The sequence below is a fragment of the Cervus elaphus genome, chromosome 17, assembly GCF_910594005.1.
Source record: "Cervus elaphus chromosome 17, mCerEla1.1, whole genome shotgun sequence".
Classification (NCBI taxonomy): domain Eukaryota; kingdom Metazoa; phylum Chordata; class Mammalia; order Artiodactyla; family Cervidae; genus Cervus; species Cervus elaphus.
This window is the reverse complement of record NC_057831.1, coordinates 45,687,969-45,752,245: the sequence shown is the minus strand read 5'-3', so window position 1 is coordinate 45,752,245 and position 64,277 is coordinate 45,687,969. Positions and strand designations below refer to the sequence as shown.

The window sequence follows — 64,277 nt, the reverse complement described above, 5'->3', positions numbered from 1 at the left end:
TTCCAGTGGCTATAATAAGGGGCACGACACCACCCACCACAACTCCCCAACTCAGCTTTCACTGCTTTCTTCTTGGAAAAGCAGGCAGGGAGTAGAAAAAGCAGAAACATGAATGACCACAAACCTGGGCTGGAATTAAGCTCTGTGACCTTGGGCATCCTCCTGCACCTCTCCAGGCCTCTGTGGCCTCCTTTGAAAAATGAGAATACCTATGTCTACTTCATAGGATAGTTTGAATTCTGACTATAAAAGCACCTGGCATGGAAGAGTCTCTATTCCCCCTTCCTATTCCCATCTGCTTTTCCATGAAATTTCTTTCAGGGTCTCATAGTTCTTCTAAGAAGTTCATTCTTAGGTCATTTCTAAACCCTCCCCTCCCAAGTAAAAGTGAAAGTGAAAGACATGATCAGTATGATGCTTTTTCTTATGTATATTACCTGAATTCTAAAAGGTGGAAGAGAGAGAGAGAGCACAGGACAGAGAGAGAGAAGGAGAGAGAGAGAGAGAATAAGTAAATCTTCTTAAAAGTTACAAGGAAAAGCATTAGATCCCTTTTGGGCTGTCAGATACTCAGAAAGAGAAGTGATTTTTAGTTCCTCATCTTCCATGGATATGGCCTTAGGCACGTAGTGAAGAATCAGATCTTCTGTGGGTTTTCCTGGTAAAGACAAGGATGACACATGATCTTAGAATTCAAGCTAATTAGGAATAATTCAAAGTGTACTGACTTGGCAGAATTCTCTTTAGTTGCCAGTCTACAAATCAAGGGGAAAAGCAGGCAGAAAACGGAGCCAGGAGGACTGTTACCTCAGAGATTCCATGGGGGCGAGGTTGGTGCCATCTCCTTACTTTTTCCTCCTCTGCAGGGGCCAATGGGGTGTTCTGTGTACAAAAAAACATTCACGCATCCTCACTGACTACCTTTTCCTCAGGAACATGGAGGGTCAAACTCTTCAGAGGGGACTTTATTAGAAGTTTGGAGCTTGTGGGATTAAGAGATAAAGGTCAGTACTGGTCCACAGCCAACATGTTATAAACTGGCTGCACACGAGGAAATGAGCATTGGGTGAATAAGCAAAGTTTCATCTGCTTCATCCCCATACTCGCATTATTGCCTGAACATGCCCCCTGCAAAAAAGGTTGGGGACCACTGCTATATAGTAAGCTGCTAGATATGTGTATAGAATTATACCCATATCTTGTAATAACTCATAATGGATACTGAATCACTGTGCTGTAGACCTGAAACTGATATGATATTGTAAATCATGGTGGCGATGACGTACTTTTACATGTAAGTGTGGTGGTGTTGGTGATTTAGTCACTAAGTCATGTCCAACTCTTGAGACCCCATGGACTATGGAGTCTGCCCCGTGAGAGCCTGCCCCATGGACTATGGAGCCTGAGACCCCGTGGAGCCTGCCGGGCTCCTCTGTCCATCGGATTTCCCAGACAAGAATACTGGAGTGGGTTGCCATTTGCTTCTTCAGGGAATCTTCGCAACCCAGGGATCGAATCTGAGTCTCCTGCATTGTAGACAGGCTCCTTACAGATTGAACCACCAGGGAAGCCCTACTTCAGCAAAAATTTTAAAAAGGAATTTTGTGGGGGAGGGTTTGTGCAAGTAAGAGAAACCAAAGCTAACTTTCTTGAGGAGAAATGGAATTTATCTGAAGAATACCAGGGAAGTTCATCAAATCTAAGCAACTAGAATAACCGGATCTTGAAAGGAGCAGAACCAAGGCAAATCTGGACCCTCAGCAATGACAGTCAGGGGGTCAGCTATCTAAAGCACTGCTGTGATGTGAGAGGGAATGGGATAGGTCCGATCTCAGACATGATTCAGCTTTGACCAAGAAACTATGACCAAGGCCACTGTGACTTGGGGGATAGTGCCTAGAGATTGAGGATTTACTGTGAATCTTGCAGATGTCCTCAGAACTGCTGGTGAAAGACTGTGCAAAACTTACCTTTTGTGTATAACTATTTTAAAACCGTTTAAAACAACAACTACTTTATTGTATTGGGTTTGCCAAAAAGCCCATTCAGATTTTTCCCATAAGATGTTGTAGAAAACCTGAATGAACGTTTTGGCCAACCCACTTGCTCATGATTCTGTGGGTCAGCAATTTGGGCTGGACTCAGTTGGATGGTTCATCTGTTGGTTTCACTTGGGGTCAGTCTTATGGCTGTGGTATGTGGTAGCTTAGTTGAGGCTGGATCATCCAAAATGGTTTCACTTGCTTGTCTGAAAGTTAGCATTTGATACACACAGGGAAAGCCTACTGCCACTCCATGGGACTCCTCATCCTTTGCTAGGCTACCCTGCGCTTCTTTACTTGGTGATCTTGGGGAAGCAAGAGAGGGTAGACCCCAGTGTGCCTCTGTCTATAGCACATTTGCTCTTGACCTATTGGTCTGAGTGAATCACACAGCTAAACAGGCTTAGATAAACTCTACATCATGATGGGGGGAAGAGCAAAATTATATTGCAATGAAGAATGCATACAGGGATTATAGACATTTGTGGCCACTTTTTGCAATCCATACCACTTTATAGTGGTCTCTACATATTCCCTAAAGCAGCGTAATTAACTTAAAAAATCTTCATTTTTTTACTTAAAAAGTAAATAGGCTTCTTGTAATAAATTTAATCTATAGGAAGATTTAGTTTTAATCAGAAATCCCAACTCCCTGGTTTTCAGAGTAAATCTGAAATGTGGAAAGAGTAAAAGAAACTGGATAAATTCTTAGTCTGATGCTTGAAAGGTCATCTAGTGGGTTTTTGAAAAGCATGTCTTTTTCAGCCACTATTCCGAACACCAGATTGTCAACTTGACCTTAGATTCTATTAAAGATGACAGTCATCGTTCCTTGAATACTTATTGTGCACAAATGCTATTGAACAATATCTTTAATTCTCACAATGCTCTGTGAAGTAGGAATTATTTTTCCCATCTGATGGTTGAGGAAATACAGTCCATAGGCTACATCTCTTGTTTCCATCCTAGAAGTTGTTCATATCAGAAACAGGATTTGAACACAGGTCTGTCTGAGTCCTTGGGCCCTGTTTCTGCCCTTCTTGGCCCTCAGTGATACTTGTTTGCATCTGGGAGAGACACTAAATTACCTGCATAATGTGATGGAGAAGCACCCACCATGCTGTCTTCTCAATTTGGTCAATTTTGTGAATGAAGAGACAATGCCAGTGTGCCAAAGGTCACATGGAACTTCTTTCCTCTGCACTTTCATTGAAGAATCTTCGAGGTTTCTCAGCCTTGACTTTCAGCCTTCACTATGGAAAGAAAGAGTTGTATATTTAAAGAGCGTTCCTTGCTCTGATTCTCTTAAGGAAAACTTGAGGCGATCAGTGACTCAGAAGGCATGGGCCGCCGGTTGACTTTTGGATCCCCTGCTCAACACCTCAGTTTGAGGACTGAATTCAGGGCTGAGGAAAAGACAGAAATGGTACTTTATTGGTCACTTTAAAATGTTTGTTAGCTGTAGGACTTTTGCATGGTCAAAATGTGTAATTTTTGTTAGATGATTGGAGTAAATACATGAGGAAATGATTGGTATAAATACGTACATGCACATGTATTTATCTCTCACTTCCAAAGGGTTATGATCCATATCTTTGCTTGGGGGTGAGTATTTGGAACATGGTTTGCATTTCCCCTTGTAAATGATATTCTAAAAAAAGAAGAATTAGTTTCCAAATGTGTCTGTAGTTTAACTCTTAATGTTCTTTAAGCCCAGCTCAGTTTTCAAGACATTCAATCTTCATTTCCAAACCACATTCTCAGGGAAAAGATGTGTGTTCAGGTCCAGATCAGGTCAGCAAACACATCTGGGGGCCAGCAGCTCCTTTGGATTCAGCTGGAAAGGGTGTGTCGGAGTGGGGGTTAGGGGCAAAGGGCAAGAGTAGACAGGAATATGGAGGGTTCACATGATGCTTTTCGGGTAAACTCCTAAGAGAGCTAGCATCCGTCAAGCACCTGTTATTGGTCAGACCCTGGCTAAGGTATTTGTCAAATCCCATTTTCTCATTTTCTCCTCCTAGTAGTCCAGTGAGGTTGGCATGATTATTTTATTTATTCCATTTTACAGGTGCAGACTTACCTAAGCAACTTGCCTAACGTCCCAAATCTAGGAAGTAGCAAAGTCAGAACTTGAACTCAGATATGTTTCCTTCCAAAGCCTTTGTTGTTTCTGTTCCCCATGCTACTATTGGTCTATCATCCAAGTGTAAGGTCGTTCGTGTGCCTTCCGAGCAGGAACAACAGAGGGAGGTAGGAACTCTGGGTTAGTGGCTGAGAACAATTTCTGAACCGAGGAAGGAGTTAAGTGGGAATGGAGGAGTGTTGAAGAAATGCTGAATACTTCCACCTCCTTGTTCACCCATAGTATGTTCCTTTGGTGATTGTTCATAAGCTGGGGCAGTTCACATTATTTCTTGACTTTATGAGCACATGAGGACCATCTGACAGTCTGATAGTGGTTGGCACATTCATACTGCTCTTTTCAATTTCTCAAGATCTGTATCCTGAAGAAGTGAACAAGGAGTCAACATGAATTAGTAATTATGAAACTGGGACATGAATTCAGAGCAAAGGTTCAAGTCCTGGATATGCTCCTTACAAGCTGTGTGAGCCAAAATGTCCTTGATTGAAATATTGGGGTAACAACTGTATGTACAGGTTATGGGGTCATTGTGAGGATGAATTAATATATGGCAAGCACTCAGCATAGTTAATACAAGTTAGTAAGCATTCGTTCAATGCTGGATTGAGTGATTAGCCTCAGTCATGTACTAGCTGTGGGATCTCACGCAAACTCACTAGTTGGGAGAGGCTAGATCCTGCTGCTGTAACAACAATCTGGAAACATCAGTGGTTTACCACACGGCAGAGAAACAGTGCTTGCTCAAATTACATGGCCATTATGGACTGGCCCAAAGCTTGGCTTCTCCACCCCTCTCTGGGACTCAAGGCAGCCTCTTCTGGAACATTGCCTGTGTGTGGCACATGGAAGAGAGAAGCCCAACACGAGCTGGGAGACATGTGTCACCTCTGTGTACTTTTTGTTGGCCAACATAAGTCATACCGCCACTCCTGAGTTCAACAGTGCAAGGGTGGAAAATCCTCCTGCAAGGGGGGAACTGAAGGGGAGAACTCTGTAATAGTTTATCATATACTCACGCAATTGACCAGCTAGTCATCCTGAGGCCCAGCTCTCCTGAGTGCCTGCACGTAGTAAGCGTTCTTGAATCAGAATATTATCACTACTCTCGCAAGTGCACTTGGGGCTCCCTTTCCCCCCTTGTTTGGCCTAAAGTGGTGTCGGACCCAAAAATAAAAACGTCTAGTTGTGCCTTATTTAGCTCCACATCTGGAGAGACTCAACTGTACCACATATTTGTTCCTAAATCACTGAATTGCTCACTGAATTGGCTGCCGAGCCACCTTTTCCAGACAGAAGAGGAAAAATTTACTTGCAAAGAGAAAGAGAAGGCTCCTCCTGGCCAGGCTGAGGCTTCTTTTGGAGACCAGCCATTATAAACAGAGAAGATTTATAACAGCGAGGATGCCCCAAACAGAGAGTAGAGTGGAATTCCAGGGGATCAGCTGGGAGGAGTAGAAGGAGGGGCCGGTGCGCCGTCAGAAGATTGTCATCAGCCTGCAGTGTGAACTCAGGTGAGCTCTTCACTGCTTCGTTCCTCAGTTTCTTCATCTGTAAAAGGGGGTGGTTGTGGTGGGTATACTGACTGTTTCTCACCGAGTGGGGAGGAGAGGAAGAAGACATAATACACATGACGAGTGTTACAAACCATTCCACCATAGTTTAACAAAATGGTTAAATTTAACAAAAAAGTTAAATTTAACAAAAAATATGATGGTGTATGAAACATATCTGATGATAACAATAATTTGGCAGTAAACGTGGGGGTGGTTGTTGAGTCCCCAAAGCACCTAAGAAATTCCCAGTTCTGAACTCTCTTTCAAAGAGTTGCAAAGAAGAGAGTTATATTATTTAGGTGTTCAATTTGCTGGCAACCCTCTCATGCTCTAACTCAGCATTAGTCATGATTGACTAACTTTTTCTCTAGAAAATTAGTTGGAGCGTGCAAACGTAGAGACACAGCATGGCCTCCTGGAACAAAACAAGACGCACTGAGTCTTGGGGCAAGATTGTGAGATCAAAGGCCAGGTGGGCTGCTTGCTTGGCTGCTTGGGGACCATTTGGTATCATTTCCGTATTTCGCTCAGTCGGCATTGCTTAACTTCCACTCTCTCCATCATCAAAAAGTATTTTTAGTCCCTTTCATTACAGGAAACCTTTGGCACTGTTCTCAGAGTTGGTCAGAGGCAGGGAACATGGGTTTTCCAGTGTTAGTACACCTGTAAATAAAGGCTGGCAAGTGCATCTTTATGTCTTGGAAGGAGTATTTACTCTTATCTAAAGCTGTGTTTTGTATTTGATCATTGGAGGGGACTAGAGTTGGGCTTCCCAAGTAGTGCAGTAGTAATAAAAGAATCCACCGGCCAATGCAGGAGACTCAAGAGACATGGATTTAACTCCCGGGGTCGGGAAGATCCCATGGAGTAGGAAATAGAAACCCACTCCAGTATTCTTGCCTGGGAAATCCCATGGACAGAGGCGCCTGGCAGGTTACAGTCCATAGAGTCACAGAGTCGGACATGACCTAGCACGCATGCACCTGCATCTGGGAACCAGAGTAAATGTCCTCTCTGGGCCTCTAGTGTGAATGTGGCTTAGCTCTTTGCCAGCTAGCTGGCTTCCTGGGAGCTTCTCTCACCTGCTAGGACTGATTTAGGGGTCTATCCTCCTATTCTTTGTTTCTGTATCCATCATTGTCCTTGCCCCTTTATTTACACCACAAATACTTAATCCTGTAGCCCTTTCTGTGTGCCAGGTACTGTTCCCAGTGCTTGAAGCATGTTAACTCATGGAGCTGTCACAACAGCTCTAGGAAGTGCGTACTTTATGGAATCTCCCCTTTAGTGGGAGAAATAGAGACACAGAGAGGTTAAGTCGTTTCCCTCAGGCTGCACAGCATCGGCAGTTATGAAGATTAAACAAGATAATGTCTTTAAAGTGTTTCACACTATACCTGGCACATAGTAGGTGCTCTACAAGTGTTCATAAAAAACAGGCAGAGTCTGGGGCCCAGACAGACTTTCAGGGGCAGGAGCCATCTACACCAACTCCTGGCAGACAGAGGCCTGTTTACCCCACCCTACTCTCAGCAACCGGGAAGAAAGTTCCTTGGAAGCCACCGCTTTAGCCTCTGTTTTGCAGTGGGATGCTGGCCAGGTTAGTCCCTGCAAACCTGGGGTCCTCATCTATAAGATGCCTCTGATAACTGGGCAGACTTTGCCCAGGTTGTGTGACACATGAAGGAAGTATAGTTACAAGGCAAGGCATATGGCTAGAGATTTGTCATCAACAGATAATTATTAAGAAGAGCTTTGGGGTGGAGGCTTCTTTGTGCACCAAGAGATCTTCCTCTACTGAATTCAGAACTGCATCTGCTAAAAAGGGGGCTCCTTTCTGAGACATGCAAATCCTTAGACCCTCTTAACCAGAGGCCTGGTTTAAGGGCATAAAGAGTGTTTAGTGTGGGAAAATTCTTAAATGTTAACTGCAATGGCCTTTGAGAGGCCAGGAAACCTAAATCCTGACTCTTGAAGTCCTGGGGCAGAGTTGATGCTGGAGGAGGTTGGTGAACTGGGCAGACATGGCAGGAAAGTGGGGAGGGGAGTTGATGAGGGAGGACCAGCCACCAGCTTGCTGGAGGCGTGGATTCCCCAGTCACCCACGTCTGGAGTGTGGCATCAGTTATTTCTGTTACCCAAGATAATACTGAGTCAATCCAGCCCTTCTGCCATCATCTCACTCCACCAGGCTCGTAACAGATGTTTGATGGAGGCTGAAGGGAGGCCTAGAGAGATGAAGCAATTCCCACATCTTCTTACAACCTTGCTGAAGTTGGGAAGTATTTGAACTCTGGCTTCTGAGTCTCATACAGGAGCCTTCTCAGCCCTCTGCAGAGTCACGTGATGTGAACCTTTCCATTTCCCTTCTGACTTTGGAAAAACTGCCTCTCACTTCCTTCTTAAACCCAACTCTACAAATAGCCCTTCTTGAAGCACTTCCTTGTGGGGGGTCAGTGAGGGGAGTGGGGCCCCCATGCCCCGTGATTCCACTTTCTCTCCACTCCCAGGATGGAAGTATGTGGAGACACCCATCTGCCACTCTCCACGCTTCCTTCCTCCCCCCAGAAAGAGAAGTGACTTTCTCTGGCTGCTGAGGTTGGGGAAAGGTCTTCTCATTGCTCTCCCCCAGAGCAGCCTGGTCTCGGAAGCAGGCCTCCTGAGCTTCCCTGTGAAAGCACATCTATGGGTCAGGGTTCCAGCCTGTCTTCTGTGGGATGGTCTGTCCCAAGACCTCAGTCAGGGGAAGATGTTCAGAAGCCCAACCATATCTTAGGGCTTCCCAGGTGCTCAACAGTAAAGAATCCGCCTGCCAATGTAGGGGACACTGGAGATGTGGGTTCAATCCCTGGGTTGGGAAGTTCCCCAGGAGGAGGGCATGGCAACCCACTCCATTATTCTTGCCTGGAGGATCCCTGGACAAAGGAGCCTGGCAGACTACAGTCCATGATGTCGCAAAGAGTTGGACAGGACTGAGCATGCATATACAACAACCATGTCTTAGAAATCTCCACCTTCTGCAGTCTCACTGCCAGAAACAGTGCAGCTTTTACACTACTTCTGACAAAATCCTCTATTTCTCACTTGAATCTGAACCCAGAGAGGGAGCAACTTGTGTTTCATCCTTACTATTACTGGTTGCAACAGCCAGTGCCTCAGTTTCCCCATTGGCTGACATTCTTCTTTTCTTTGGATACTATTGAGAGAGAGAGAGAGAGAGAGTGTGTGTGTGTGTGTGTGTGTGTGTATACATGTGTATGTGTGCTTAATGACCTTTCCCCCCCTAATTTTTAATAATAGTCCTTAAGGAATATGCAGTTCTGTTGAGCAGCTTTGTCCTACCCATAATAATTCACCAACTGATTTAGTCAGCAAACATCTATTGAATACTTGCACTGAGCCTGCTTCTGTTCAAGGAGCCAGGGATACAAAGATGAAAAGATTCATTCCCTTCTCTGGAGGACCTGTTGATCTGGTTGGGGAGGCATGCCAATGAAAAACCGAAATGATTATGGCAGTGCAGGCACAAAGCGTGCAGCAGAAGCATAAAGGGTGTCAACCAGGAGGCCTTCCTGGAAGAGGGAAGCTGGAGCTTGGAAGTGAAAGAGGTGGAATTGGTCAGGTGGCCAGGAGAAAAGAGGGCACCCTTTCAGACAGAGAGGCATATGCTAAGTCAGGGTGATACAAGGGGGAATGGGGTACTCAGAAGCCACAAGTAATTTTCCACAGCTGGAGTTGGAATGCTGGGGGGTGAGTGAGGGTATGGAGGGGGGTGAGGATGGGAGATGGGGAGTGGCAGGAAGCAGGAGAGAAAGGGTAGGGCCAGATTACCAAGCCATATTTATGCTTTGCTAAGGATCTTGAAATTTATCATAAGGGGCAGTGTTTCTCAGAATGGGTGATATGCGTACTTGTTGACACTTGATAAAATTTTGGATGCCCCAGACTCACCCCAGAACTGTAAGGAGGGGCTTGGGGGCTAATAAAGACCCTGATGATTCTTAGAATCAGACACATTTTGGAAAACACTTCTGAGCTATGGGGTTTGGAGCAAAGGAGTGGCTTGGAGATAACTGCCTTTTCATGAAATCAGTCTTGTTCGTGGAAAACACACTGGAGGCAGGGTGGCCAATCTGAAGGTCTGGGGACAGGCGAGGACGCTGTCTGTATGATGTGAATCGGATGAGGGGAGGGCTGGAAGGGATGGGAGTCGAAGAGAAGTGTCATGTACCCTATATTCACGTGAGCTCTGCAAAGCTATCCTCTTAATATTACATGTCTACTATGGACTGGATCATGGCCCCCTCCCAAATTCATACACTAAAGCTCTAACCCCAGTGTGATGGTAATGTTTGGTTTCTCAATCTTTAGCAGGCATCATAGTCATCTGGGTGGGTTGTTAAAAGCAAATTGCTGAGCTTCATTCACCCTCAGAGTTTCAGATTTAGTAAGTTTCAAGGTGGGGCCTGAAATTTGCATTTCTAACAAAGTGTTCAGAACATGTTGATGCTGCTGGTCTAGGGCCCTACTCTGAGAACCACTGTCCTATAATATAGTGTCAGCCTGTTGAGTCTCCCATTATCCTTCACCTGAAATACTGCACCAGCCTCCTCACTTGGATTCGTATTTTTATTCCCATTCTGCTTAATGGATTTTATTATGTTTTATGACTGCCTAGTAATTTTAAAAGCACCCTTCTTATATATGGGGAAATTCCAGTCTTTAAAGTTTTAGTCCCTAAATTTAGAAGGTAGAAACTTCTAATTCCCAGCTCCCTTTGCAACTAGGATGTGACTTGGTGACCAGACTGTCACTTAGCATACTTATTAGGAGACTCTGAGCTTCCTTGGTGGCTCAGACAGTAAAGAATCTGCCTGCTAGTGCAGGAGACCTGGGTTCGATCCCTGGGTGGGGAAGATCCCCTGAAGAAGGGAATGGCAACCCACTCCAATATTCTTGCCTGGAGAATTCCATGCACAGAGGAGCCTGGTAGGCTACAGTCCATTAGGGTCACAAAGAGTTGGACATGACTGAGCAACTGACACTTCCTTTGATTCAGCAGTGAACAGTTTGAAAAAGGAAAAAGGCTGTGCAGAACTTTTCTTTTTTTTAAACAGCCAAAGCAATGGCTTTGGGGTGGAAAGGATGCCAAAGTTGAGTTCCACACGCAGAAGTATCACCAATGGGACATCAGCAGGGAGGGGGTTCCCCCCTTGTGGTTTAGGAATTGTCCCTGGACCCTTGATCCTGAGTCTTGTTTTTAAGGTCCTCAAAAAAAAAAAAAAAAAGAAATCTATGAGTTTCCCACTGCTCATTTTTGCTTTTACCTTACTTTCTTTCTTTCTTTTTTTTTTTTTTTTTTTAAAAAAAAACATTTATCCAGGTGTTTGGCTGTGTCGAGTCTTAGTTGAGTCCTGTGGGATCCCTCACTGCAGAGCTCGGACTCTCTAGTTTTGATGCACTGGCTTAGTTGCTCCTTAGCATGTGGGGTCTTAGTTCTCCAACCAGGAATGAACCCACGTCTTCTGCATTACCAGGTGAATTCTTAATCACTGGGCCACCAGAGAAGTCCCTCCAATATTCTTTTTCAATAAAATCTTTTAAAAGAAAAAAAATAAATAAAATAAGTTTCTCTTTGTTAAACCAGCCCAAGTCAGCTTTGTTATTTGCAACCAGGAACTCTCTCTTGGAATCCATTCCCTGCTGAATTAAGGTCATACTCCAGTCTGATTCAGTCACACTTGAGGACACACCCCCTTCTCACCTTAGTTCACAAAGCCCTCTGAAGGGCATCCTCCTGAGGCCCCCATTCCACCTGGCATCACTATCCTCCTTGCCCGTGTTGACAGAGCCTCACCTGCCATCATTTATTGACACAAACATGTCTAGCTTGTATACACCACAGGGCCTTTGCACGTGCTGCTGCTTTCCCCTTTGGATTGTCACATGATTGACTGTTTGTTTGTTACTCAGAACTCACATTGCTCGATATGAATGACATCCCAGCAGAGTACTCTTTCCTAAGGACACAGTTTAACATGGACAACATCCAACTTGTCACAGGTGTTTCGTCTTCTACAGAGCACTAATCATGATTTGATATTTTGTTATTTGTTTCTGAATGCCCCCATACTCCCTAAAGAATATAAACTGTGAGAACACGATATTTTCTCCCCATCTGTTGCTTGTCTTTTCAGTTTCTTACTGGTGTCTTGTGAAGCATAAACGTTTTTAAATTTGATGAGGTCCAATTTATCAATTTGTTCTTTTATGGGCTGTATTTGTGGTGTCATTATTGCTGAAGTCTTTTCCCAACTGAAGGTCCTGAAGATTTTCTCCTATGTTATGTTCTAAATGTGTTATTGTTTTAGCTCTTACATGCAAGTTTACAACTCAATTGGAGTTAGAGTTTGTATAACATGAATGTAAGGATTTTTTTCTCTCTGACTATCCAATTGTCCCAGCGTTACTTGTTACAAAGGCTATACTCTCACCAGTGAAGTGTGGTGGTAGGTTTTTGAAAGTCAATTGACCATAAATGTAGGAATAAATGTAGTAATTTATTTCCGGACTCTCAGTCCTGTTCCATTGATCTATATGTCTATTTAATGATTTGTTTTTTCATCATATGTTTCTTTAATCTTTCTAGAATTTGTTTTGATTCATGGTATGAATTTAAGGTTGAAATAGAGTTTTCCCTCCTCTTCAAGATGTCTAATGAATATCCTGCCATTGTTTACTGAATAATCCTTTCCTTCTCCAATGATTTGTTATGTTTACTAAATGGTTAAAAGGCATTTTGATAGAAACATCCTGCATGTAACTGTGACTCATCCCATTTTCCTCCATCCAGGATTTGAGAAACCCCTAATCCTGTATTCTGTTTAACCAAATGGTAACAATTGTCCCTGCCTCAAAAGAACTGACATTGGCAAATAGGAAGAGGACGTTGACATGCTAGAATAATAAACACAGAACAGATATTTGCATTGGACCTCAAAAAGGGTTCTTGAACAGTCGCTGAAATGCAGGGATTCTCAGGGGAGTTTCATATTTACTTTGGGTGGAGCTGTGGTCACTTCATCTTAAAGTCACCTAATCCCTCCTGGGATCATTCCTACCTTTTTGTCTGACACTATTTTTTTTTTTTTTTTGGCAGTATTACTGTTTATTGGTGACAAACTCTCAAGTTTTATTTACATCACATGGGAGAAGAACTTCTAGTGTAAACAATCATTTGGAGTAGTACTGAACTTGCAAGGCTACCATGCTTTTCATCTGGATCATATGCAGGACCTGGTCAGACACACTTCTGTGCACAGTTGTGTGATGTCAAAAGCAACACGGTTTAGAGGTAAACATGGTGTCTGGCACTATTTTAATCTTCTGGTGGTGGTTGTGAGATTTTAAATACTAAATGAGTATAACTTCTGCAGGAAGACTCTGCCCACACCAACAGAGTTTAAAAGGTCAATGTTTTTCTCAATGAAGACACCCAAGACAGATTTGTAAAATTTCCAAGAGACCTAAGGCAGAGTGGAGAAATTTGCATGATTCTTGATCCAACGAAGTTTCAATCGGACTTGACAGGCTGGAAGCACCGTTGAAAACAAGAAGATGAAATGAAACTCAGAAAAATGTAAACAGCTCATTTTGTCTGGGGAAAAAAAAAAAGGAAAAATCAATGCCAGGGTGAGGGAGGCTTAGTAAAAAGGATGAAATTTTAACTGCCTGAGAACTCAGCATGGTTGTGTTGACTTAGGCCTATTCTGTTTGCAAGGAGTTGTGCGGGAGACTAAAGACACCAGGGAAGAGTTAAGGAATCCCAGGAAGGAACACAGGGAATCAGTTTCACCTGCCCTGTAGACAGCCTGGTCTCCCAGCCACACAGGGCAACCACGTCTGACTCGGGGCTGGGTCAAAGGCAGTCCCCGCCACCGGTGCTGCCAACAACCACAGGAAACAAAGAATATTTAAAAATACCCTGAACTTGTCCAAATTTCCCAAGTCATCAGGAACTGAGCTCTTTGTAGCTCAGCCTAAGAATTAACTTAATCTATTTCTTTTTTTGCATTTCCCCTTCTGAGATTTTGAGGACAAAGTCTATTTTAGACAATAGGGGGTTTAGACAGAAATGAAAATTTGTTTTCTTTCCCCCTTGCTCTCTTTCCCTCTATAAAGAAATCAGAGCAAATGAATCACTTGCAATTTTGTTGAAATCTTGAGTTGCATTTTGCAACTTGTTTACGTTGATTAGGGAAGTGAATTTATTAAAAATTTACACTACCTGAGAACTATAGATACTTTGTATACTAAAATTTTTTTTCATTTTATATATGTTACTTTGTAACCTTTTGAAATGGAACACAAAATGAAGCGTTTATCATTTCATTAAATATTATTCTACAATAGTGGTTTTTTAATCTTTTCAGCAGTGAACTTTAAAAAAAAAATGAAATCTTAACCTATTGCTGTGTAACAAACCGTTTGAAACTTAGTGGCTCACAAATATTACAATTGTTTATTCTTTCAGGATTCTGCAAATTCTAAAGGTTCCACAAGGAAGAACTTGTCTCTGCTGAATGCAATGTCAGATGTGGAGGTTGTGGGAGCCACTTTCAAGGTGTCTTCACTCACTTGGGGACCCTGAAAGCCATTCATTGGAAGAACTTTAGCTTTTGCCCTTTGTGAGATGGGAAGCCGCTGGAGGGTTTTGGGCCCAGGAGTGACATGATCTAACTTAGTGTTCACAGGATTACCTTGGCTGCTCTGTTGAGAATAAACTTTAAAAAAGGGGTGGTCTGTTAAAGGGAGGAGCAGGGGGATCCCTTAGGAAGCGATTGCCATACCCAGGTGAGAGTACATGGCGGCTTGGACAAATGTGGCAGCCAAGGAAGGGGACGAGGTGAATGATTTGGATTAATATTCTTCTGTGCTTTCTCCTACTTATTTTATGGAATTATTGCGCTCTATGGGGTTCATTGAGTGTAAGTTTGAGGTAGTCATCAACTCGACTAATATTTCTTGACCATCTATTCTTCATCTTGTGGTTTCACAGTGCAGGAAACCCACTGGCAACTCAAGATGTATCTGGAGTTTTGACATGAGTGAGTAGCTTAACTCAGGTAGTATCTGAGCACCTGCTCACAAGTTCACTGGTCCTCTCCTCTGATAGTGACGTGACACTGATAGTGGTGTGGCTTAGTCGCTAAGTCATGCCCGACTTTTGCGACCCCATGGACTGTAGCCCACAAGGCTTCTCTGCCCATGGGATTTCCCAGGCAAGAATACTGGGCAGGTTGCCATTTCCTTTTCCAGGGGATCTTCCTGACCCAGGGAGCAAACCCAGGTCTCCTGTGATGCACGCGATCTCCTGCATTGCAGGTGGACTCTTTACTGACTGAGCCACCAGGGAAGCCCGTTGACACTGATGAGTGCTTTGCAATTTAGACTTCTTTGCAGTAAATCCAGCTCTTCTCCAGTGAGGAATGTACCCCTGCTGTGGCAGGAACTTTATCTACATGACCCTTTTGAGCCACCATCTTCCCCTCACAGCTGCCCCGTGAGGGCCCAACAGACGTGGGTTTGACTAAATTGCCTCCCATTGGCCTCCATGCAGGTTGGAGCAATGTGGAGATTCCTAAGAAGAGATCCAATTCTTGAAAGCCTCTGAGCACTGGCATACTCTCCTGGGCTCCTTTTGGCCTTTTTCTTTTCCCTCTCTCCCCTGTCAGGGAGCCCCAGCGTTCTACAGCTGTTACATCAGCCGGATGCCAGATGAGCAGAACAAAAGATGCAACTTGGTGACTATTCACATCTGTACTTCTCCTAAGCAAACAGAACAGATGCCCTTAGCAACGGGGCTCTCCGGCTCAGGGCAGGGGAAATGTACCCTGAAGGGGGAAGTTTTCCTTCTAAAAGCTGACAGAACCACTTAGGATGGCAAGGAACATCCAAAACAGAACATTAAACATTCATGGTCTACAAAGCCTTGGAGGTTTAAGCTGGGCGTCCACAGAGAGGTTCTAATCTATGCAAACACTGCATGCGAAATGCCAGCAGAGCTTTGGGCCTTATTTGGATCGAGTTTTTCACTGCCTCCCTCAGGAAAGAGGGTTATGCAGGCAAAAGGAGATACTGTCATTTTCTTCTGAACTCGGAAGTAGGCAGTGCTTCCTAGGAATTCCTTGAGCCAGCTGGTTCCCACCCTTGGGTCTGTGCTCCAACCTGGCTGGGCCCTGCCCTTCTTGCCCTGCTCTCAGGAGAGAGCAAGCCAGTCTTGGAGGGGCCTTCCTGTCCCCTTCTCTCTCCTGAAGGCTGTCAGCCAGAGCCCAGTGCCGAGTGAGATAGAGCAGAGTTGGGGTAGGAACGTGTACTCACTAATAATAATTGCAAATGATTTACTGTGGGCCAGACAGGCTTCTATCTGACCCAGGTGCCACAGTAGTAAAGAATCTGCCTGCCAGTGCAGGAGACACAAGAGATGAGGGTTCGATCCCTGCATCAGAAAGATCCCCCAGAGTAGGAGATGGCAACCTCCTCCAGTATGCTTGCCTGGAAAATTCCATAGAGCAAGGAGCCTGGCGGGCTACAGTTCATAGGTTCGTGAAGAATTGGACACAGCCGAGCATACACAGGGACAGGCCTTATTCTTTTATTTATTCTCACAGCCTGTAAAGTAGGATTATTGCTGTTGTTTTATAGACAAGCCGACTGAGGCCTGAGGCTGAAAAGTCAGTTGCCCTGTGTCACAGAGGGGGTCAGCCACAGAGCCAGAATTTGCTCCAGGCTGTCTTCCTCCAAGCATGGATTCTTTGCTGTCAAGCTACAACTTGCCCTGACTCTCTTTTTCAGAATGGAAAGAAGAGATGTTAAGAAAAAAGAAAGCAGGAATTTTCCTTCTTACATGAGCATCCTCTTCTGCCATCACTAAATACTGCAAACTTTTTTTTTTTTTTAAAGAGGAGTAGTGCTTCAACTTCCATTTGGACATCCATTTCTTCACCTGACTCTATTTCTGCTTCTGGGGGTGATCATTGATCCAGACCTTGCTAATCAAAACACTGGTGACTATTCCATGGTAAGGAGATTGGAGTGACAGTTTTTGTTTGAGCCTATAGGGAAATAGTGTCATTCTTTTCTCACTAATTTTGAGCCAGAGAGGCGGCAGCTTCTGCTGCTATTGGCAGCCTTTTTATGACCATGAGGAGAGATCGTCTGAGAACTGAGTTAACACTGTTCTGCCCGTAGTCCGGATCCCTGATCGGGAAAGAAGACTCCTCGAGACAATGCAACTTGCAATAGGGGAATTTATTACTGACTCGAGCCAGGGCCTCCCGCCCTCACCAAGGGTGTGAGGATGAAAAGGCCCCGAGCCCCAGTTCTCTCGGGTATTTATTGGGTACAATCAGGTAGTTGGCGCAAGCGGATTGGTTACACAGTTGCAAGGCAATTTTTGTTGGCCCAATCCTTGTGGGCTTTCAGCTTTCCCCTGATAGGTTCCCTTTTTCTTGCTAGGCACATGTTGATTGGCTGGCTCCAGGTGGCCTGATAATTATGTTACTCCCGGAAACCAGGCCTACTCCTAATCTAGGCTGCTTGTCATGGCGTTAGCTGTGACAGCCTCACAACACATCAAGTAGAGACAAGTGGACAGAGTGACTTTCTAGAGCCTGAACTCACCCTCTGAGCATCTGAACCAAGCCATGCACTCTTCAGTTATGTACACTCATAAAATTTCATTTTTGGTGATGTCAGTTTGGCGGAGGTTTACCACTACTTGTAACCAAAAGAATCCTAATGGATACATTAAACCTTTTGTAAGTGTGTGGTTGGTGCTACAGTCTGGGCTGTAACTGGGCAATTAAAAACACCCCTGGGTCTCACTGGGAGCTCAGAGGCTTGAGGAGAGCTGCAGGGCTTGGGCGATTATGGATTAGAGCCATGGGAATAGTGTCAACAGATATCTGTGCGGTCTTTACCAAGCACCAAATACTGTTTTAAGTGTCTTTTATCTGTATTGGTCCATTTAAGTTACCGTTATCACCATTTTTTAAAAAGATGGAGACCAAAGACACAGAATGGTAGAGAACATGTCTAAGATCACACAGCTCTTGAGATGGGAGTAGAGTGCTGCTGGGCTCCATCCAGATGCAGCCATCTTGCTGTGGCCATGCCCTCGGCATTCCTCGCTCCCCGCCCCTCCTGACTTTCGTCCAGAGATCAGAAGCTCCAAGTGCTTTCGGGGGATATAGGAATATTCCTGTGGAATAGAGTTTGTTGTTTTTTTTCTTAAAAAGAACTATTTTTAACAATGAAATTCAGAAACACAGGTGGAAATTCAAGGGCAGTGGTTAAGGAAACTGTGAACTGTGTGAGTGGAGATGAAGACTCACCCCTCGGTTTCCCCTCGGACTCACTGGTCTACCCGTGACTTGGAAGGAGCAGGAACAGAGGGCCGTGGACAGGTGCCCAGCGTGGCCAACTCTGTGCAACACTCCCTCTCTCCAGGCCCCATTGACCTCTGTCAGTTCCTGCGTGTTTCTCCAGTCTCTGCCCTTCCCAGATCCCCGAGGCAGCCCACTGAGCGCTCCCCAGTGAGGCCTGCCCACCACCGTTTCAGGGGAGGCTCACCTATGGCTGGCAGGAAGACCTTGGCCCAGCCCCTTGTGCAGACTCAGCCTCACTGAGGCTCCTGGAGCTGAGGGTGAGCTCTGGCTCTTGTCTCGTTCTGCATCTCCAGCAGGGGGCCTGGCCCACCGAGGATGCTCAGTGTTGCATGATCAGAGAGGTGTGAGTGTTGGGCTTCTGGTTTGCTCACTGCCGCTTCCCGGTGCCAGCCTCGCCATTGAATCCTGGCTCCTCTTTACCCCAGGAGCCAAAGAACTTCCTTGTGTTGAGTTCACCTATGTGACAGGCAATGTCCAGAGGACTTAACATGCATGTCAGGGCTCTACCTGCGCCCCCTGCAGCCCCCATGGACACACTCCTTGGGGGGGTGACCGTCTCCCTCACACCCTACTGTTGCAATGTGTTCCCTTCTCTGGAACTTTAGGTACGAGCAGTCGCCTGATTGACCCCTGAGCTGGCCCCGCCTGTTGGATGTCCTGGCTTGTGGACTGGTCCCCCCTTGTCCCCCAGGCCCACCTCTCTCTCTAGCTTGGATGAAGAGCAATCTCAGGTGGTCCTAATTGTCTCCAGCTTCTTGCCTAGCACTTCAGCTTCCCTGGTGGCTCAGATCGTAAGGCATCTGCCCGCAATGCGGGAGACCCAGGTTCAATCCCTGAGTCAGGAAGATCCTCTGGAGAAGGATATGGCAACCCACTCCAATACTCTTGCCTGGAAAATTCCATGGATGGAGGAGCCTGGTGAGCTACAGTCCATGGGGTTGCAAACAGTCAGATGCAACTGAGTGACTTCACTTTCACCTTCTTTGTCTCAAATCCTGCTACCAGGAGAGGCTGTGTTATGCACTTGGACTCATACTGACTCTCACTGGTTGGTTATACGGGCCCTTCAGACCCCACCTCATCATGTCCTCTGGGGCAGGACTGGAGCACAGACCAAGAGAAGCAAGCAGGATTGCCTGTAAGCCACTCTCCTAGGACCTCTGAAATGGCTTGAGGTGTTCCAGATGGGTCACTAACACAGGTGGCCTCTGCCCCCAGCCATGGAACTCACTCTAAATACGATGGTTTGTACCTCTGGGAAGACTCAGGATTCCAGAGCAGTGATATTTCCTTGGCTGGGCCTGGTGGGGATTAGCACTCTCAGCCAATTCTTGATTATCTGCAGGAGAAGGGAGAAGATGGGCCACTGACATTTCCAAATAACCTTGGAATTTAATCTGGCCAACAGCTCTGAATGTCCCCTGTTGGAACTCTTTTCAGAGCAGCTACCAAGAAGTCAAATCTATGTAGTTGGCTTTCAAATCCTTTCTTCTTTACTTCTGCCCTGTTTTTTTGCCTCATGGGAAAGAGGTCTCCAGCAATGGACAAAGGATGCGGGGAACAGCAAGAGGACTAAAACGGCAGTGTGTTTCATTGTAATTAACAGGAAATCCAACTCTAACTGGCTTAAATGGTGGAAGACATTTCTTTACTTAGAAGAATACAAAGTCTGGTGGTTGGAATGGCATCAGGTTGGGCTTGCTCCAGTAACAGAGGCCCCCAGGGCTCCATTTCTCTTCTTCTGCAACCCACAGTGTGGACTCCACGCTTAGATTTCACATGGTAGTCCCCTGGTTGTTCTAGGCCCTTGCTTCATGCTAGCCAATAGCTATGAAGTATCAGACTTTGAACTCTCTGATGGGAGATATCATGTCTTCTTTAGCTCCTGTTACTGACCCTACTGATTCAGACCCCGATAAGGGCCCTCCTGCTGGCACCAATAGAACGAGACTGAATTTGGTTCAGAAGCAAAGGAAAGCTTCATTATGGGATCAGAGAAAGGAGAGGTGGGAGGTCTTGCTCTACAGGGCATGCTTTCCCTGACCAGCAGTGGGTAGGGCTGCTTTGTAGGGTTCTGGCCCCGGGGTGGGGGGTTGGGGGGAGGGTGGAGTGAGTGCTGGGCGCACCTCTCTGCACACCGCCTGCTGCCGCTGCCATTTTGGATTGAGGTGCGTGTGTAGCGCTTGTGTACGTGGCTGGCTGTGTGTCAGGAACAGCCGTGCTGCGCTGGGAAATCTAACCCAGTGCAAGGTCTCTGCACACGGGCCCCGACAGGCAAGTGAAAGTAGGCAAAGCACAAAAGTTGGACCTTGTCTTATCACCTAGATTCCATCTTATTTCCCCGTTCCACCCCAGTGGCTTCTGCTGGTGACAAATCTCTCCTCTGTCTTCCATCTTGCTTCTATTCTTTTTAAATTTTTTTTTTAATTAATCTATTTTATTATTTTTGGCTGCGCTGGGTCTTCATTGCTCTGTGGGGGCTTTCTGTAGTTGCAGTGTGTGGACTGGTGCACGGGCTTCTAATTGCTGTGGCTTCTCTTGTTGTGGCTCAGGGGCTCAGTTGCCCTGTGGCATGTGGAGGTCTTAGTGCCTGAACCAGGGATTGAACTTGCATCCCCTGCATTAGCAGGCAGGTTCTGAACCACTGGACCACCAGGGAAGTCCCTTGCTTCTCATTCTTGAGGGACACTTCAGGTGTGCTCAGTTTGGGTGTGTTGTCATAATCCCAGGGAGGGGAACAGAGCTTCTCCCCTGCAGCCTTTAGTGATGCTTGTGCCCCCAGGCCTCAGCGCTAACTGTAGCTGTGAGCAACCCGCATTTGAAGTTTTACAGGTTCTAACCTTTTGGAGTCAAAGGACATGAGACAGTCTAAGATACAGGCCTGCATATCAGCAAGAGAACAATGGTTGTGAACGAGCCCAGGAAAGGTAGAAACCAAGTGATGCCGGGGAGGGTCTGTTTTACCCCTCCCCCCATTTGTTCAGCCAGATAAGACTGACAGCCTCCTGTTAGTCAATTTGCTTTTTTTCAGTAGCCTGTCTGCACTCTCTTCAATCGGGTCACTTACAATGACATAAAAAACAACCTGATGTATGGGCCAGAGCACAGAGCCCTCCCTGGTAATCTAGGTAACCTAGATTACCTGATTACAAGTAGTCAGGAGGGGTCTGTTGCCCCAGGTTGTCTCTGTGGAGAGTGAGGCTGAGGATCTCTTCACTGGAGTGTGATGTGCCCAAAGAGTGATGCTTTGCAACTTCAGGGCAGAATGGGTGGTTAAGATCACCAAGTGGAGTCTGTTCCACTTAGAAGTGAGCCGCTGGTTTTCCAGGTTTGTGGGTGCATCCAGTTTCCTGGTCCAAGGCGGGTAGAGAACTAGTCAGTGAGTGGGGACAGCACTTGGTTGCCATATATCCTGAGGACTTCCATTGTTTCTCCTACCTGGAGGACACACTTGAGTTGGTTTATTTCAAGGAGGTTAAAGTGTCCCTTCTTTGGGACTTGGGGAATAGTTTACCGTATATGCGTTCAAATGCACCTTAACTTGAACTTATCCCTTGGGGCTAACTGCTTACGGAGTAGAGCAATCAGAGTCGGCTGACAAAATTTGACTATGGCCATTTTAAGGTCTGTTTGGATCTCTCTACTTTCTTCCACTGGGGTCTAGGCTGAGTGCAAGGTCTTTTTTATGCCCTGGGCTAAATTAGACATGCTAAATACTCAATTATTAGACATGCTAAATGCTCAAAGAATAGATTACTATGCAGAGGGCCTGGCATAAAAACGTGGTAAAAATAAAGTTACCAACAATGATGTAAAATCTGTATGCAGGTCAAGAATCACCAGTTAGAACTGGACATGGAACAACAGACTGGTTCCAAACAGGGAAAGGAGTACGTCAAGGCTGTATATTGTCACCCTGCTTATTTAACTTATATGCAGAGTATATCATGTGGAATGCTGGGCTGGATGAAGCACAAACTGGAATCAAGATTTCTGGGAGAAATATCAATAACCTCAGATACGCAGATGAAACCACCCTTATGGCAGAAAGCAAAGAAGAACTAAGAGTCTCTTGATGAAAGTGAAAGAAGAGAGTGAAAAAGTTGGCTTACAGCTCAACATTCAAAAAACTAAGATCATGGCATCTGGTCCCATCACTTCATGGCAAATAGATGGGGAAACAGTGGAAACAGTGACAGACTTTATTATTTGCGGGGGGGGGGGGCCTCCAAAATCACTGCAGATGGTGACTGCAGCCATGAATTTAAAAGATGCTTGTTCCTTGGAAGAAAAGCTATGGCCAAGCTAGATCGCATATTAAAAAGCAGAGACATTACTTTGCCAACAAAGGTCCATCTAGTCAAAGCTATGATTTTTCCAGTAGTCATGTATGGATGTGAGAGTTGGACTATAAAGAAACCTGAGCACTGAAGAATTGATGCTTTTGAACTGTGGTGTTGGAGAAGACTCTTGAATGAGTCCCTTGGACTTCAAGGAGCTCCAACCAGTCCATCCTAAAGGAAATCAGCCCTGAATATTCATTGGAAAGACTGATGCTGAAGCTGAAACTCCAATACTTTGGCCACCTGATGGGAAGAACTGACTCACTGGAAAAGACCCTGATGCTGGGAAAGATTGAAGGGGGGAGGAGAAGGGAACGACAGAGGATGAGATGGTTGGATGGCATCACTGATTCGATGGGCATGAGTTTGAGCAAGCTCCAGGAGTTGGTAATGGACAGGGAAGCCTGGTGTGCTACAGCCCATGGGTTTGCAAAAAGTCATTCATGACTGAGTGACTGAACTGAACAATGATGATGAAGGTGATGATTATGATGTTTCTGTACATACATGTTAAGTCACTTCAGTCATGCCTGACTCTTTGTGACCCCATGGACAGTAGCCCACCAGGCTCCTCTATCCATGGGAATTCTCCAAGCAAGAATACTGGAGTGGGTTGCCATGCCCTCCTCCAAGGGATTGTCCCAATCCAGGGATTGAACTTGCATCTCTTGAGTCTTCTGTATTGTCAGGTAGGTTCTTTACCACTAGCACCACTTGAGAAGCCCATAATGTTTCTAAGTGCCTGTTCTGACTGATATTTTTTTCCATCTAAGTCATCTAAATTTTTGATATGCCTCAGTACTGCAGGATGCTGCCAGTGAAAATTCAGGATGGAGGCATGCCCCAGGGTTCCAACAGCAAGCTGTTTTCCTGCAATGTCAGCCACCACCTGGGTTCATAGCTTCCCCTGCAACTCCTTGCTTCCAGGTCACTTGAGGGGAACTGCCCTCCAGTCTCCTTACCCTGGCACAGGTGTAGAGGCTGAGGGCTTGGGAGCCAACAAGGAGGGATTTGTGGGACAGCCTGGGTGGCACTGGGTGTGGTTGGCCCTCAGGAGTAGAGGTAAGAAGAGGAGCAGGAAGCCTGGTCATGGTGCCTTGGGAAAGAAGGGGTCCTTTCAGCTTCTTGGATTGAGAAGCTGGATCCACATCTGACCTTCTTGCCCAGGCAGGGCTGCCAAGTATGGCCCCAGAAGCAAGACACCCGCTGCCCCTGGGATCAACCTCCTTAGGTCCCATTGCTCACCTGAGATGCTTCTCCAATGGGCTGATACAACCTTTGTGTTTGGGTCACTAATGTCAGGATGCTATGAGGCCTTGCTCGGCTGGGGCTCTCTCCTTCCAGCTGAATTCAGTTCCTTCTTACATACCCAGCAGGGCCTCTTAGGTTTCTGCCAAAGGAGACTGCTATAAATTCAATTGTCCCCCTCCCAAAATTCATGCTTTGAAACCTGATCCCCAGTGTGATGGTTTGGAGGTGAGAACTTTGAGAAGTGGTGAGGGCATGAGGCTGGGGCCCTCATGAATGGGATTAGTGCCCTTATAAAAGGGACCCTGGAGAGCACCCTTGCCCTTTCTGCCATGTGAAGACACGGGGAAGGCTCTGTCTATGAATCAGGAAGCAGGCCTTGACTAGATGCTATAACTTCCCAGGTGGCTTAGATGGTAAAGAATCTGACTGCAATGTGGGAGACCTGGGTTTGATCCCTGAATCAGGAAGATCCCCTGGAGAAGGTAATGGCAACCCACTCCAGTATTCTTGTTAGAGAATCCCATGGACAGAAGAGCCTGGCAGGCTACAGTCCATGGGGTCACAAAAAATCAGACATAACTGAGTGACTAACACTATCACTTTCACTCGTCATCTTGATCTTGGACTTCTCAGCCTCCAGAACTATGAGAAATAACCTTCTGTTGCTTGTAAGCCACCCAGTCTATGGTATTCTGTTATAACAGTCTGGACAGACTAAGACAAGGATGGAAGGGGCTAAATCCAGAGAAGCGCAGAGAAAGTGAACTGGGAAGAACCTGGGGAGAGGGCTAAGTCCATTTGGGTTCAAATCTCAGCTCTTCTGCTGATAGCATTTATGTTTGGAGAACTGCCTAACCCATTTGGGCCTTAGTTTCCTTAGCTATAAAATAAGAATTGCTAATATATGCATTACCTGTCTGGCAGCATTGTTGTGTTTAAATCCCATGTCCACCAATTCCTTGAAAGAAGCCCAAGATTCATCCTCAGCTTCCTCATCTGTAAAATGGGGTCACAAACCTCCCTCAGAGGGTTGTGGTGAGGCTTAACTGAAGTGAGGGATGCAAATTACTCACCACAAGGAGGCTATCTGGATTTCTAAGGTCTAAGATGCTTTCATAGTCCATGTTAGGGAAGAAGCCCTATTTTCCTTGGGAATTGAGAAGGGCTTAGATGCAAACTGGGGTCTACCTGTGGGACACATTGCAGGCACTGAGGGGAAGGCAGCTGCTCAACAGCACCCTCAGGGCCCCCGGAGGCAGAATCCAAGAAGCAGGAGCGCTTGAGGATCTCAGGTGGAAAATGAAGTGGACAAAGGCCATCCTAAGGCCGGCCACCACCCTTGCTTGGGCTGCTATTCCTCAAAGGGAGCTTTGTTCAGCTGAGGGTGCTTCATGTTAAAGCAGGCCAGGGATCCCATATGTTACATCTCCTGGTGGCTGACTCTTTCAGTTTATAGACCAGCTCTTTCTTCTCTCCAGGGCATACATAGGGGACCAAGGCCACTGGGTCAACTATGTACCGGAGTTTACAGAGCCATCTTTTTCAGGGAGTTAACTGTTGGTTAAACCAGTTAACCTCCAAATTCTTCAAAGAAGCGATAGCCATTTTCATCAGAATCTCTGGAGATTCTTTTTAAAGCACACATATCTGTGTGTGTTTAGAATTAGACATGGAATTGGAATTAGAATGGAATAGGAAAGCACTGGGAACCTGCATTTGCAGAGAGCCCCAGAGACAGAGGAGCCTGACAGTCCGTAGGGTCAGAAAGAGTAGGACGCAACTGAATGATTGAGCACAGTCACTCACACCAGATGGGTCTTCTGTCTGGAGAACCATAGACTGATGGGAAAGGAATGGAACATCTCATTAAGTACTAAATTCTCTTAACACCTTTCCCCCTGAAACAATCTTCTGCTCTCAGGACTGGCTTCATGGGTGGAACCTCCCAGGTTTAGAAGGGTCCCATCTTTGGTTTAATGCTCTTGCTATTGCTGTCTTTGAAATTCTTAAATTTTTTAACGAGGAGGCCCTGACTTTTCATTTTGCACTGGGCTTCACGAATTATGTAGTGGGTCCTGTCTACTACACAGTTAAGAACTTCAGAAAGGATAGACTTGCCCAAGGCCACACAGCTAAGGAGTGGAAATGGGTTTGGAATCCTGAGGTGTCTGACCCCAAAGTTCTGCTACCCCATGACTTTGAGACTCAAAAGGAACGGACTTTGAGAGTGGAGTTCTGATTTCAGCCACCTTGTCAGGTTTCAGGGTGAGGGAAAGGCCTTCCCCAGGCATCTTATCTACACCAGGAAGGTTTTTATCAGTGCTACTACTCATAAGGGTAAGACCAATGTATAAACTCATTCAGCTTCAGGGTAGGAAAGATACTGTGTAAGTCCAGGCTGGCAGCCCCTGGAGGGAGAGAGTAAAGAATGCCTCTCCTCCCTCTCCCTCATTGTAGCTTTACTGCACAGAGGATAAGGTGAAGAGGTACAAGGGACAGGATCTAGAGCCAAAAGTCAGCGGAGGGCAGGGGGTGGGTGGGGGGGGCCAGTCCAGAACCAGCTATGCCCTTACTAGATGAATAGCAGAAAGCAACACGTCTCTTGGACTGCAAGTCCCAGTTTTTAATCTGTAAAATGAAGTGATGCAAACACAACCAATATCCAAGTTGTGGTGAGGGTCAGATGGCCAGATGGACTTCAAAATACTATGTCAAGGTCAGTACAAGCTCCATGAACATTTGTGACTCATAGGGTTGGTTGGGATGCACACAAGGAAATGATTTGGCAAAAGAGAGGGACACCTGGGTCATGCTGAGGGTAGTCTCGCCTCAGGGCAAGACCTTTGCTGTCCCTAAGGTGGAACTGGAGTCCGAAGTGACCTGGGGTGGGAAAGAGGTGGGAGGAGTGGGTGCCACAGGGATTGGGACTCTGGTTGCTTCAGACTTTGCTGCTACAAAAGAGGGCAGAAGTACCAATAACAGTAATAATAGTTACTGGGCTTCTCTGGTGGCTCAGATGATATAAGAATCTGCCCGCAATGCAGGACACCCGGGTTCGATCCCTGGATCTGGAAGATCCCCTGGAGAAGGGCATGGCAGCCTGCTCCAATATTCTTGCCTGAAGAATTTCCATGGACAGAGGAGCCTGGTGGGCTGCTGTCCATGGGGTCACACACCACTGAGCAACTAACATGCACACAATAACAAAAATAATAGTTTAAAAAAAACAAAAAACAAACAACCTATGATGGGGCAGGACAGCAGAGAGGCCTCACGAATGCAGAAACAGGCTCTTCAGTTGAGATAGAGGTGTTTGGGGTGCCAGCACAGGTTTTTGGTTGTTAGGTAAGGACCCCACCACTTACCAAGATTGGTGATGACCCCAGTTTTGTGTCAGAGCCAGGCGTGGGCCATAGCAGTTTGAGAGTCAAGGAGAAGCTGAAACCAGGCCCCAGAAAAAGAAGTTTGTTAGACCTCAGAGGCAATGTTATTGTTTTGTTTTGCTTTTAAAGCAGCATTTTACTCAAAATCTTTGCTTCTAAGACCATGGGGCTAAAATAAGTGCTTGGAGACTATAGAGAGCCACGACTCTGGGGCTCCCTGGAACAAAAAGACTCTGAAGGCCTGAGGCTAAGCTAGGTAGAGAACAGGTGGAGGTGGAAGGTCAGAGTGGTTCCCAGTCTGCACAGCCAAGGTCAGGTCCCCCAGACCTCGAACCTGCCCTTGTGAGCAGGTGGCGTGTGGAAAAGGGCCATATTCACAAGCAGGTGCAAGGGGCAGCTTAAGGAGGCTGAGCAGGTGGGTACCGCCTGTGGGTGGAGGAGCCCACACAAATTAGGCTGAAGGTACAAGAGATGTGAAAAGAGAAACACTAGCCTGATACTACAGGGACGTTTCACCGAGTTTCCCAAACTGGGGTCCGAGGGTCCTTGAACACCTACAGATGAATCTTGGGCATCCGCAGGTTCTCTATGAGGATATTTAAAATTTTGCAGTTTTATTTTGATCATGAGCTGAAAAGAAAAAAGTCAATATGAGCATATTCTGGGTAATCTGGATTAGTGACCTCTGATCTTTTTTTTTTTTTTTTTGGCGTCCACTCACAGAAGGAATCCATTTTACTGGCGACCTGGTTTCCATACACTGATATTCACGATCGCTTAAGTAGAGCTGACAGGCAGCCCATCCAGACCAGGGCAGCCGCAACAGCTGTGAAAATATGAAAAGACTCCAAGCCAACTGGTAGGCAGCTCTGAGCCTCTGGAGTGTCACCGCCCCCACCTCCCTGATGGCCGTGGTGCCTCCTCTGCGGTCCTCCTCAACCCCCTCACCAGCAGAGGTGAAGCCAACGGGGAGAGTGGGATAGCTTCCTGTCACTGCTGTAACAAATGACCATGCAATGGATGGGTTAAAATAGCAGAGCTTTATCCTCCTGCAGTCCTTGATGCCAGAAGTCTGAAACCAGAGTCCCTGGGTCAAAACCAAGATGTTTACAGGGCTGTGCTTCTATCTGGATCAGATCTCCCCCCCTGCCTTTCTCTTTTAAGAACTTTTAAGAGCACATGATTTTATGGCTGTGCAAGTGTGGCCCACACAGATAATCCCAGCTAATCTATCCATCTCAAGGTCCTTAACTTAATCACTTCTGCAAAAGCCCCTTTTCCTTATAAAGTAACATTTACAGACTCCAGGGATTAGGACCTGATATCACAGGGAGCCCTTATTGGGTAACTACAGTGCCTGCGGGGCCTTGCTCCAGAGATGCAGTATCTCTTTGGATTGGTCACTCCTGTGTGTGTGTATGTGTGTTTGAAATAATTTTCTTTATACAATACTTATTCTGACATGGGTCTTCCCTGGTGGCTCAGCGGTTAAAGCGTCTGCCTGCAATGCGGGAGACCCAGGTTCGAACCCTGGGTTGCGAAGATCCCCTGGAGAAGGAAATGGCAGCCCACTCCAGTATTCTTGCCTGGAGAATCCCATGGAGGGAGGAGCCTGGCAGGCTACAGTCCACAGATGCGCAAAGAGTCGGACACGACTGAGCTACTTCACTCACTTCATTATTCTGACATAATGTGATGTACTTTGATGTTTTTTCTTTTCTATCATTTAAAAAAATAGTTTTTAATCTAATTTAGTTATCTTTCTTCCAGTTTTATTGACATGTAATTGACATACAGCGCTCTATAAGTTTAAGGTATACAGTGCAACAATTTGACTTACATGCATCATATGATTGCCCCAATAAGTTTAGTGAATATCCATCTCTCATAGAGACCTCAAATGAAAGAAACAGAAAAAATTGTTTCCTCGTGATGAAAGCTCACACATGAGAGGATTTACTTTCTTTCATGTATAATGTACAGCAATATTAATTATACTTATCATGTTGTACTTTATATTCCTAGTATTTATTTTATAACTGGGAGTTTGTATCTTTTGACAGCCTTCATATGCTCAAGAGCCTTCTGCCTCTAGTAACCACAAATCTGACCTTTTTTAGTTTGTGTTTGTTTGTTTGTTTTTGAAGTATAATTGACCTACAACACTATGTTAGTTCATGTTACACAACATAAGGATTCAGTATTTCCATACATTTCAAAATGATCACCATGATAAATCTAGTTGTCATCTGTCACCAATCAAAGATATTGCATAATTCTTCACTGTATTCCTCATACTGTACATTTTATGTCCGAGACTCATTTGTTTTGTAACTGGAAGTTTATCCCTCTTCATCTCGCTCACCTATCGCCCTCTTCCCCTCACCCCTGTCCCCTGGGGCAGCCGCCTGCTGGTTCTCTGTATCTGGGACTCTGTGTCTGTTTGGCTGTGTTTGTTCCTCTGTTTTGTTTTCAGATTTCACGAATCAGTGAAATAATACAGTATTTGTCTTTCTCTGTCTGACATTTCATTTAGCGTAATACATTGTAGGTGCATTCATTTTGTCATTTATGGCTGAGTAATATTCATATAAAATGCATCTTCTTTATCCACTCATCTACTGATGGGTACTTAGGTTGCTTCTATATATTGACTATTGTAAGTAATGCTTCAATGAGCATTGAGGTCCAAATATCTTTTTGAGTTAGTGTTTTCATTTTCTTTGGATTAATACCCAAAAGTGGAATTGCAGGACTGTATTGTAGTTCTATTTTTAATCTTTTAAAGAAATTCCAAGGGCTCCATGCGCCGGAGCTTGTGGCGTCAGAGTGCCCGCGGTGTCCATGGAGAGAGGTTGAGATGGCCAACCTCCAGCCCTAGACACCAGGGCGGCAGGACGGCGAGGATGTCGGCTTCGTTAGTCCAGGCCACTGTCCGGGCTGTGAGCAAGAGGAAGCTGCAGCCCACCCGGGCCGCACTCACCCTGCAAAAAATGAAAATTGCCTGGGGAATGACTAAGGAAATACAGTACTGAGGATGGAAAGTTTCTGCTACAAGGAATAGAAACCCTATGGCATTGGATAAAGTAAAAACACCTTCAGCGATAAACAATGTAAAACAACTTCTTAAAGATAAGCCTGAACATGTTGGTGTGAAAGTTGGTGTCCGAACCAGGGGTTATAATGGCCTTTCCTACACTTTAGAATATACAAAGACAAAAGGAGACTCTGATGAAGAAGTTATTCAAGATGGAGTCAGAGTGTTCATCGAGAAGAAAGCACAGCTAACACTGTTAGGAACAGAAATGGACTATGTTGAAGACAAATTATCCAGTGAGTTTGTGTTCAATAACCCAAACATCAAAGGAACATGTGGCTGTGGAGAAAGCTTTAACATTTGACTCCTCAGGACTGCTTGGGCTGCAGGCCCCAGGAGAGCTGTGGAAGTTCTAGGGCTTATTGAAGAAACCATGTGACTATCACATGCTTAAGGTGTGTAATGTATGACTGCCTTCCAAGGAAAATAAAGTGATGCATTTGAAAAAAAAAAAGAAATTCCAAACTGTGGCTGTACTGATTTACATTCCCATCAATAGTGAACATCTTTTTTCCATGTCCTCACTAACACTTGATCTTTGTTGTGTTTTTGACAATAGCCATTCTGACAAGTGTGAAGTGATATCTCATTATGGTCTTGTCTATATCATATTTTTAAAAGTGCTTGCTGCGCCCAGTATACTGATTTCATGACCCACTATTAGGTTGTGATTCATTTTGAAAAGCATTGCAAACTTTCTCTAATGTGGTAACCTAGCAGTGCCACAGTTTCCACTGCCTGTAGCTGTGTTTTATAGTATATTTCCTTTTAAAATGTCTTATTTATTTTATTTTTGGCCGCACTGGGTCTTTGCTGCTTTTGGGAGGGCCTTCTCTAGCTGCGGTGGGTGAGGGTTCCTCTTTGTTGCAGTGTGCCGGCTTCTCGGTGCCGTGGCTTCTTTTGTTGCAGAGAACAGGCCCTGGAGAGTGGGCTTCATGAGTTGTGGCCTTTGAGCTCAGGAGTTGTGGTACAAGGGCTTAATTGCTCTGTGCATGTGGAATCTTCCTGGACCAGGGATCGAACCCATGTTCCCTGCATTGGCAGGCAGATTCATACCCACCACACCACCAAGGAAGTCCTGTAGTTGTGTTTTTATGAGTGACCCTAAACTAAATAGCAGTATAGTAGAAGCAATAGCAAGCTAAAGAGAAAAGAATAGAGAGAACTTTAATGTGTAAATGATGTAGAATTTTTGACAGGTTTGCCAAGAATACATAATGGGGAAAGGGTAGTTTTAGATAGACTATCATTTGTAAATGGTGTTGAGATAACTAGATATCCACATGCAAAAGAATGAAATCAGATGTCTGTCATATCAGGCACAAAGTCTCAACTCAATATGGATTAGAGACTAGACCTGGAGCTGTCAAACTCACAGGAGGAAACACGGGGTGAAAGCTCCTTGACACTGGCCTTCACAACACTTTTTTGGATATGACACCAAGGATTCAGACAACAAGAGCAAAAAATAAATAAGTGAGACCACGCCAAACTAAAAGGCTTCTGCCCAGTAAAAGAAGCAATTAACAAAATGAGTGGGCAATCTATGGATAGGGAGAAAGTATTTGTACACTGTATATCTGAAAAAGAGTGATCTATGGACAGGGAGAAATTATTTGTAGACTGTATATCTGAAAAAGAGTGACTACTCAAAATATATAAGGAATTCATACAGCTCAATAGCAAAAACAAGAACAGACACAAAACAAACAAAAAAATAACAAAATAACTTGATTAAAAATTGGGCAAATGGCTTGAATTGACGTTTTTACAAAAAAGCCATACAAATGGCCAACAGTTATATGAAAAGATACTCAATATCACTAATCTTAGAGAAATGCAAATTAAAACTACAGTGAGGTATCATCTGACCTGTTGTTCACTCACTCACTTGTGTTTGACTCTTTGAGACTCCATGGACTACAGCACGCCAGGCTTCCCTGTCCTTTATCTCCTGGAGCCTGCTCAAACTCATGTCCATTGAGTCGATGATGCCATCCAACCATCTCATCCTCTGTCGCCCCTTCCTCTCTTGCCTTCAATCTTTCCCAGCATCAGGGTCTTTTCTAATGAGTTTGCTCTTTGTATCAGGTGGCCAAAGTATTGGAGCTCCAGCTTCAGCATCAGTCCTTTCAATGAATCTCACTTGTTAGGATTTCTATTATCAAAGAGAGAGAGAGAGAGAATAAGTATTGGTGAGGATGTGGAGAAAAGGTAGCCCTCACTTATTGTTGATGGGGGTATAAATTGGTATTGGCCTTGTGGAAAATAGGATGAAGGTTTCTCAGAAAAAAAAAAATAGAATGCAACTATCATATTATTCGACTTCCCTGGTGGCTCAGACGGTAAAGCGTCTGCCTACAATGTGGGAGACCCAGGTTCAATCCCTGGGTCAGGAAGATCTCCTGGAGAAGGAAATGGTAACCCACTCCAGTATTCTTGCCTGGAAAATCCCATGGACGGAGAAGCCTGGTAGGCTACAGTCCATGGGGTCGCACAGAGCTGAACGCGACTGAGTGACTTCACTTTCACTTTTCATCATATTATTCAACAGTTCATCTTCTGAGTATATACCTAAAGGAAGTAATATCATACCTCAAAAAGATGTCTGTGCTCCCATATTCACTGCAGCATTATTCACAACAGCCAAGATATGGAAATAACTTAAGTGTCCATTGATGGATAAATTAATAAAGAAATTATGGTGTTAATATACAAAATGGAAAATTATTCAGCCTTAAAAAAGGAGATCCTGGCATTTGCAACAACATGGATGAACCTGGAAGACATTATGCTAAGTCAAATAGGCCATACACAGAAAAAAAAATGGCATGATCTCACTTATATGTAGACTGTCAAAAAGTTGAATACATAGAAGTGAAGAGCAGAGTAGTGGTTACCATGTGTGGGGAGGTGGGAGAAATAGGGACATGCTGGTTAAAGATACAAGGTGAGAGTTATGTAGGATGAGTAAGCTTAGAGGTCTTATATACACCTTAGTGACTATTGCTAAAAATACTGTATTGAACACTGGAAATTTGCCACGAGTAGATTTATGATCACACACACATAAAGGTAACTATGCGGGAAGACACATAAAGTAGCTCAACGGTAGTAATCATTTCACTGAGTGTATGTGTATCAAGTCACTATGTTGTATACCTTAAATATATACAAACTTATTTTAAAATATGGAAATGATGCATTTGTGATAAGCAAAGACCATTTGGCATGTTGAAAAACTGAAGACCTGACGTTCGTTTGGATGGCAGAAAAGGATGGCAAGATTGAGTTCTCACGTGGCACACGATGGCGTAGGCTTGCCAAACTCTAAAGAGCTCCATGCAATGACAGCCCTCACCACAGTCACATTTTGTTCAGAAAATTCATTTCAACAGTTTAAAACAGCATTGTCTGCCACAGTAAATTAATACTGTTAGTTCAGATTTTATAGTGCCGTTGGTACTTCATTTATAAGGTTGCTTTGTTCTTATATATTATATGAAAGCTATAAGCCTAAGGATTTTTTAAATCCATTTTTATATTTGCACATGTCCAGGTGATATAAAAGAAAAATAATTTAAGACAATTTTAGCAGAGTGGTGGTGGTGGGAAAGCCACAAGAATTTTTTCTTCTGATACAATGAATAGTACATTCAAGTTTAAGAAACACTAGTCTACCGCTGGGAGTGTAATGAGATACAGGATTGTGAAGACACACAGATAAAAATGGGGAAACAAAGAAAAGGAGCAGCAGCCATATCTTAAGCTTGAAAAATTAGGATTGAATCAAGGCAGGGAAAACTTGAGGAATAGCTTCAGCCAGCACCCTTCTAGAATATCTAGAGATGTCCCTACCAACAGAAGACGACAAATCTAGATGGAGAAGTATGTGGTCCAAGTAGGAGGGCAGCACAGAAACAGACCCACAAGGAGACTTTGCCTCCAAGTACTCACAGTGAGAAGATGTGACCACTCCCTCCGAAGAAGGACAGGCAGCAGTTATACAACCCCTGTGTTTCATCTATGGACGCTAGGCATGTGGGGCCTAACTTGGCAGTTCAAAAGGGTGAAAGCGTTGATTTACTTCGATTCTTTTAAACCTGTAGATTTGCTTTGATTCTTTCAAAATAATTCTTCTGCTTCCACTGTTAAATTAAAAAAAATTCACACGGTGCCCAAGTAGAAACACTCCATATCAGTCAGACCACCTTAAGGCCAGGTAGGGTCACCTGTGAGTGAAAGGGTAGGTTGCCACCACACAGATGCTGGTTTCCCATCAACACCTCTTGGCAACTCTAATGATGTGAATGTTTCTAGGTAACCCAGTCTTACAGTGCCATCAGCATATCTCTAATAGTTAGAAGGACACTTGAGTTCTTAAAACCCAACCTGTTGGTTTCTCTGGAGAGATTCAATCCCAAAGGACAAGTTTTAGTTGAGGTCACCACATTCACGATGGAGCAACTAGAACCAAGGACTCTTGGCTCCCAGCTCAGATCTCTTTGCACTTATCTTTATTCCCATTTTGCATGCATGCATGACGTCCCTTCAGTCCTGTCCAACTCTTTGCAACCCTATGTACTGCAGCATGCCAGGTTTCCCTGTCCTTCACTATCTCCCAGAGCTTGCTTAAACTCATGTCCATTTGAGTCAGTGATGCTGTCCAACCGTCTCATTCTCTTTCGCTCCCTTCTCCTCCTTCCCTCAATCTTTCCCAGCATCAGGGTCTTTTCCAGTAAGTCAGCTCTTCCCATCAGGTGGCCAAAGTAGTGGAGCTTCAGCTTCAGCATCAGTCCTTCCAATGAATATTCTGGGTTGATTTCCTTTAGGATTGACTATTTTGATCATTATATGTATTTGGACACAAATATTCTTAGGTCCCTTTGAAATGATTCATGACAGGGTAAACTTGGAAGGAAGATACTTATCTAAGGTCCTAATACAATCACTCATTGGTTATTCATTCACTTAATTTTCTCTCAGCTTCCATTTCTTCATCTGAAAAATGGGATGACTTCCTCATTGGACTAATGTGAAGATGAATTGAGACATGTACATGAAATAATTTTGTGTTAATAAATCATAGAGCATTTTTAGACATCACTCCATAAAGTGAAAATGAAAGTTGCTCAGTCATGTCTGACTCCGTGACTTTCCAGGCCAGAATTCTGGAGCGGGTAGCCTAACCCTTCTCCAAGGGATTTTCCCAGTCCGGGAATCAAACCGAGGTCTCCCGAATTGCAGGCAGATTCTTTACCACCTGAGCCACCAGGGAAACCCAAGAATACTGGAGTGGGTAGCCTATCCCTTCTCCAGTGGATCTTCTGGATCCAGAAATTGAACCAGGATCTCCTGCATTGCAGGGGGATTCTTTACCAGCTGAGTTGCCAGGGAAGCACATAAGACGGCAGCTAAATCATCAGAACATTGGCTGATAGAACAATTGAGATGGAGGGTATGCTCACGCTCAGCTGTGTCCAACTCTTTGTGACCCCATGGACTATAGCCCACCAGGCTTCTCTGTCTGTGGGATTTTCCAGGGGAGAATACTGGAGTGGGTTGCCAAAATTCAATTACAAGATGTGTACTCTCAGGCAGAGCTACTTAACCTCTTCTGTGTCTCTATTTCTTCATGATCAATAGGAACAATAATAGCATATAGGGCTTCCCTTGTAGCTCGGTTGGTAAAGGATCCGCCTGCAATGCGGGAGACCTAGGTTCTATTCCTGGGTTGGGAAGATCCCCTGGAGAAGGGAAAGGCTACCCACTCCAGTATTCTGGCCTGGAGAATTCCATGGACTGTAAAGTCTATGGAATCGTAAACAGTCAGACATGACTGAGCAACTTTCACTATAGGATTTTTATGGGGGTAGTGTGGATTCATTTCTATAAACTATTGTTTGGCACTTAATAAGTGCTCAATATATGTTAGCTATTATTATTATCTTGCAAATTTGCTGATGGTGATATCTTTTTCATTGTTGTAAGTGCCTTCTTCATTGTTGTACTTATGTGGTGCTTTAGAAGTCAGCAAGCTTTAGTGCTTCTGGAAACTGTAGATGGGGCCTTCACACCTCTCCTGGGAGTCCTGCCATCCTTAGCGCTGAAACAGGAGCAGCAGAGCTGCCTTCCAGAGGCAAACTGGCCACTAAACCCACCTTTTGCCCCCCTTCCCAAGGCCCAGCTGCCATCAATGGGAGCCCAACCATATGAGGACAGAGCAGTATTTGCACTGACCTGGCTGCTGCTCTTGTCTGAAGGGCAGCAGTGGCCCCAGGCCATGCCACCTCTTGCAGGGATCCTGGCAGAGCACACAGCCAAACAGGATCAGGGTGGGGCATGCCTTGGCCCAGGAATCCACTGGCACCAGCTCACGAAAGGTGGGAACAGGGAGTGCCCCAGATGATTCAGTGAGTGGCATGTTTCCCTCTATGCAGCTGCCAAAAATGCCTCCTAGGCACCTGGTTAAGAGGCAGTAAGTGCAGGGATGACTGAAACGCAACTCCTTTAGGGCCACTAAGATTTCTCTCACACCTCTGTGTACATATGGTTCACACCTCTGTGTACATATGATTCTCTCTGCTTAGAATGTCTTCCTCTACCTACCCAGGATTCTGCTGGGCAAAACCCTGCTTCTTGCTCATCCTTCAAGTCCTAATTCAACTGTGAAGAACGTTTCTGGGCTCTACTAGGAGACCTAGGTGTTTAAGTAGTAAACAAACTGTACTTATATGTATCTTCCATCCACTAGATACTTAAATACTCCATCTTATACACTTACATGCTCCATCCACCATAGCACATTATAATTGTCTGCTGGAAGGAATATGGTCATTTCATTGGGATGCCCACCAACAGGATTTCCTCCAGCCCTGCCCACAGACCCTTTCAAAGGGGTGAGTCTACGAGGATATGTTTCTACCTATGATCCTGCTTCCAACTATAACAAAGTGGACAAGGGGAGCCCGTCTCCAAGTGGTTAGTGACCTGTTCAGTTCAGTTCAGGGCTGTTCAGTCACTCAGTCATGTCTACCTCTTCGCATCCCCAAGGACTGCAGTACACCAGGCTTCCCTGTCTATCACCAACTCTGGGAGTTTGCTCAAACTCATGTCCACTGAGTCAGTGATGCCATCCAACCATCTCATCCTCTGTTGTTCCCTTCTCCTCCTGCCTTCAATCTTTCTCAGTATCAGGGTCTTTTCTAATGAGCCAGTTCTTTGCATCAGGTGGCCAAAGTATTGGAGCTTTAGCATCAGTCCTTCCAACAAATATTCAGGACTGATTTCCTTTAGGATGGACTGGATGGATCTCCTTGCAGTCCAAGGGACCCTCAAGAGCCTTCTCCAACACCACAGTTCAAAAGCATCAAATCTTTGGTGCTCAGCTTTCTTCATGGCCCAACTCTCACATCCATACATAGATCCATTGTGACCTGTGATGTGGACCATTTCAGATCAGATTCTACCAGGGGTTTGAACTGGGTGAGACTCTAGCAATGAGCAGTAGGAACTCAAGCTGAAAGCTCATGACGCACAGAGAACCTGAGGGAGTGGATGCTGTTGTGTGCTGCTCAGATCACATTGGGAATGAAGGATTCTTCCCTCTGCTGCTGGGAGTGCTGCCAGTAGACAGTCCTCAATTCTTAGCTGTCTTTGGGAATTGTCTCTGTTGAAGGGTTCCCACCCTCACTGCCACCCCCCCCCCCCCCCGCCCCCCAGCTCTTAACCCAAGGTCATACATCCTTCCCAAGGAAGCCGCTATCTGATGACTGGTTGACACAGAAGCAGGGTCAACCTCTTGAGAAAATTTTGAAGTACCATCTCAGCTTCAGAGTGATCTGTCTAGTTGGCTGAGGCCTTCATCAATACTAGGGTGACCAAATGTGCTGGTTTGCCTGGGATAGTGAGAGTTCCAGGGACATGGACTTTTCAGAGCTAGAACTTGGAAAGTCCCCAGGAAACTAGGACAAGCTGGTCACATAAGTCAAGATTGCACTGCAGTTTGACTTCTCTCATTCCCCTTTCCATCCACTTATTTTCTCTCCCACAGGTGGGCATCCCAGGAACATTCCCTAATAAACTTCTGGTCTGCTAATCTCCATGGCTTCCCTGGTGGCTCAGTGGTAAAGAACCTACCTGCCAGTACAGGAGACTCAGGTTTGACCCCTTGGATGAGAAGATGCCCTGGAGCAGGAAATGGCAACCCACTCCAGTATTCTTGCCTGGGAAATCTTATGGACAGAGGAGCCTAGTAGGCTATGGTCCATAGGGTCACAAAGAGTAAGACGTGACTTAGTGACTAAACAACCACCACAACAACAACTGCTAATCTCCATCTCAGGTTTTTTTTCCCCAGGAAACTCAATCTGTGACCCTGGAGAAGCTATGATATAAAAGCTTAAATTAGGAGGCATCGGGAACTCTGAAGAAGCAAAATCTGTAAGGCAGAGAGTTGTGTTAGAGGAACTCCAGGATCACTTGGTGGTGGGACTGAAAGAAGCTAACATTCTGGGGCTTGTAGTCATGTCAATAGCAGCTCTTGGGCCAAGAGTCCTAGAATCACCTTGGGTCCCTGGTAAATATACTTTCTTCATTCTTTCATGAACCACAATATTTTGCTCATCAGTTTACATCATATATTTCCTTCACTGGACTGTAAATTTCTTCAGAGCATGTAACAGGGTGATTAATTAAACCCAGAAATATCCTTTAAGGTTAGGCTTCATGAAGACTCTCCCTTAGGGGTGTCTGGACTTAGATTTCAGCACCTCTGTTTCCCATATTGCTTCCTGTGTTCCTACAATAAACTCCACTTTTTTTGAGATGGTTTGAGTAGGTTTCTCATCTTTGTATTCAAAAGATCAGCGTTTCCGCATTAGCAAGGGATTTGGTTGTTAGCCACAAGACCAACTCTGGAAATTTTAAGGGGAAGAAATAAACTTATTGGAATGGTATTGCGGTTCTTAAGGTCAAAGACTCTAAGACCAGGGCTGGGAAATGGGCAGGAATCAAAGGATCTGCCACCAACGTCATGTCGATTATAACCTCCAACCATAGCCAAGGTTCTTGCAACACCACTGAGGGTCCATGCCCCAGAAGAGGATCTGATTGGCTGGGCCTATTCATGTGCCCACCCTGTGGCTATGCCAGGACTGAAAAGGGGAGAAGGAGAAGAGTGTCCAGCAACTTGGGCTCTCTGGTGTGAGAGAGTACTGCCCATCCCAAACACAGCATCAGGGATTTCCCAAAAGAGGGAGGGATCTGCTAAGAGGAAGTTGGGGTCGAGGGCTGGAAGCCAGAAAACAACAGATGTCCCCTCCAGCGTCCATCCGCTTCCTAGGCTAAAAGTGTTTATAACAGGGACTGTGGATTTCTATCTTTGTATCTCAGATGCCTAGTGTCTGGTTCTCCATAGGTACTTAATAGATTTTTTTTTTTTTTTAAAGAAACTGCACATTAGATGATCTCTGTCATTCAAAGAACCAACACATATGGAAAAGCTGGTGCTTGCTTCTTCAGGAATGCAAAGATGGATACACAGAACACTAATTCTTTATGGGTTTTGAAATTTGGAAGTGGGATTGGAGCATACAGGCAATGATCTATTTATATACACATGTACTGTGTGAGACATTCCATACAAAACAGGTATGCCACTGTCCTTGCACTGGGGGAAGGGCACGTGGAGTTCTGTCATTTTGCCCCTCTAGTTGTTTTGCTATCATGAGTGGACTCCTCAGTCACCCTTTAATCCTCATAGAGGGTGCTTGCTGGTAATAAGGGAGAAGGGATTATTTTTTTCTCTCTTTCAGATACCACTTTGGCTTCCTTTTTCACACATGAAAGCCTGTTTCACAGGGGAAAGTTTTAACAACCTTTCATTCAGAGATTGCAAAGATACATTAAAACTTTCCTGAGCTTTAATGGATGTAGAAAAATAAACCACTTGACCCCAGGCTGGTTCCATCACCATCTCTGCAAATTGGGTGAGGGGTGTTCACTGCCCAGACCTCGGGATGCTTCATATGGGGGCTCCAGATTGTGCCACCTTACAGAAGCTCTGTCTTGTTCTAATGCCCCTGCTTCTTTTTCTTTATTTTCTCTCTCTTCCCTCTCAAACTCAGTCCTGGCTTGCTTGCCCAATCCCATTTTCTGGGACGTTCTGTGCTTCTTTCAGTATTATTCACCAAGTTCCATATCCTCTTTTGTGTCTTGCAGTTGTTCAGCTTTTGAAATTTGCTTGCAAGCCAACGGCATAATCTATTATTATTTCTGGTGCTGATGGAGAGACTTGAACTGAGAGTCCCAAGGTAGAAGGGATGGGAGTGTTTACCAATCCTAATTACACTCGACTTTGTTCCAAGTGTATATATGTTTGTGTGTGTGTGTGTGTGTGTGTGTGTGTATTCTTCATTGCTAAGACTAGTCTCTTGTTGAAAAACCTTAAGTTTAGACAAGACAGTCATATCACTCCTGATAAAATTGCTTTAATTTACTATCCTTAAGGGACGTTTATCCACCTTCTGACTCTGAATTATATCACAAAATCTATTTTATAATTTCACAATTTGTATGGAAATACAAAAAACCTTGAATAGCCAAAGTAATCTTGAGAAAGAAGAATGGAACTGGAGGAATCAACCTGCCTGACTTCAAACTATACTACAAAGCTATAGTCGTCAAGACAGTATGGTACTGACACAAAGAGAAATATAGATCAATGGAACAAAGTAGAAAGCCTAGAGATAAATCCATGCACCTATGGACACTTATCTTTGACAAAGGAGGCAAGAATATACAATGGGGAAAAGACAATCTCTTTAACAAGTGGTGCTGGGAAAACTGGTCAACCACTTGTAAAAGAATGAAACTAGAACACTTTTTAACACCATATACAAAAATAAACTTAAAATGGGTTAAAGATCTAAATGTAAGACCAGAAACTATAAAACTCCTAGAGGAAAACATGGGCAAAACACTCTCTGACATTAATCACAGCAGGATCCTCTATGACCCACCTCCCAGAGTAACGGAAATAAAATAAAAAATAAACAAATGGGACCTAATGAAACTTAAAAGCTTTTGCACAATGAGGGAAACTATAATCAAGGTGAAAAGACAGCCTTCAGGATGGGAGAAAATAATAGCAAATGAAGCAACTGACAAAGAATTAATCTCAAAATATACAAGCAGCTCCTGCAGCTCAATACCAGAAAAATAAATGACCCAATCAAAAAATGGGCCAAAGAACTAAACTGACATTTCTCCAAAGAAGACATACAGATGGCTAACAAACACATGAAAAGAGGCTCAACATCACTCATTATCAGAGAAATGCAAACCAAAACCACAATGAGGTACCATCTCACGCTGGTCAGAATGGCTGCTATCAAAAAGTCCACCAACAATAAATGCTGGAGAGGGTGCGGAGAAAAAGGAACACTCTTACACTGTTGGTGGGAATGCAAACTAGTACAGCCACCATGGAGGACAGTGTGGAGAGTCCATAAAAAACTGGAAATAGAACTGCCATACAACCCAGCAATCCCATTGCTGGGCAAACACACTAAGGAAACCAGAATTGAAAGAGACACGTGTACCCCAATGTTCATTGCAGCACTGTTTACAATAGCTAGGACATGGAAGCAACCTAGATGTCCATCGGCAGATGAATGGATAAGAAAGCTGTGGTACATGTACACAATGGAATATTACTCAGCTATTAAAAAGAATGCATTTGAATCAGTTCTAATGAGGTGGATGAAACTGGAGCCTATTATACAGAGTGAAGTAAGTTAGAAAGAAAAACACCAATACAGTGTATTAACGCATATATATGAAATTCAGAAAGATGGTAACAATGACCCTATATGTGAGACAGCAAAAGAGACACAGAGATAAAGAACAGACTTTTGGACTCTGTGGGAGAAGGTGAGGGTGGGATGATTTGAGAGAATAGCATTGAAACATGTATATTACCATATATGAAATAGAGCGCCAGTGGAGGTTCGATGCATGAGACAGGGCGCTCAGGGCTGGTGCACTGGGACGACCCTGAGGGATGGGATGGGGAGGGAGGTGGGAGGAGGTTCAGGATGGGTGTACACCTGTGGCTGATGCGTGTTGATGTATGGTGAAAGGCACTACACTATTGTAAAGTAATTAGCTTCCAATTAAAATAAATAAATTAATTTAAAAAAACCAACCCTATTTTCCTGATTTGACAATGAAGCCACCTGTCCCAGTCACTCCTTTTTTCCTGAGTTTCTTCCCAGGCTGTGAGATGGGGGCAGAGGGATGAGAAGGCTGTTCTAACATGCATGTGTGCATTAAAGAGAAAGGCAGAAAACTGGCAGAGGCAGCTACTTGTCCTCTAGTATCTATTCTCTTTTTCTATAGGAAAAAGCAAACCAACCAACCAACCCTAATGCTTAACTACCCACGTGCTGCCCAGAAGACAGCCTACATTTCCCAGCCTCCACTGCAGTTTGATGTGGTCACATGACCAAGTTCTGGCCAATGGGGTGTGAGTGGGAGTTATGGGTGCAGTTTCACCCTGGCACCCTTAAAGGGAAGAAATGTGCTTTTCCTTTTCCCTTTTCCTTTCCCTCCTTCTCCCTTCCTGCTTCTTGGGTCATGGACCTGGTAGTAAGTCATCTCAGACAATATATATGAGGGCAACATCCTACGGGTGGCAGAGCAACAAGGTAGACGGAGTCTGGCCTTGTAGGTGTCCTGAACTGTTTATGCCCTGAACAGTTTATGCCCAAAATGTTCCTGAGAAAAGAATGCATTTCTAGTTTATTTTTGTCACCATACTTGATAGAGCAGTTGACCCTGTATTCCAGGGGTCAGGAAGCTATGGCTTGCATGTCAAATCTGGCCCCCCACCTGTTTTTATTAATTATTGGAACACAGTCATCCCCATTCATTTTTGTGTTGTCTATGGCTGTATTGGCATGGTGCAACAGAGGCCATATGGCTCACAAAGCTGAAAATATTTGCTAGCTGGACCTTTACAGCAAAAACTTTACAACCCCTGATATATCCTATTAATTCATATGTATACCAAAATATTAATGATGGCTATCTCTGCATATTTTACTGTCTTTTTACATTTCTCTTACTTGGTTACTAAATTCTTCTCCAAAAAAAAAAAAATGAAATTAGTGAATTTACTCTAGATGCTACCCTACGTGAACCTGCAATACCCACATTTTTATTGTCACTCTCTTCCCTCTCAGAAACATTTGAGCCACTGACCAATTCTTACAAAAATGCTGGATCCTGTATTGTATCTGGTAGGATCATTTTGATTGCTTGTAGCCAAAATTTTACTTAATGGGGATAATTTATTGGCTCTCTATTTCTCTCCATTTCTTGGCTCTGCTTATCTATAATAATCTGTTTAAATGGGCCTTTTGTGCTCTGAAATTATGGATGCTGAAAGGTTGGAGCTGCATCCTTCTAATAATCCATAAACATATCCACATAACAAATTTTAGGAACAGTTCCAATTGGCCTTGCTCAAGTCAAAGTTTATGCCTGAACCAGTCATTGTGTCTAGAGGAAGGGAGTGACTTGATTAGCCACATGAGGAGGCTTAAGGTAACAATAGAATGGATTTCTGTCAGGAAAGAGTGGTTTTATTACCTAGAAAAGAAAAAAGGGAGACCAGGAGATAATAAAAGGCAATGGCTGCTCATTCCAGGCAACATAGGGATCTCTTATGTAGTCTTAATTGTTTCTGGGGTGTGTGATGTTACATTTATTTGAAGGGTAATGTGCAGCTCGATTTTCTGACTTGGATGCTAATTGATTATTTAAAAGATTACTGAGCTCAGCACATTACAATGCCTATGTGAACTCTGAATAGCTATTTTATTTTTTTTTTTAATTTTAGCCAAGACTAAAGTTTTCAGAATTTAAATGTCTGGCTGAAAACTGAAACGTAGGCAATATCCAAATTTTTTCCAAAAGCAGGATGTAAAAGGCAGAATTTTGCAGTGGTAGGCAAGGGTGGTATAAGAACTTAGATAAAGTGGATTTGAAGCTCTGATCTTCTACTTCCTGGGTGGTCATGACAGCTTATTCAGTGCCTTTGAGACTCAGCGTACTCGTCTCTAAAATCAGGATGATGGATGGATTGATCTCTTCTGTTCATCTTGAGGATGAATTCCCTTTCTTGCCAGTTTGTTCCATTCTGGGCTTTCAGTTATTTGGGCACAAACCTGTCTCTGCCAACTTGGCTCTTAAGTTATTGACAGTGCACAGAGAAGCATTTGGCAAGAGAAAATTTGTTGATGGAGTGAAATTCAGAGGTGAAGAAGCAGGGCAGCCAGCTGGCTTCAGATCCATGCATTATCAGATTAAATCTTTGCTTGTGCCTGTGGAGCTTGATGCTTCAGGTAAGTGTTGAAATCTATCATTTTCTGGAGCTTTTGAGAGGGATCCCAGAAGGAAGTCAATCATTTTGTTAAATTGCTGCTTCAGTTACTAGCCACTTTTGAAGATGGTAGATTTTTTTTTTTTCCTTCAATTCATGTTCATTCATCTCAGTCTAATCACATAGGGGCTGGGGAGAAAAATAGCTAAGACACTCAGGAATTCTAAATTATATTCTTGCTTCTAAAGCACAGTTCCCTTTGCCAGACTTCAATCATCCATGCCCCAGCTACCTCATCTATAAACTTAAGATAATGGTCTTGAGTTACCTATCGAGTTAAGGCCATTAGGAGAGAAAGGGCTGAGCCAGAATTTTCAAATAAGATAGTATCAGGCAATAAGATGCCAAGGTCAGGATGGAAGAAATCAGGTCTCAAAAACAAGACATTTACTGTCCGAACAGTGTAAAAAGCCAGAACATTTATGCATTTCTCTCGTGTGCTATGTGGCAAGATGGAAATGACCAAATCTGTCTCCGCAGAGAAAACAGGGGCTCTGAGAACTATTTCATGTCTAGTGAACTATGGGAGATGCTTCTGGACTGTTAAGAACAAATATGTACTCATTTGCTCAAGGTGATGGGGGTTTGCTGTACGGGTGTTGAGCTTGCAAGAAAGCACAGAATGAGCCCACCCAATGGAGACTGGAAGGTTGCTCAGGCCATCACAGCATCTCAGGTCCCAGCAGTAACCTCGTGGCTCCTGTCTTGTGACTCAGCTTTACTTTTGTCTCCTCTACTGGGCTTAGTCTGCATCTACAACTCCTTCTGACTTCTTGCCTCCTTTACTCTCCACTCAGCTTCACACTTTGTATTTCCTCACGACTTCTGCTCCAAGGTACCTGCTTATTGGCATCTCTTGGTTCTCTCAAACCCTGGTTCTTCCAACTCTTCTCTTTCTATGGCTCAGATTCAAACATTCCTAGAAGGAGATCCTGCCTAGAAAATAGATTAAAAAAAATTTTTTTTTGGCTCAAGCACAGAGTCCTATTTAATCATTTGTAGCCAAAGAGGTTGGGTCTTAGTACCCAAAACATTGGTATTTTATATGTAAGTTAGGCAGTCTGTGTAACTCTGTTATTTTAACGGTTCATACCAAAGCCAGTACTTGAATATATTTAATTTCTACTTTGTATTAATACCACAAAAGGGTTGAGGCTGTTACACTAATAGTACTACTATAAAATAAAAGGTGACCTATATAATGTGAGTACTTAAATATCCTGTGGAAATTCAGACAGAAAGTTGATTTAAAACTGGTGATTCAGAAAGCCTTCATGAGTGAGGTGAAGGTAAAATGGAGCTCTGAAGGATGGACAGAATTTTGACAGAAAGGAATAAAGAGGACAGTGCATTCGAGGCAGTGGAACAGTGTAACAAAAGGACAGGTATGGAAAGTTAGGGGGACAATTAGTGACTCATCCAGTTTAAGTAAGTCAGAGGCTTTCTTGGGAGGGAGCAAGAAAAAATTTAAAAGCCAAGCTAGAGAGTCTAAACTTTATTTCTTGGGTTGACACTGGAAGAGTCATGAAAGATTTCCAATCTGGGCAGTGAAGGGGTCAGAGCTGTTTTTAGGAAGAGTCTTCTGACAGCTGGGTGTATAATGGGCTGGGGAGGGAAATGATGGAAAACAACAAGGTTATTATTGTCATTCCATGGTGTGTCAGAGAAAACAAGATGAGACAATAGATGTGAAATACCTGTCAGAGGTAACAAATAAGAGCTTACGGTTTCTGAGAGTTCACTGTTTGCAGCCCATGTAAGGGGTTTTCCTTATGTTATTTAATCTAACAATGGCAATAGGTGGGTGTTATTAGTCTGATTTTACAGATAATGAAACTGAGACTCAGATCAATGCAGTAACTCGTTAAAGATCTCACGTTAGTGCATGATAGAGCTAGGATCTGTACTCAAGCCTGGTTTAGTTCAGTTCAGTGGCTCAGTCACGTCCAATTCTGCAACCCCATGGACTACAGCACACCAGGCTTCCCTGTCCATCACCAGCTCCGGGAGTTTGCTCAAGCTTTCCTGTCCATTGAGTCAGTGATGCCATCCAGCTATCTCATCCTCTGTCATCTCCTTCTTCTCCATCAAGCCTGGAGGACTCCAAAAATCATGCTTCTTTGGACTACTCTGGACTGCCTTCCAAAGTCACTGGCAATTGGTTTAAATGAAAGAAACAAGAAGAAGAGTGGTGTCAAAGAGAATGTTGAGTTTTCAAGGGTGGGTGATGGGGAGAGCTGTGGACAGAAGCCAGATACAAGAGTTCCTTTTACTTGGGATTTGGCAGTTCAAAAGGAAATTTTGGAGGATAAGTAAGACTATGAGCTTATTGTGACCATTCCTTAAGATTAAAATATATGAATCAACCTAAACAGTAGTGGAAATTGGAAGACATAAAGAAGTCAGAGACTCATTATTGCAAAAGTAGACCAGTGGAGTAGAGGGACGCCATCTCTTCCTATGTTTGGACTGGCACGAATGACCCCACTCTTCCTGTGCCTTGATCACATTGCCCTATAGCCCTGAACAGTCTTCCACACCTGCCTGGAGGTGTTCGGAGATGTACACGTGGGTCCACTCCCTCCACTTGTCTCGAGGAGAGGCCTGTCTACCACCCTAGGGAGGAGGTGGCAGCTTTGCTTTGCCATCACACGATTCTGCTCACTCGGTCACAGCCACCTGGGGAGGAACCAAACCAGGGATTGACTGTGTCCCAGCTGGTCGATGATTAATGTTGGAGGGTACACTTTTTTCCAAAAGCAGTCCCTCAGTCCTTCACACAAATAAACATCTGTTAGATTTGTGTCTAATTCTCCAGATCTGTCTCACCACAGATTAAACTGTGTTTTAAGTCCTGAGCCCTTATGAGCCCTGCTTCTCACTGTCTTCTGGGTCCAGCACAGTGCCTGTCAACTGTAGGATATCAGAAAATATATATGAATGAATGTATATTTAAATCCTAGCTGTGGACACAGCTTTGCTTAAATAAGAATATAGAATTGTATATTCTTGTTGTTTATACTTTTACTACACTATTAAATAATTTCATTATATCATAGGCAGTTATGACAATGCCTATCTTTCTTAATAATTATTTTAAATGCTAATAATGCTGGGTGCTTTTCTGGATGCTAAATGTATATTGACTTGTTACCTCTTCAGAGTAAAATTAAGCATTAGATAACTCTTCTTATCTCCATTTTTAAGGATGAATAAGTGAAGACAGGAAAGTTAATTCTTTTGTCTAAGGGTTACAATATTAATTAAGAAGAGGAGCCCAGCTTTCTTCCCAGAATCTGTGCCCATAACAGGTTATGTCCCTTGGGAATAGATGGTAAACCCTGAAGTCACTTTGATTCATCTCCATTAGTTAATACTTAACATCTGGTGGGTGCCCAAAGTTATCTTTTTCCAACTTGGCCAAGGGCTCTAATATTTCATATTTTGTGTATGTATATTACACAGTATAGAATGCAGTGAGGCTTGGTTTTGTTAGGTATAGTGAGAGTTCAGATCACATTTAGGGAAGATGGCCAGAATTTTGGGCTTCCCAGGTGGCACTAGTGGCAAAGAAACTGCCTGTCAATGCAGGAGATGTAAGAGATGTGGGTTCGATCCCTGGGTCGGGAAGATTTCCTGGAGGAGGGCATGGCCACCCATTCCAGTATTCTTGCCTGGAGCATTCCATGGACAGAAGGGCCTGATGTGCTACAGTCCATGGGGTAGCAAAGAGTTGGACACGACTGAGTGATTTTCACTCTGTTTGGGACGTCTCTGGTATTCCAGTGGTTAAGTCGCTACACTTCCAAGACAGGGGGTATGGTTTCGAGCCCTGGTCTGGAAACTAAGATCCCACATGCCCCTCAGCATGGCCAAAAGATTTTTTTAAAAAAAGTATTTCCCTGCTGGTCCAGTGGCTAAGACTCTGCACTCCCAATGCATGGGGCCTGGATTTGATCCCTGATCTGGGAATCAAATCCCTGATTTGATCCCACATGCCACAACTAAGACTGAATGCAGCCAAATAAATAAATATTGGACTTTCTTGGTGACTCAGATGGTAAAGAATCTGCCTACAGTTCGGGAGACCTGGGTTCAATCCCTAGATTGGGAAGGTCTCCTGGAGAAGGAAATGGCAATCCACTCCAGTATTCTTGCCTGGAGTATCCCATGGACATCAGAGCCTGGGGGGCTACAGTCCAAGGGGTCACAAAGAGTCAGACACGACTTAGTGACTAACACTTTGAGCCACAGGACACTGCAAATCTATTCAAGTTTATCTGAACCTGTGTGAGACTTGGATGCCCAAGTCACATTGGCACTGGGACCTACATTGCAGGGTGCCAGCCTGGGAGGGACAGAGCAGGTGAAGGGCTTTGGTGCATTTTTAGGTTGTTTTGGGCAGGTTTAGCAGCCTGTGACTTCAGTGGCAGGACCCGCAGGGAAAGGGTGTCATTAGCAACAGGAAGAGGCAAAGCAACAGGCTTTATGGGACCCTATGTCCCATGATCATACATTTGCAATTTGTTTGATGCACCTTCATGGGCATGAGAAGTTTCTGCTGTAGTTTTTTTTTTTTTCTAGAAATCAAAGGTTATCGAGGAAAAAAATATTGATGTATGCCCACAGTAGCTTAGAGGACAGTCTGTGAGTACACATTGAATGCCTCCAAGGGACCCCAGGAACTGTTGGTTGGACTTTAAAGATGGAGAAGGCTAAGGGTCCTGCCATAGTAGGCTGGAAAAATGGCAGAAATAGTGTGTAAACCTAGTCCCCTGAGGCCAGCACTCCCTGAGAGACTCGACTTACACACAGATTAAGAACAGGTAAAGTTTTCTTTTTCCAGGCTTTCACAGCATACCTGACATTCCATATAATGAGAAGCAGCCTTAGGCAGCATTGATGGAACAGTTTTCTGACATCATCCTTGTCTATTTATCGGCTTGACAACCTGTCAGATCAGTGCAGTCTGTTGATACCTCTGCATGAGTCAGTCTGTTAGAGGCTGTCAACATGAATGGATGTGTGTTTTCAGTGCTGATAGCACAAATGGGAAATGTTGGATTGGTTAATATTATTGAATGAGAACCTGATGAAAATTTGGAATCTTGGAACTAAAGGCTAATTTGGGGATGGTTTTATTTTGAAAAAGTCAATTCATGACGCCTGCTTATTTTTAACAGGATGTTAAATAGGGACTCTCTCTATCCTAGGGTTTAGTTTTTTTTTTCAGATGCCTCAAAAACTGAGAAAAGTGTAATAGTTGCACAATATAGCTTTATCTGTAGCAAGCAGCTAGATCCCTGTGCATCACATGGTAAGAAATGACAAAATTCATTCTGCTGGCTTTAGCCCAAGAGCCCTGCCTGGGCTATAGAAGGAGAGAAGAAAGAGGGAAGGAGGCCGCTGGAGAAGAAGAACCACACGGGGTGCAACATGGGGTTTTGGGCATTTTTGTGCCCAACTCCATACGAGGAAATGAATGCCTTCCTTTCACCTTAAGGCAAGTACAGAGATTTGGAAAACTGCTTGCAGAGATGGGCGAGAATCTCCTGGAGCCAAAGGGTCCAGGAACTGATATCTTTTTCTCACAAGAAGAGCCTGAAGGCCAGAGGCTGGGCCTGCTATCTGGCAGCAGAGTGGAGTCAGGCAGTGGTATGTGAGCAAGTTGCTCTGTTAGCAATCCTGAACCACCTGCCTGTGGCCCCTGGAAGGAAGCTGGTATGGAGTCATCTCCAAGGAGAGCTGGACCAACAGTTCTAGGTCTTTCCTGAGGTTCTGCCTCACCCCTGACCACAGACTTCAGAGGACACCTTGGAATTCATCTTCTACCTCCTAATATTTTTTGCTGATGCTCACTTTAATTGGTCTTTGCTTTTTGGTAATCCAGAGGGTCCTGATGGATGAACTGCTTTTTGTTCCCTGGAAGGAAACTGGCCTGAGGTCATCTCTAAAGAGAACTGGATCAATGACTTTTAGAGAGTCTTATCTTGTGCAAGCCCTTAGTTACAGATGACAGAACCCTTTCTGGTCAGTGTAAGCAGGGAGGGATTTGGGAGGGAACATCAGCAACTGGCAAGATGTTTGGGACAGGCTGTAAGTCTGGCCTCCTGGGAACTAGTCTGGCTCCAAGACTGAGCTGCACCTGCCATCACCCCCATCAGGGCCAGGGGAGACATGGCTAGCTGCATGTTCTCTCCCGTGACTAACTCCAGCCTGAAAGCCTCACATGCTGCCTCTGATCCATAGAGAGTTTGTCGTGTGTCCATGCCTTTGCACCAAGGCAACTGGAAATTGTTGTATTGTGGATTCTTCCCTGGAGAGCTGGGATTCATACTGTGGGAAAGTGTAAAATAAAAATGTGAGTAGGTGTGTAAATGACAGTTGTCTGCTTACCTTTATGGAAGGGTTGGCTCCTGGAAATCAATGCGGTGGGGAGAGTTTTAAGCAGCCAACTGGCAGACCAAAGGTATAGGCAATACCTTTGCCTATAAAGAAGACCTCGGTTTGAAGCTGCCTAGAAGGAAGTTTTCCAAGGAGATAGTCACAGCTCCAGGAGGTCAGGGGTTAGCTGTGGACATCTGCCAGGCCACAGGGCACCAGTGTCATTTGTCAACGGTTCTACTCAAGTAAATCTTTTCCTCTGCCTCCTCCTGTCCCCTTGTGCTGGACCCCAAAGATTCATAATCAGCAACTAGTGGGGAAGAGATGGAGTAAGAAGTATAAAGAAATTGACCACTATCTCTCACCTGCTGCAAGCCTGCGTAGGGGATGGGCAAAGGTTTAACCAAGTGAAAACTTGTAGTTTTGCCCCATGCCCACGTTTTTTTAAGATATAATTGATACATAGTATTGTAGACATTTCAGGTATGCAAGTGCTGATTTGCTACATGTATAAATTGCAAGGCAGTTATCACCATAGTATTAGCTACCACTTTCATTCTATCACATAGTTACCAATTTCTTTTTTGTGGTGAGAATATTTAAGACTCATTGCTTCCCTCATAGCTCAGTTGGTAAAGAATCCACCTGCAATGCAGGAGACTCTGGTTTGATTCCTGAGTTGGGAAGATCCTCTGGAGAAGGGATAGGCTACCTACTCCAGTATTCTTGGGCTTCCCTTGTGACTCAGCTGGTAAAGAACCTGCCCACAATGTGGGAGACCTGGGTTCAATCCCTGGGTTTGGAAGATCGCCTGGAGGAGGGCATGACAACCCACTCCAGTATTCTGGCCTGGAGAATTCCGTGGATTGTATAGTCCATGGGGTCTCTAAAAGAGCTGGACACTACTGAGCAACATTCAAATACATGATACAGTGCTGTTACCTATAGTCCACATTAGATCCCCAAACTTGTTAACCTTATAACTGAAAGTTTGCATCCTTTGATGGTGTCTCCCCATGTCCTCTCTCTCCAACCCATGGTAACCAGCACTATACTCTGTATCTCTAAGTTTAGCTTTTTTAGCTTCCACATATAGGGGAAATCATACAGTATTTGTCTTTTTCTGTCTGACTTATTTCACTTGGCATGATGCCCTCAAGGGCCATTCAAGTTGTGAAAGCATATAGTTTTGATTATTTGATTACTACATTGGATTGGTCTCTTTAATGGTCGAAAAAACCTAAGGACTTTTTAGTATCTAAGAATAATGGGGAAAGCTCTGGAACCAAATCAGAAATTTCACCCCAGGGTAGGCAAGAAGAGGACCAAAGAGCTTGTTGAATGGGCAATGAGAGAAAGAATAAAATGGATCCTGTCTGCCCTCTGGCAAGTCTGATTTATGCTGATGATAAACATTATTATTATGAAGGTATATTTAGTATTGCTTCAATTTTATTCTATTCCATTTCCTTTTGTTTATAAAATCTACTGAGAACACAGGAGGAAATGTCAAGAAAAAGAGGAAGTCAAGAGAGATATTTATGGTTTATTGTTGCTGGTGTTTTTAATCTTCAAGGACTGATTGTGAAAGATCAAGAATAATAGACCAGTTTGGAAGTGGAGACAACTTCCTGGACAAGAAGGGACTTAATAGTGAAATTGTGCTACCCTCTTTATAAATGTCATTCTCTTTTGTCCTTAGAAAGCTCCATGAGGTAGGTAGAGTCACTCCTACTTTATGGATGAGAAAATAGCCTTTGACAGGTTAAGCAGTTTGTGCAGAGTCATCAGCTTTATTTTTTTTTTTCCATTTATTTTTATTAGTTGGAGGCTAATTATTTTACAATATTGTAGTGATTTTTGCCATACATTGACATGAATCAGCCATGGATTTACATGTGTTCCCCATCCCGATCCCCCCTCCCGCCTCCCTCCCCATCTCATCCCTCTGGGTCTTCCCAGTGCACCAGCCCTGAGCACTTGTCTCATGCATCCAGCCTGGGCTGGTGATCTGTTTCAGAGTCATCAGCTTTAAACAGTCAGATGGGAGCTTTGTTCCTTAATCTCTCTCTACTGCTCAACTGTTCTGGGTCTTAGATGTGTCCACACGACTCTGATTCCTTTAAGAGGGCACTTCTGTTAGCATAATTATAACAGCACTGAAGATATTTTTGTCACTGTTCTATGCACTTCATAAATTTTCTCATTTAATATTCCTCTCAGCTCTACAAAATAGGTGCTATTGTTATCCTCATTTCCCAAATGCAGACTGCCAGGCAAACTTGCCTGAAAGTCACATAGCTGGTGAGTAGTGGGGAAAATATTTATATTCAGGCAGGCTAATGCTTTAGGGCAGACTCTTAACCACTATGTTCTACCACTATGGATGTGCCAAGGCTGAGTCAAAGGGAAAGTGGACGTGCCCACTGGCTTCCCAGCCTTATAGGAATAAAAGCAGAAATAGTCTTCCTTCTTCTACCTGCTTTGTTGCTTCCATTTTCCTCCATCTCAGAGGGAGGAGTCCAAGGTGAATCACCCCTTCCACCTGAGCCTGGATGCTATCTCTCATCTCTCCTTTTGGACTTCAGTTCAGTTCAGTTCAGTTGCTCAGTCGTGTCCAACTCTTTGCGACCCCATGAACAGCAGCACGCCAGGCCTCCCTGTCCATCACCAACTCCCGGAGTTTACTCAAACTCATGTTCATTGAGTGGGTGATGCCATCCAACCATCTCATCCCCTGTCGTCCCCTTCTCCTCCTGCCCTCAATCTTTCCCAGCATCAGGGTCTTTTCAAATGAGTCAGCTCTTCTCATCAGGTGGCCAAAGTATTGGAGTTTCAGCTTCAACATCAATCGTTCCAATGAACACCCAGGACTGATCTCCTTTAGGATGGACTGGTTGGATCTCCTTGCAGTCCAGAGGACTCTCAAGAGTCTTCTCCAACACCACAGTTCAAAAGCATCAATTCTTCTGCCCTCAGCTTTCTTTATAGTCCAACTCTCACATCCATACATGACTACTGGAAAAACCATAGCCTTGACTAGATGACAAACTAGTTTGTTGACAAACTAATGTCTCTGCTTTTTAATATGCTGTCTAGGAAGGTTACTTCCTTCCAAGGAGTAAGCATCTTTTAATTTCATGGCTGCAATCACCATCTGCAGTGATTTTGGAGACCAAGAAAATAAAGTCAGCCACTGTTTCCAGTGTTTCCCCATCTATTTCCCATGAAGTGATGGAACGAGATGCCATGATCTTAATTTTCTGAATGTTGAGCTTTAAGCCAACTTTTTCACTCTCCTCTTTCACTTTCATCAAGAGGTTCTTTAGTTCTTCTTCACATTCTGCCTTAAGGGTGGTGTCATCTGTGTATCTGAGGTTATTGATATTTCTCCTGGCAATCTTGATTCCAGCTTGTGCTTCCTCCAGCCCAGCCTTTCTCATGATGTACTCTGCATATAAGTTAGACAAGCAGGGTGACAATATACAGCTTTGACATACTCCTTTTCCTGTTTGGAACCAGTCTGCTGTTCCATGTCCAGTTCTAACTGTTTCTTCCTGACCTGCATACAGGTCTCTCAAGAGGCAGGTCAGGTGGTCTGGTATTCCCATCTCTTTCAGAGTTTTCCACAGTTTGGACTTAGCTTCATGTAAACCCTCTCTACCATGTCTCCAAATCCATTCTCTACCCTGATTTAAGAGTTAGTGGTGGAGGTCCTCTTAGGAGACACACTGTCTCAATGGGCCATTTTGCCTGGAAAAAGGACCATCTGGGAAGACCAGAATGGATGAGACAGGGAGGAAAAATTTAAACTGCTCAGCAGATGAAATAAATAAGAATTTGCTGCAGGAAAGAAGAGAGTCTTGACCACAAGACTGGATGAGATGAGACAAGAACTCAAGAAAGAACCAAAGAGAGCTTTTGAAGCCCAAGTCGGCCAAAGGTCTTTTAAGAAAGGGACTCTTAAAAAAAAAAAAAAAAGAAAGGGACTCTTATTCACTTTTGTGGTTTTCTCTAACGAGCTATGGTGTGAAGATCTGCTGCACACTGTCTTGACCTGGTAACACTTTGGGAAGTGAAGGCTTTGAAGTGGTGACCGTGGGGAATGGAGCACCTCTTCTGGAGAGTGGAACACAGTGCAGAGATGGACAAAACAGCAGAAATGGGAACCTGAGAGGATTAGAGGTCACTTTTCTAAGGGGTCACTTCTCCTTTCCTAGGTACTTCAGTATGCTGGAGGAAAACCAGTTTTATAGGATGTGTAGGATTGGTGTTTGAGTCCATTTCTACCTAATTCTTAAGAACTAATTGATCACAATAACCTGAAGAACTTAGGGTCACTCAGAGTTGCATCCCTCCCCTTACTCCATGCTTTCAACTTCACTACAGACCTTTCAACTCATCCCTGGTCTCTCTCTTCATCTCAGCCACTCCCATTTAACACAGAATTTAATTAATCTTCTGTTCTGACCTTGGCTCCATTTCCAAGGAGCTCCATTTCCTGGCTTCTGGTTTTCTCTCTCCCTCACAATTCATCAATTCAGAAATGGCTTCCTGGGTAACAATCTTCCTAGTTCAATCAGATCCTGGAAATATATTTTCTCTTTTCTACTTCAATTTCACTTCTCATTCAGTTTATCCCAGATCCACGTGTAAAACTGGAAAGAAGGTGGGGATTCTTCTTGAGTTGCATTGGTTAGGGTTCAATGGTTTTAAACATACTCTAGTCCATTTAAAATCCAAATGAAAGTAATTTAGTTGTGTCAGACTCTTTGCGACTCCATGGAGTAGACAGTCCATGGATTTCTCCAGACCAGAATACTGGAGTGGTTAGCCTTTCCCTTCTCCAGGGGATCTTCCCAACCCAGGGATCGAACCCAGGTCTCCTGCACTGCAGGCGGATTCTTTACCAGCTGAGCCACAAGGGAAGCCCTAGTCCATGTAAAAGAGAAAGGGGGTTATTAGGGAGTATTTGGTGGCATATAGAATTATTGGGAAAGTTGAGTTTACAGGGATGACTTTCAATGCCATACTGCAGAAAATGGACACCAAATTAGCCACTAAATCTCCCATAATTGGAAACCCACTCACTGAATGTGGAAACCGCTGCTGTAGCTGCTGGTTCTAGAACTACCTACCGTGGCCACCATCAGGGATCCAGTACCATTAGGGCTCACAATTAGGACACCAGCAGCATCAAGTATCTGCCATTGAAGGAGCCCTTGGGCCTAGAAAAGAAAACAATGGTCTCAAAGGCCCTTGCTGAATCATCTAACTTCCGGGAAAACAAAACCAAACTTTAAAGTTCTGCCCCGATGCTCCGGGCCGGTTGCATCTACCTGGACTTATCACCCCCTGCCCAAAACCTCCCACCCCCTGTTCAACTACAACTGCCATCTCAACTAAAGATTACCCAAAATGTCCCTCCTGACTAACATTTCCCTTATCACTTCCACAAACATTCCCTTTAAATATGAAGCCTCCCTGATCCCTCTCGAGCTGGTCGTTAAGCCGACAGTTGCCCCTCCTTGCCTGAATAAAGGTAACCTACTTCTGTTGAGGTCGTCTCTCCTTCTTTTCTGTCTCAGCCCGAACTATAGCTTACAGCCATAATCAATGAGCTTTTGATATCTGTCAGCTCCAGAATCCATACTTGAAAAATGAACAGCCTGCATCTTGCCACTAGACTCACATGAAGCGAATAAGAGGTTACTGGGACCTCACTAATTCGGCTACAGGGGTGGTGTTTGACTGCAGAAGTGTAGCCTCCACCCCACAATTCAACCTCAGATCTTACACTAGTGGTTCCAATGAGGGGAATCCAAATGGCATCCAGAACTGCAGCTGCAAAGAAGCCTGGGAAACACCTTTCAGCTTTTATGATTTCTTCTGTACCAGCAGGCATACCAGAAGGAAGTTGGAAGGGATGCTATGCTTTGACCAATTGTGCTTACCACAGAGGGTTAACCTCTGTGAGGATAGTCCTATTTGGCTCAGGGAAAGATGACTCATTATCAGACTATTATTTATCATAGATCGCATTGTAGCCTCTTCCAACTTGTTGGCGCACAGGGATTTCAGCATGTACAAGAGTAGATAAATAGCCCCTTTCTCTCCATGGCTCTAGGTCACTGCATACATTTGTTTGCAGTCCACACTACAGATGGTGTGAGGTCTACTAGGTAGATCTTTTTTTCTGGAACAGTACCAAATGCAGAAAGGATAAAATGTTTCAGGTTTTTTTTCTGAGGGAAATAAAAGAAGCAACAAGTCAACCAGTTGATACTTATTTTCAGCCCCATGTTTTAATTATCTCCATCTCTCTTGAAGCTTGAAGCAGCATACACTATCTTTTCTCTTGTTTTTCAGCCTGAGTGTTCTCCAGTTATGTCCAGCTGGTTCCAGTCATTAGTAGACTCTTCCCAAGATAGTCCATCCTACTGGAAACAGGAAATACTAGAAACCTCACTAGAAAATCAGGTCCATTTCTGGCCTAGTTTTGCCAGAGTTTTGATAAGCATCCAAACTTTTGCTTGTTTATTCAAATTAAGCTTCTGAATCTCTTGAGATTCACCCTTTGCAATGGGTAAGCCAACAGCCTGCAGGGGGAAAAAAATCACACATTTTCTGGCCAACCCTTGGAAAAATGTCTTTTCTCTCTGCCAGGTTTACTAATTTACACGTGTCCCAAAGCTGAGCCAACTGGTTGAAACTGGAAAGAAGATTTTTTAACAATGAACAATCCAACAGTGTGAATTATTTAGATTATTCCAATACCAAACTAAGTCTTATTTATTCTTATTTAAAGTTATGAAGGAATATGTACATTATTAAAAGATACATAGATTGAGTTTCAAAATTACAGTTTAACATTTATAATGATTGGATCATAGAATCAGAGGACCTAGAAGGGAACTTTCAAGTATGAACATTCCTGATATGTTATCTTCAGTTTTCTTGGGTCAGTGAGTGTTACTGTCAATATGGTTTATTTGTTAATCCACTGTTAGAAAATCCTTGGCACACAAGGATGCATGTGTTTAGAGAAAAGTAATAAATAATATTATAAGAAAAAACATGACATGAAAATATCCCTTTGTAAGAATTTGGTGTTGATTCAAATTATGAGGCTAGTTACTTGAACTTGGGCAAAGTATTTAACTTTTCTGAGCTTATTTTTCTATTCTCCCCAACCTGTTGGTTAAAAAGGGCTCAATTTAAGGGTGATAAGGCATATTCAACTAATTCTTATTATATCTAGTTGATGGCGTGGTCAAATATTTCTGAGTCTTGGAGTGTCTTGTGTTAACTCCCAGGCAAACCCACTTTGTTGTCATGCTGACTGACATGCAGAATACATGTTTCTCTTTAGTTTTCCCCTTTTGATGGGCATTGTCATATCTTCTGGCTCCTGTTGAGGAGTAAGTTCTGCTGATGGGCACCTCCTCTCTAATGCCGGATTTATCTTGGAGTTAGCCAACAATACACTGCATGGTTTGAGGTGCCAAAGCTACAAGGTGGTGCATAGCCAAGTGAGGATGCGGCTGCCTTAGTTTATGTATTACTTAGGATGCTCTTGATTGCGGGTTATTAGAGAACTCAACCCAATCTGCATCAAGCAAGTGGAATTCACTGTCTGTTAGACAAAAACAGTAGAAGCCCAAGGGTTACAAAGCATATGTACCAGTGAAAATTAGTTTAAGCTGTGAGAAACAGAAAATCAAACTAACAGTGACTTAAATGAACTTTGTTTCTCCTACATACAAAATCAGAGATGGGAAGGCCATGGCTTCTGGCGTGACTGTGCTCAACAAAATTTGGAGAAACTTTCATCTTCTTTCAGGCTCCTTCTAGTTCATTTCCAAAAAGAATTAACTCTGTTGTCATAGTCCAAGATGGTGTGTAGGACTCCACTCATTGTATTCATGTTCCCGATAGCAAGGAGGAGAAAAGGATGAAGATGTCCATGAACCAGCTGTCTTGTGAGCAGGGTTCTTGGAACATGACATTTCTGCTTGTATTCCACTAGCCAGATCTTAGTCACTCGGAGGCACCAACCTGCAGGGAGAGGATGTCTTTATTCTGGACAGCCAAGTGTTTAGCTATAACAGGGCTTTAATACATGGATGATGGGGAGAATAAATACGAGAGGAATAGTTTCTGCCAAAACACCTTCAGGTTGATGAACTCCAGAGGCATAAGCTCTGGTTTCTTACGATTCTGTTGGCTTTGTTTTGTTTTGCTCAGTGTTTTGGCTTCATCTGAATTTGGTAACAAAACAATGAGGACAGTTCCAGAATATGCCCACCGTGACAATGTCCAGAGAGAGGAGATTGCTTCTGGACACTCTCCTAAAGGAATGTGAGAGAATTTTCCCACAATGCCCTAGCAAAGCTGGATTGCAGAGGACCCTCTAGTCTGGCGAGAGGGAGGTGGCGTTAAAGCCTATGGCTTATGGGCATACCCAGTTTCTAGAGAAGTGACTCTGTGTTTTTCCTGTCTTGTTTTGTTTTATATCCTTTTATCTTCTTAGGACCCAGACATGAATCCTTCTGAATGGGTTCAAGAACATCAGCAACAAATACCACATTCTACATTTGCTGTTCAGTCACTAAGTCGTGTCTGACTCCACATTCTACTGGCCCTTTCAATAGGATATTTGTAACTAGATCAAGATTGATGGGTTCACCTTCCCTTAGTGGGAGCTCAAAAATTTTCACTCCTTCATGCAGATAGATAACTGATGCTATTGTATTGCACACAGGAAAATGGACATAGCTCAAGTCCAAAGTGGAAACTACATTGTATGTAGAATGGGAATAGAAGTGTCCCATCCCAAAAGGTTGTTATGAATATTGAACAGTGACCTCGGAGTATATGTTCTCACTTCTTCACTCTCCCAAAGTGAAACAGTCTAAGGCACATGGTGGTAAATAATACACAGTTATTAGATGCTTTCGGCACATACTCTGCAGTGTATGTAGAGTATTTAGTATAGAGTAGGAATTTTATAAACGTGAATTCTCTCTCTGGAGAGGTCCTTAATGTCATCACTCACCTCTACTCCAGAGGAACTTCAACAACGAAGGACTATTAATTGAGTCCCTGGTTTATGTCAAACATCAAGAACAAATTTATTTTTAGACTCCCCCAAATCATGCCCCATGCTGAAACACAAAGGATGACAATTTTAGTATTTCCCCTGCCCTGGGAGAAGACTGAACGGAAGAGCACCCTTTCATTGTCATTCGGTGGAGAGAATTCCCATTGAGATTACAAACGTGAATAGCTGTATGTGGTGTGTGTAGAACATTAGCAACCTGGAAATCAAGGAGCCCTGGGGAAATTGACTTGACACTTGCAGAGGTTATTGAGTGAAACATTATTTTAATGAAGAAGGAAGCAATTGTTAGCAAATGTGGTTTAACTATAATGAGGTTGTAAAAACATGCATATCACTATTGATCTTACAAGGACTGCAAGTATGAAAAGAAATGGTGACAATTATAGGTCATTTTCTTTTTATTAGACATTTAATTATAGTCTTTTCAGACAAGGCATGGATATTTCCTGGGTTGTTTAAATTTCATCTAATCATATTAAAAAATTACCTTAGAGCATTTTCAGGATTTTTTTTCCCTATTTTGAATGGTAGTTATCTTATTGGTACTTAACATACTGACTTTAAAGTATGTTCTACCCACTGAAATGTTGTGAAGTAATTAGCCTCCAACTAATAAAAATAAATAAATTAATTAATTAAAAAATAAAAAATAAAAAAAATAAAGTATGTTCTAAAGGCTAAAGGCTCTCTGGTACAAGTTTATGTTTGTTCACGTGAGGTGTTGACGTGTATGAAATCTAATTGTGTTAAATAACCTGGTAGGAGCAGGGTGAAAGGGCTGCTTCGTCTGCCAGAATTGATTTTCTCTCTGTGGAAAGGAAGACGCCATGGGTCAGTTTCATACATAAGGTGAGATCGTTACTTTGGGGGCTGGCTGGAAGACAGACTTCTCTCTCTCCTTCACCCTCATTCAGTGAGGCTTCTCAACAAGCTCTGTCTCCAGGCTCAGTCCTTGAAGACAATATCCTCTTGAGACATAATGTTCACAGATTAAAATGTTCCCATTGAGAAAACTGTTAGTGTTTTTCCAAGTAATTTTGCACACAGAAGCACTGTCTCACTCCCACCGTTTTTTGCTTTACTTTTGAACCTCGTGTCTGTTCATCCACAGATATTTATGAAGCATTGTTTTACAATGATGAGCAGGACAGAGGAAGCCTCTGTTTTCATGGTGCTCTCATGTGCAAGGAAGAAACTGACTAAAATCTAGTAAATAAAAAGTAATAACCATGGTAATGTCAGATAATGAACGTGCTGTAAGAAACTAAAATGAGGTGCAGTGGAAAAGAGTACATGGAAGGCCACATTAAATGGGGTACTCAGGAGGGCCTCTTGAAGGAGGCAACCTTTGCTCTGGGACCTGGTTGAAGGTGTTTCCATCTTGAATTATAGTTATTGATATTCATCTAAATCCTGAGCTTCTTCAGGGCATTATCTTTCTCTAACTCATCTTTGTATCCTGCAGAGTTTATGGCCTCGTGCCTTCTACTTGGAAAGTGTTCAATCAACAGTTAGTAAATGAGTGATGATTGTTTCATACAGACCCACAAAGTTTTCAGAGCTCAGAATTTTTAACCATGTTAGACAGGGAGGCCAAGTCCCTTGATTAAGGTAGTAAGTGGGGTGTGTGTGCTCAGTCATGTCCAACTCTATTTTGGCCCCATGGACTGTAGCCCACCAGGCTTCTCTGTCCATGGGATTTCCCAGGCAAGAATACTCTAGTGGGTTGCCATTTCCTCCTCCAGGGGATCTTCCCCACCCAGGAATCGAACCTATCTTTGGCATCTCCTGCATTGCAGGTGGATTCTTTACCATTGGGGTATTGAGATTCAAATCCTCTGTATAATGCTGATCTTTCAAGAAGCCAATAGGTATTTTTTGTTTGTTTGCTTGTTTTAGAATGGAAATGCAAATTTTGGTAGGGGACTTCAAACTTCTGAAATCATGGAAATACCAGTTTAAAACACCAGTTTTTAAAAAATGGAACACCAGAGTCAAGAGGTTAACAATTCTGCAGTATGTTGGGAAATGATGGTTTAGGTCGGGTACAGAGCAATAGAATTTTATCTGTTACAGTTATTCATTTTTAGAGTCTCTGAGTGGAGAGCTGCTTTAGATCACAGATAAAAAACGTTTAGCAGTTTACAATTTAATTCTAATTATTTAGAATCTAGGAAGCCCAACATTTTCAGTGAAGTAGGTGAGTGATATTATGGGAATTCAGGACATAAATGAAAAAAATTCTCTGGCCATCATGTAGTTTAACCTGAAATTACTTCACTGCTCTTTTATGACTTTAAATGGACTTTGTGATATTTACCTTTTAACCTAAGTTGCAAATTGATGTTACTAAAGGTGCCCATTCCAGGGAAGATAACAACAGGCAGAGTTTGGGAAACTATTAATCAGAAGAGAAATGTTTTATTACAGAAGGAAAGTGCATAAAGTTTAGATTACAGATGCAGACTGTGTTAGGTTCATGAATTCAGAAGAACTTGCACCAAACAGCAAGACATTGTGGGAGAGCAGACTAGAGAAGGCGGAGGCTGTGGAATGTTTACATTCTTATTTGTCCAAGAGGGTGATGAGCCAAGAACACAGTTGGAGCTCAGTTAGATGGAGCATTCCTGGTACTGCCTCCTCATGGGATTAATTTTGTCATGAGAAAAGTCACATGCAAATAAAAGGGACTGTAATTAGGGGTGGGCAAGTAATGCCATTTTGGGAAAAGTTTGCTGAGGAATTTAGGAAGATTTGTGCCCTGAACAAAGGGTGAGATTATAAAGATCTTATTGTGCAAGTAATTGTGCTTGAGATGGTGGGCTTGGAAACTTCTTGAGTAATGAAGACGTGATATATTTGTTGTTGACGTGGTCACAGGCAGTATAAATTTGACAAATGTGGATTAATTCCTACTACCTTACTTTTTCCAGCGGTGGTCTTCCTATATGGAAGACTGTAGGAACTCTTCTTCTCCTGACTTTATTAAGCGAGCAGCATTTGTGGTGACTTACTGCTCTTATTATTTTCCTGCTTCTCTTTGCTACCAAGAAGAGGACAGTCTACTTTCTCCATGTAGAAAGTATCAATAGTAAGTGCTCAATAGATGTTGAATGAATCAAAGAAAAATGATTACTTAAATGAAGGAATAATGAGTGGCTATATATGCAAATAAAATAAACAAAATGTGTGTACATAGATGCATGTTAAGAGGGAGATCCAAAATAATGATAATAACAATAGTAATAACGATTATGAAAATATCTGATGTGACGGGTCCTTTGGAGTAGTCCTTATTCTCATCTTACTTCTGGAAAAGAGAACTTAGCTCTTTGTCACATCCTCCCAAAACCAAAACAAACAAAGTTTCAGAAAGTTCTAGCCTGGTATGTGCCAAGCCAATTACAAGCCCCTTTGCATGTAATAATATATTTAATTCTCACAAAAACTTTATGAGGTAGGTCATCTTATTATCACTGTTTTATAAATAAGGAAACCAAAACTTGAAGTGCTGAGTGCTAAGTCGTTTCAATCATGTTCGACTCTTTGAGACCCTGTGGACTGTAGCCCACCAGGCTCCTCTGTCCTTGCGTTTCTCCAGACAAGAATACTCGAGTGGGCTGCCATGTCCTCCTCCAGGGGATCTTCCTGACCCAGGGATTGAACCGGTGTATCTTATATCTGCAGCATTGGTAGGCAGGTTCTTTACCACTAGCACCACCTGGGAAGTCCACGAAGCTTGAAGATATCACATTAAATCACCCAAAGTCACAGTCAGGTGTATGTGTGGGCCCAAGAGTTGAAATGCAGCGTCTGGCTTCAGGGTCTGTCTTCTTAACCACCCCACCAAGAGAAAAGCTGCTGAAGGCGCTGGAGAGAAATAGATGGTGAAGAATGTTATATCACACAGCATAAGATGCACATAAAATTCCCACTTAAACATCTCAGTTCTTCTTGCAATATTTCTTTTTAGCCAATAGCTGCTCTGTGGTTCTCCCTTCTCCCTCAAATACACCCTGCAGCTTAATGGACTGTCTTCTCTGGAATTCTCTTTCTCTC

The 64,277-nt window shown here is 43.7% G+C and overlaps 1 long non-coding RNA gene across 1 annotated transcript; it reads left to right on the top strand.

Moving 5' to 3' along the window:
• Window positions 1–5,558: 5,558 nt before the first annotated feature.
• Window positions 5,559–14,410, top strand: LOC122673445. The gene is made up of 4 exons (XR_006334682.1): window positions 5,559–5,696; window positions 12,898–13,092; window positions 13,175–13,377; window positions 14,272–14,410. It is a non-coding gene; the product is annotated as an uncharacterized LOC122673445 (long non-coding RNA).
• The last annotated feature ends 49,867 nt before the right edge of the window (window positions 14,411–64,277 follow it).